General features: G+C 31.4%; 2 protein-coding genes and 2 pseudogenes across 6 annotated transcripts; 3 read left to right on the plus strand and 1 right to left on the minus strand.

Moving 5' to 3' along the window:
• Positions 1 to 15,314: 15,314 nt before the first annotated feature.
• LOC142329728 (uncharacterized) lies at positions 15,315 to 46,654 on the minus strand. Of its 5 annotated transcripts, none has more exons than XM_075374464.1 (5): positions 46,578 to 46,654; positions 43,427 to 43,482; positions 39,677 to 39,834; positions 29,432 to 29,536; positions 15,315 to 16,143 (listed from the first exon to the last, which is right to left on the minus strand). In XM_075374464.1, the coding sequence occupies exons 3-5, from the start codon at positions 39,812 to 39,814 to the stop codon at positions 16,042 to 16,044; spliced, it is 345 nt and encodes a 114-aa protein (XP_075230579.1). In that variant the 5' UTR covers positions 39,815 to 39,834; positions 43,427 to 43,482; positions 46,578 to 46,654; the 3' UTR covers positions 15,315 to 16,041. The 5 variants fall into 5 exon arrangements, with proteins under 5 accessions (XP_075230579.1, XP_075230596.1, XP_075230587.1 ...); XM_075374481.1 differs by having other exon boundaries at positions 39,677 to 39,797; positions 46,578 to 46,652; XM_075374472.1 differs by lacking the exon at positions 46,578 to 46,654 and adding an exon at positions 46,480 to 46,575.
• On the plus strand, positions 42,650 to 49,291 carry LOC142317786 (cytochrome c oxidase subunit 1-like; annotated as a pseudogene).
• A 92-nt stretch (positions 49,292 to 49,383) lies between these two features.
• On the plus strand, positions 49,384 to 50,484 carry LOC142317787 (cytochrome c oxidase subunit 2-like; annotated as a pseudogene).
• Positions 50,485 to 71,423: 20,939 nt separating this feature from the next.
• LOC142317788 (matrix metalloproteinase-26-like) lies at positions 71,424 to 71,840 on the plus strand. Its single transcript, XM_075354336.1, has one exon. The coding sequence runs from the start codon at positions 71,424 to 71,426 to the stop codon at positions 71,838 to 71,840; it is 417 nt and encodes a 138-aa protein (XP_075210451.1).
• The last annotated feature ends 249 nt before the right edge of the window (positions 71,841 to 72,089 follow it).

Genomic DNA, 72,089 nt, shown 5'->3' on the forward strand with positions numbered 1-72,089 from the left:
GATATTGTTGCTGGAAATTTTATTTAACTACACCATGTAGGTTTTCTTCAGACCACCTATGTGAATTTCACGTGTTGTTTTTGCCATTACAGCTTCGTCCGAAAATACCTAGTATGAACGGAATAAAATGGCAATTATTGTTAACCACCATGAAAACTGCAACGGTTACAAAGCTGAGGTGTTCAACTTTCTGAACATCATAAAGACGCAGTCAGTGAACATGTAATATCCTCCATACTGTACTTTGTGGAATGTTGAGTCGTGTAGAAATTCTTTGCGTGCTCGTTGAAGGACTAAACTACAACCACCTGAAGAATGTTTTCCCTTTCATCACCATGTACCGGTTGACGTTCAGACAAAACCTGAGTGCTGAGAAATGTATCACTCACAAAGATTATCAAATATTCTACAAAATACTTTACGGTTTGGAACTACTCGTCTAGAAGGTGCTTCTTCACCGCAGCCGGAGCACTTCCATCGTAAAAGCCGTATACAAAAATCATATCAGCATATTCTGCACGAGTGAAGGGACGCGGCATTTTTCAAAACAAAGAATTCAAAATGGGATTTAACTTTTTTAGATTCAAATTCAATTGGAAAACATAGGAACAGAGTACAAAATCACAAAAATATTAAATAACTTGAGTGTTAAAAATAATTAATAAAAATTTAAGTTTAGTTCAGTTTGTTTTTAGTAATAAAACTTGATTTTTTTTTTGTTTTCAAAGACTTTGTTACATCAATTTTCTCAGAATAAAATTCTCTACAAGTTTTAATATACAATTTAAGCATTTATAAGTCATTTAACAAAATTATTATATTTCAAACCTAAAAAAAGGGTTTTTCGTCACCGAATTTTTCTGTTTTACGTTGATATAAAAAAAAAACTACGGGAGATACAACTCTGAGACCTGTTTTATTCAATTTTTTCAGGTCAAAAACATAATAAATCATAAAGTTTAACCGTTGTATAAGTATTTCTTAAAAATTTCAATATGACCTCATTTCACCGGAGAATTGAAATACAGGCGAAATTTTTCGCTAGCCATAACTCAATGACAAAGCGTTTTCGGACATATGTTTGTATGAACATTTTTTCGTATTTCAAGCTCTGAATCAGTTTCACGTTGAATAGTTCTAGGATAGATCAAAGTTTCCCGTAGGGAATAGTTCTTCTGTATCTAAAGGTAAAGAAACTTATTTAAACACATATTTCAGTCGGAAAACACAAAATGGCTAATCAATAACCTGCTGCTCCATTCCGATCTTCCGAGAAATTGTGGACTGAATGGATATCTGCGGACAATCAAATTTCATACATAAGGTGTTTATCTCGTTTCTCGGTCCCTCTGGTATTAAATCGTTCTTTGCTCTCTTATCCTAAGTGTTGAGTTATGAGTGAAGCGGTTTCCGGTTTATTTCTTCACCGGTTTCGGTCGAATTATTCACTAAGTATATAATAGAGCTCTACTAAAGAGCATGTTAAATCAACAAAAATCAAGCTTATGTTCCGCCATACACACGTTCTCCAACACGAGATATTTTACCATTGTCCTCCACGAGGAATATTCGTCGTCTCCAATACAGGTGACAAATAATAAACTTAGGTGAATCACACGTATTTACCCATTTCATTCAGGGTGTTAATTACACTAAATTGTTTAGTAATAAATGAAAATTAATTCATTTTGATAATCTAAAATATAGCAGTCGGGAAAATGTCACTGTCATACATAGGTAATGAATGGGAATAATATTGAACATTATCGCTAATGAAGTTAAGTGTAATGATTTATCATATTTCTTAGAACCACCATGCAGATTACAAAAGAAAAAAATGATAAACTCAAATATCTTTCTCCAAAGTTAATTTTTAGGTTCGTCAGTGATAAATTGAAGAAACAATTATATGGTCGATTGATGTAATTTACACATCAATGATATTGGTAATTATTGTTTCGGGTGTGTGTGTTTTTATATTATATATACTCGTATATATATGTTTGGAAATAAATGATACTCAATACAATATTTCTTTTCCTAAATGTAGCAACTGTAGCTTTACGTTTTTTTATTCTACAAACTCTGAATAAATAAAACGAATTATAAATGACATAAAAACCAAAATTCAGAGAGTTTAATTTGACTGAGGTGATGTCCTTTTAATGTGACCTTATAATCAGAAAAATGTTCATAATTAAAAATGGCAGTAGTTGTTCATATTTTTAAGGGTGGCAATCATTTTAAGGTTGAGAATTATAAGCTTAATTAAATTACAAATTTTATCAAAAATTATTAAGACTAGAATTTTTAATTCTTGGAACAAAGTAAGCACTTTAGTCAAAATCAATTTGGTTTTATGAAGAAGTAATTCTGAAAAGAATTTATCATGTTTTTGTTCACAATGTTTGGCAAAGATGTTTTATTATAAAACTTGGTTAGCTTTCTCATGGAAATGTTTACATTTTTAAATTGATCAGCTTTTGTTAAACTTTGTGGATATAGTACAAAAAATGGTGTTACCAAAAATTGCAGACAAAATAAAGCTGAAAACCTGTTCTTTGATATGCACAAAGGCTTTTGCTGAGGGTTGACCGTAACAATTTTTTAAATTATGGATTCTGAATTAAAAGATATTTTCAACCGTTTGTTAAAGTCATACCTGGAGAACAGAAACTTACGAGTAAATATTAACAATTACAGATTTAAGGTTTATCAAACACCCTTCTACAGTCAGTTCTAGAGCCGATTTTGTTTCTTGTTTATGTAATGATTTGTGTATGAATGATTTTAGAGCAAAACAACCATGTTTGTATGTGGCTCTTTCCTTTACATCTGTCCAAGATCAAGAAAAACATTGAAGTAGATTTGAAGAGAGCCCTGTTACTTACTATTAAAAAAGTATTTCTCTTAATGTGGCAAAGATTTCTTAATGTCACTTTGAGCTGCCTCAATCACTCTTTGTGAAAGCATTAACTATTCCAACTCAAGACATGATGCTGCACAGCCTTATTTCTATGATTGTGTTCTGGAGAGAATATGAAGTAATTGGGTGTAATGTTAGACTCTAGAATCGTTTAGAAGAATCAGGTACTAAAGCAAAATAAATCGGCTGTCTGAGAATTATTGAATATCTATAATCATTTTATTCTGTAAAAATACTAAAAACTATGCATTAGTTCAATTCTCACTAGAATACATTATAGTATGTTGGGATGGAGCTTATTACAGTATAAATGAAACATTAACTGTAGTACAGAAACATGCAGTTTGATTTATTCTTATTAAGATGAGATGCATGGTCCATTTCCATTATTTAAATATTTTCCATCTACAATATAACTATACATTAAAGATGCTTTTATATTAGGAGTGGGTAAAGTAATAATAATGATGTTATTAAGAATTTCAAAGTAATGGTTTTCCTGACCCACCTAAAACTGAGGTTAAAGGTTTTCATAAACTATACTTATAATTGGCTTCTAAAATATACAATTCTTTGCCTACCTGGTTTAAAAATACAAATTAAAATTCCATATTTTCTACATATTTCAAAAGGAAACCTGAAAATCTGAAAACACCCTGACTAGACTACAGGAGAATGGCAACTAAACACCTCTACAGGTGGACTAACACCTCTACATAGACATTTACAATGTATAAGTCCTCTGAGGAGTAGACACAGGCTCAGATCACTACGAAGTCAAAATTAAAATCAAATTCACTCCCCAAAGGAAGCAACAAAACCAAGCCCCTAAAATGAAAAGAAAAGTAGACCCTACCCAACTCATCAAGAATGAAATTTACCAAAAGGCAAACAAAAAAATAACAATCATGGATAAACTCAAAGACCTAGTCAACAACCTTAAAATTGGCCTGTAATAAGACCCCGTAAAAAGCATCAATAGTGGAACAGTGAATGCTATCATTAGGCAGGGAACAGCGAAGAGACGATCAAGTAATGCTATTACAACAATCCCAGAAATCAGAAACATCTTTCCAAAATCTAGTAAAACAAAGAAAAGAAACCACCCAAACCCTAAGGAAAATAAAAAGTCAACATCATAAAAACATACGGAAATCAACAGAAAAATTCAACAAAACAGGGTTGACAGTTCCACAAAACCTTCTAACAAAGGATGAAAATCATAACAATAAAGACAATGTGGAAATCCTAACTAAATATTTCAAGAAACTCCAAAATTGTTTCAAAAACCCTAAATGGACACCTAAACCCTTGACAGAACTCCTAAACTTCGACATCAGAACCCCAATAACAATACCAATGGAAAACATCAACCCTCCCACAATAAAAGAAATCTACTAAGGTGAGATGAAGAATTACAAAGCAGCAGATCAGACCTTTGTAGAGAAGAATGTGCAGGAAGTTCAGCATAAATCACCCTTCATCAACAGCTTGTCAACATCTGGATAAAAAACCTACCAGAACACTGGATGTCAACCCTCATCCACCTGCTACACAAAACAACAGATAATACAGACCCTTAACAACTCTATGTCTTACACATTCTCTTTGTCTGTCCCCGATATGAGGTCGAATATACACGAGCTATTAGGTAACTTCAGGGAATACATTCCTTTCTGGATCTCCGTATTAACTGGATGATCCACGAGGAGTGGTCTATAGTGGCTGGCTTTCTTCGTGCCCTTGCGGTGTTAGGTCTGCAGAGGGAGTTTAGTTGAAGTATTTGATCGTAGCGGGATCCAGGGTGGCTAGGATTCCAGCCTAGGCATTGGATTGGTCGAAGGTAGGTGCATTGGCATTGCACCACGGTTATATTTGTATTGTTTATGAATAGATTTGGGGCTCCTGCTGGTGGGGGTGGCCACGCTGCCGGGGAATGGTAGCCCGTGCAACCAGAGGCATGGCTTCATTCCACAGGCGGCAGTCCTGATTGTGACTTGGTAATGTCGTGCAAGACTCCGTGATGAGACTGGGTGGGGATGTGGGGTTTGTCCCCGACTCCTGCGCGAACCGGAATGAGGTTACATTCCCCTTGTTAGGTGAATTAATTTAGTCGACTTATTTGGGGGTGTAGGTCTGAATTTCTATGTTGCATAACACATAATTTTCATTGGTATGAGTATAGCACTGATTTAACTTTCAACCCGTTCGTTTTCTGAGGCATTCACAGTCACGAATGGTGCTGTCAAATTTGGACTAGGTGCGGAGTCTGCGGTTTCGATTATTTGGTTTGAGGTAATCATGTTAGGTTATATGTGAAGATGTTCATTTGAGGCCTATGTGAAAGCAAAATTTAATTTGTATTTTAATTTGTATCGATGCAAATGTCTGTCGAGGCATTTACATCGGTGACATCCCGACTGACGCCTGGCTGATGACTGTGAGAGGAAATCAGTTAGAGGGTCTAAAGATGACCTCCGGTAAAGCCCGTCTGGGCTCGGAATGGAGGGGATGGTGTGGCGACCGGTAACGTCACAAGGTAGGTGTCTTCCCCCTACAGGATTGGGAGACCCTACCTAACATCTACGGGGAAATCTCACTCCTACACAAAACATAAAAAATTCTTTAAAGAACCATCCTCAACAGAATCAGTTTACAACTTAAGAAAATTAGGAGACTACTAGGAAGATTTCAGGCCTTTGAGAATTTCAAAACATTGTAAAAATATAGAACTAAAATTCATGTTCAAATCATGAATTAGAAGCTTCTAATAAATCCTCAGCTGATGAAGAAAAATGACAAAAGAAATAATATTGAAAACATTAAAATAGTTAGAGGATGATAAATGAGTTTAAAGCTAAGTTCCAAAGTAAATTCACTTTATCTGTGACTATTTCTAAACAAAATATATATATATCATAGTTGGAGTTTGATTTATTTGTCCTAAACAAATCTGTCATACTCCAACAAGTCTCTTCCACTGCTCTGTATGCCAGAGCCAGTGGAACTAGAACTACAACAATATTTTAAAATCAATCAATATTTCAAAACCAGAAATGTTTACATGATACAAAATTGGGTAAATTGGTAAAGAGAAATGCTAAAATAGTACAATTACAGTCTATATGCAACTTCCTTGTCCAAGCATTTTGAGAGCAAGCATATAATCAGCTCTGATATTGATTTTGACAGTAATGAGGTGGATGCCATTATTTGCTCTCATAATTCTGAGTGGCCAATTTTAAAATTATTACCTAAATAACATAAAACTAATTCACCTCTAATCAAATTACAATTTCAAAAAAAAATATTTATGTACAAGAATTGTTTCCTTGTACAAATAATCAGAAAGTAAGTTACACCCCCTCTATGAAACAAACACATATTTATAAGATAATTTTTTTTTATTGAACAAAAAACTACACTTGTTTATCTATTTTTCAACATAATCACCAAGTTTTTCTCAACACTTGTCATACCTTGTGACAAGTTTTTCAATTCCACTCTCATAAAAATTTCATTCAATTTCCTTCAATCATTTAATGACCGCTTCCTTCAGTTCATCATCATTGGTGAAACACTCCCCTCCCACTGACAAAACACTCACTTAAGAGGACCAAACAGGTGGTAGTCACAGAGTGCTAGGTCAGAGCTATAAAGCAGATGAAAACGCACTTCCCAGTTGAATTTTTGGCTTTACATAATTTTTTTAGTCTCATAGTAAGATTCGGTATTGATTGTTATTCCTCTGGACATAAATTCACTGTAAACAACCCTCTCAGAATCAAAAAAGGCTGTCAGCATAACCTTTCAAACATGTAGGGATGTTTTCACTTTTTTGGCTGCGGCAAATTTTTGTTATCATTCATTGTATGTTCATTTTGCCTCAGGAGTGTAACGAAGCACCCAGCTCTCATCCCCTATGATTATTTGTTTCAAAAACTGTGTTATTCCAGTCCTGGAATAACGTTGAAGAAAAAAAAAGCAAGACACAAAGCATTGATGTTTGTGGTTGTCAAGTCAACAGATGTTGACACCCATCATGCACGCATCTTACAGTAACCAAGCTGATCATGAATACCATACGTATGGTATACCAGTAACACTACCATGCCTGATGTTAAGTTCACTTACAATCTCTCTAATTTTAATGCGTCAGTTACTTAAGATCATTTCATTCACACATTCCGCATTACCTGTCATGTTTGCAGTTGAAGGATGCCCAGTACGCAGTACATCACTCACATTTGTACTTTCGTTTCTGAACATTTGACACCATTTTGTGATCATGGGTGACATTACATTCTTTCTCATTGTATACCTCAATAATTTGGCGATGAATTTCACATAAATTGTAATTTTTTGTTCACAAAAATCAAGACTACTGAACGCCTTCTATGCTGGATGAAATCACAGCAGGACATGCCATATTGACACTACACACATACAGAATGTCATACAAATTGCTGCTGGGGGAGCATGAAGACAACACAACCAGTGCTGCCACAAGACATTAATTATCCCTTTCAGTTCAAGAAGACGACAAGGGTGTAACTTATTTTTTGATCTACCTCTTGTAAATCTGGATCTATATTTTAGGTAAAAAGTATTATAAAATCCAGTGGTACAATCTCATCTGTTTGTGTTTTGGGGGGGGGGGGTCCTATTAGTTAAGCACAAAATCTAAACTTAACATGAATATGATATAGATGTAATCTTAATATAAAATTTTCCATTTACTCTTTAAATACTGGCAGATGATGGTTGTCATTTACATATTAGAAAAAAATTTGTAATAACTATTTATCTTAAGTAAAATATTGTTAGAATTTGCTTTCATCCACAACAGAATTCCAATGATTCTAATATTTATCTGGTAATGTGATACTTTAGTATCAACCTTACTTGTGAGAGCAGATTTATGTTTCATTGTCACTAACAATCTTAAAATAAAATTCCAGCAGTATAAGTAGCACATCATTTTATAGGTTTAGTAGTCCTTTCTTTGGATCTCCTACCTCTAATTTATATTTTTTCTGCAGTATTGGAAATTGAATTAAAATTAACGGTCTCTAAGAATTCTTTAGAGTTAAATCTCTAAAAATTCTTCTCAAAGAATAACAAATCTCTTCTCTATGTCAAAAAACAAAAAAAAAACATTTAAACAGTATTTAATGTATTCCAAATCCTCCTGTGACAGCAATTAAATTAAAAACCTTATAAACAAATCAGACAGCCAGGAATATTGTTCAAAAGATTGCTAATCTTTCAAAATCTAAGCTAAAAATACTGAAGACAAGATTAATTATAGATCCTGTAAAGGATCTATAATTAATCAACTGTTAATATTACTTTCCTCATTATTTGTCAAGATACCAAATTTTTTTACAGACTAGAATTTGAATGTCCAACCTATAATTTATATTTGATCATAGAAATTCTTAATCAATCAATCTCGACTTCATATTCACATTTTAAATCCTCTACTGACACTGGCATTTTTAAAGTTACCTGAAGTTTAAGTAAATCTTGTGCAGTTAATTTTTACATTAACTGAAGTAAAAAATGGATGACTCTCATCTCAAAAGTATTTATAATTAATTGTGAAGATCATTATTTATTTTAAGTAGACTAACCTCTAACTTTTACAGAACATATTTAATCTGTAATAAATAAATTATTACAAATACACTTTATTCTTCTGAATTCAAATAAATAAATTTAAAAAGGTTTTTCATGGTCTGTTATAATGTTAATCCTATTTTAAACTTATAGTGTTACATTCTAGATCACAGCAATTATGATCTACCTTTTTATCTCCACTACACCCAAAAGGTAAAACAAAATATGAATATTTTACAATGCCCCAACCCCAAGTCAATGAAACCTAGTTACAGCTATTTATCTGTCTTGATAGCGAGCGGATGTAAACATGAGCAATTTACATGTTCCAACTTGATGTGTACAAACTCCTTGTAATTTCATCTTCTTTAACAACATTCACTGTAAGAACATCAGTCCAAACATGCACACACAGTATGTATGAAAAGTTACCGGACTAAATTTAATAAAGATACAGATTTAAAGATAAACAAACTTACTCATATGAGCCCTCTACATAGAACTCTTCTCTAGTTATACACTCATTGCAGCACTGGTAGAGCCTGTCAAACGCTCTGGAGAAATCAATTTATGGGATTGCCTTCAACTGCTCAGTGCAAGCCCTTTGGATGGCTGGAATGTCGCCGAAAAAGCGGTCTTTCATCTTCTTGAGTCAGCTTTTCAACTTGGAGTTTCAGGAACAAAAAATAGTCTGTTGGAGCCAAGTCCGGTGGGATAAGTTGGCGATTTGCTGCATAATAACATCTTAAAACTATTGCCATATGTGCCAAGGCATGTCGTGCAAGAAAGTCCAACTGCCAGGATGCCAGTACTTGAGCTGGATTCGATGAATGCAATGCATCAGGCATTTCATTATGTCCAAATAGAACTTAGATTTCACGGTTTGAACAGTTACGTGCATACTTTTGCAATGTTTTCATCGAACAGCTGTTGACAGCCTCCTGCTTTGTTCGTTATTATCCAACAACTCTCTACTGTCTTTAAACCACTTCCACCACGTGTATGTTATGAGATGCAGCTTCATCACCAAATGCTTGCTGAATCATAGAATAAGTTTCAAAGAAAGATTTTTAAAGTCTAAAACAAAATTTTATTGCGCTTCTCTGTTCCACGTAGCGAGCTCGCACAAAGTCACATGAACACTACACGTATGCGGCCAAATCTCGAGACTGGAGTGATGAAACATGATCAAATTTTGTACACACACTCATCAGCTATCATACTACATACTTTCTTGGTTGTCCGAGAGATGGCGCTACTTGCATTGACTACAGAAATTTAGTTCAGTAACTTTTCAGACATACTGTGTATGATATTATGTTTGAACATGTCATGATCTCAGCAGGGTAAAAGAGGCAGAAGGTCAGTTTAATTTTGAATTCGAAGCATGTATCTGGTGTCTTTATGAACTGGTAAAAAGACACGATTGTACAATGACAGTTATTTAAATTATGATTTTACCTCATTGTATAGAAAGCTACAGTGTGTTGTTTGCTTTCATGTCCTCCCTCTGTGATGAAAGCATGAAACCATCAAAATTTGACACTTGGATACTAAAAATAAAGGATCATAAAAAAAGCAACCTCATGGAATTTTTAGAAAGAAAGTTACATACTTTGAGAAATCAACAAGCTTCTATTTGTAAATCAAGCCATCTGATAAAAATACACTTGAAGCATCTTACCTCGTAACATTAGGAGTAGCTAAGATATCCAAACCCCATACAATCGCAGAAAAATTCATATTGCCTGCTGCAATTGACATGGTCAGTGTTTTAATAGTCATGGAAGAAGCAAAAACAACTCTGCTTTCTAACTATGTTGTTTTGCAACAAAACAACATATTTTTTTTGCAAATCAAAAGTATTTAACACAGTATTGCAAATCAATACTTGGTTATGCAACAGGGCAATGTCTTTTTGATGTTTTTTTATGAAGCTACTGAAAACTATGACAGATTGGACAAAATGTACTGTAGTATACAGTGATGATGTAAATGTAATAACAGGAAAGAAAAGTGGATTCTGAAAAATATTAAAAGGTTGTCTTTCTTATACCAAGGGCAGAATGAACACACTTCTTTATTCACAGACATACTCTTGCCCCAAAAAAATGGTGAAAAACAAATTCATTATAAAGCTTTAAACATGATTAATTTTATTGAAAGTCGACTGTTACAGAAAAAATTGTTTGCTAAAATATGTGATGAAATGGACAAAAGTAAAAGGTTTATTCTTTTCCAGCTAGAAGTCAGATAGTTATCAGAGGAAAAGTGTTAGCCCAGTTATTGGAATTGCAAGATCAATTAATATCTTTCCAAAATAAACAAACGCCAGTCTCGATGTTTTTACAGAATAATAAGTATTTGTTGCTATTGGCTTACTTAGCCGATATATTTTCACATTCAAATGACTTAAATTTGAATTTACAAGTACATGATAAAAATATTACGTTAATGACAGACAAAGTTCATGGTTTCATTAAGAAGCTTGATATCTGGATTATTCACCTTCAAAGCAAAAATGTTTAAATGTTTCCACTAACTTGTAATTATATTGAGAAAAATTTGGATGAAAAGATAGTTTTGATCAAAAGACAGTTTGGATATAATGAAGATGCATTTGCGTGAGCTAAAATTCAGTTGACAGACTATTTCCTGAAGGATAAAAATGATTTCTTGAAGAGATTGGTACTGAATCCATTTATTGAAAACATTATTGCAGCTGCTAAGTTACCAGTTGAGATTCACAACCAGATCATCAAAATATCTGCTGATAAAACATTATAACTACAATTCACATCTGAAGATTTAGATATTTTGGCTTGCTAGTGAATATGAAAATTTATTCTCAGAAGCAATGATAATATTAGTCCCTATCCTCCATCTTCCTATCAGGTCTTACCTCTGTGAAAAGGGTTTTTTGTCTATGGTTGCGCCAAAAACTAAATCAAATTTTATCACTTGAAAACAATTTGCTTTTGTATGTTTCTAACGTAGATGCAAATAAGAAGAAACTTAAATGAAAAATAAATGCTACCATCTCATCTCATTAATTTATTTTCTTTGCATGTGTACTTATACATGTACGTAAAATGATTATAATAAATGATTTTTTTTTCTCATAAAAAGATTTCATTATTGTTTGTGTAAACTTGTGGGCTAATTTCACAATCTCCCTTTCATACCACTGTGAAGGTCACAGGTCACAGTGGTAGGTGAGACACCTGATCTTGAGTCAACTTAACCTAACCAGACTTTTTTTCTTTTTCCTGTTTAGCCTCCGGTAAATACCGTTTAGATAATACTTCAGAGGATGAATGAGGATGATATGTATGAGTGTGAATGAAGTGTAGTCTTGTACATTCTCAGTTCGACCATACCTGAGATGTGTGGTTAATTGAAACCCAACCACCAAAGAACACCGGTATCCACGATCTAGTATTCAAGTCTGTGTAAAAATAGCTGGTTTTACTAGAACTTGAACGCTGGAACTCCCGACTTCCAAATCAGCTGATTTGGGAAGACGCTTTCACCACTAGACCAACCCGGTGGGTCAACCTAACCAGACTGAAATTTCATAACCTTAATGTCTAATGAGAACAGCTATACTCTTTTCTATTAAGAATTCAATTGATAACTCTGACCAAGAAGGCTCATGACAGGTTGAATCATGAGTTTTTAGACCACTTTCAAATGTCTGAAAAAAAAACTGGTTACAGTAATTGATTTTGCTTCCTCTGTATGTAGTTAATTATAAAGTGAACAGTACAGAATGCAGTTTACTATAGCTTCCAGTTACAATAAAAGAAGAAAATCTTACAATGAATATTGGTCAATTTTATGTTATGAATATTTTAATGTTTTTTTGAACTTTTTAAAATTTAAGACTGAGATTTCGGCTTCAAAGTAATTATCACCTTATATATTTAATAAAATCAAGAACTAAATAAATCACAAGTGGTTCAGTTTTTCTTATCTTAGAAAATAAGTTTAGACATCCAAAAAAAACCCACCTACGGTAAAGACAAAAAGTCAGCTTGTTATTCTCAGTTCAAAAGTTCACTTGAGTTGGTAGCAACCTACCACTCCTTGAATCTTACCAAATATCAATAGCCCAAAGGATATGTAGTGGCAGTACAGTCCTTGATATTACATCACAATAACATTTGCAGATTACAAAAAATTTCAATGTGTAAAACATTAATTTATTCTATGTATAACTTTTTAATAGATTTATGGATTGGCTTAGTTTCATCTTAACATATTATACGAGGGTGGACTGAAGTTTCCTGAAGTTGGCCTGACATATATAGCACCAGCAGTTCTAATTGCTTACTGGCACTTTACAAGTACTATCCTTCACTAGCTTGTACACCAAATTTCAGATCAGTATCTCTGTTGGTCTAGGTTTGAAGTAAAACAAAAATGACCACACCAAAAATCTTGTTTCACTATGACAATGCACCAGCACACTCATCAATTATTGCAATGGCTAAAATCAATGAACTGAGTTCCAATTGCTTTCCCAATGCCTTAATAACCAGATTTAGCACCCAGTGACTATCATCTATTTCCTAACCTCAAAAAATGGTTTGGCAGACATAGATTTGAAAGCAACAAGGAAGTCATTGATGCTGTAAATGGGTATTTTGAGGAGCTTGATGAATCGCATTATAAAGCGGTATAACTGCATTAGAGCATGTTATGAAAAGTTTATTAGTCTTTAAGATTATACTGAAAAATAATAGTAAAAAAAAACTATTAATTTCTTTGTCAGGGCAGAAAATTTTCAGCCCACTCTTGTAGACATTTACAAATATTGAAGTATGGTAATTAAGAATGTTCCAAATTCATGGAAATATATTGACAGAGAATGGGAAAATGGGTTTTTATATTTCAACGTCCATAACAGTAAAGTTTTCCAATTATGGGAAATTCTGTGTTTTTGTATAACTTATCTAATAGATAATCCCAACTGTATTCCCAGATTACAGTTTTCTTTGCAGATATAAGCCAAAAATAAGTAAATAATTTGTGACAATGTTGTATTCTTGTAAAATTTATTAAATTAAATAATTATTTACCAAGACAAGTAAATGTTAAGTTTGACTGACTATGTCCTGTTGCTAAAGTGAATTTATTTATTATTAGCCGACTGGGGCTCTGCCCCCCTGGACCCTAGGCAAACCCCAGAGCCAACCCAGGGATTCCTTGGGGCAATTAGGCATACCCCAGCAGGGCTCACCACTTTGCTTGCCATTCACTCAGCCATTCCTGTCTAGCCACTGACCTCAGCCCCCTGGATCCTTAGTGTTCATTACCCTCATGGTTGTGAGAATAATACTGATAAATAACAGTGAACAGGCTTATAGAAATCTGAAAAAAAATTAATTACTAGACGGAATAGTAGTAATTATGATAACTAAAGTACACATGCATTTGATGATGAAAAATTAATAGCTTATTTCTGTTACAATGGACAAAAATAAAATAATGAAGTAAAAAATTAATCTTTTTTTATGAATATCTTTAATTTGCAACTTCACCACCAAACGGGCTAGGGCCTCAGTTTATGGTTTAAAACCTTCCCTGGAATAACTTAAACCTATCCTGCAAATTTTATAGCAATTGGTCAGTTGGTTCTCAAATGTTATGAGAACAAACAGATAAACTTTCAGCTTAAAGATTTTCACAATCACAACAATACACACTAGTTTTTTGTTTCTAATTTATGCTTTTGTTATTTTAAAGTAGAAATATATCAATTTAAAAAACAAAAATAAATACACCTTTATAATCTAAATTACGCGAGAAAAAAACCAGACACAACAAATTATATAATAAAAATGCTCATTGTAGACAAAGCTTGAAGAATCTGAAGAAATTGTACCATATGCCTCAGTAAGAGAATAAATATCCTATAACAGTGCCAAATGATTAGAGAAGTTAACAGAATAATGGAGCTCCATACACAATATGAAGTGGCATACAAGGACAACAAAAGAGGAAGCATTGGCTACAAAGATAGTAGTTAACACATTAAAAGAATAATTAAAAAATAGATTATATTCATTCAAGATGAAGTAATACAATATACTTCAACAATTCCTCAAAACATCAATGCCTTAATAATGAAGCCAAACATACCTTAGGTATGTTGGCTAACATAGCCAACCTAAGAATTACAAAAAGTTGTTATACCAACTTTTTGCAATTCTTTAATGAGAACTAATTTAAGAGAACTTATATTCATGAACTAGTTATTTATTTTTATACGATCAATACAGAAGGTGGGAAAGGAACTAATTACTGCAATGGTAAAAAAATTATACTTAAAACTGATAGGAGAAAAACTCCAAACTGTAATTAACCCAAAATTAACAGATTAGACTAAGAGTTAATTTTATATTCTTTAAAGATTTGGACAGGTGTTTCTTAGTTGAACTTTTTATGGAATAAAAGCATTGCACAATGTCCTAAAAGCTATTTAATTTTATTTATCTGGAAAGATTGGTGAATCTAGGTGTGGAAGTTAAATCTATAGTAAATAATACAAATTCCAAAGAATAGGTGGAATTGTTTATCTAATGTAATGTGTTTAGTTCATGCTTTATGCAAAATTCAGTTTCTAGCAACATATTTATAAAAAATGAACATAATTCTCCAATTGAAGAAATTTCAGGGCTCCTAATAAAATTTCATGTATTTGCATGACCCTGAAGATATCATATTTTTTAGCAAAGATGGAGACAAAGTAAAAATAATATTAAATTAAAATAAACTTTAATTGATCATTTTGTAAACAGTAAATAATGAAATTAACAGGATATTTAGGGAACTATGAACTGCAAAATTACACGAACAAAGTTCTTTAATCATTATCACAAACATTAACATTTTTTTTAAATTATACTTTAAGCATTAAAAAATACAGTTTTCAAGTGCTTAGGTTACTATTTCATATTATATTTAAAATAAGAAATACTTACAAAGAATGAATATGGTGTAAAATTAGTCATTGAAAAATTACCTTAAAAAAATTAAACTGAAAAAGTACCTTAATATATAAAACTTACAGCTTTCCAAATAATCTAATATTTTATCTGTCAGGTAGAACACTCTCAGAACTGTTTTTTTTAATAAAGCAAACTTAGTAGTTAGTTAGCAAATAATTCTGCATATGATTTTAAAACAAAAATATACCCAATAAAAATCACAATAATTAATCATAAAAATTAATATCACAAAGTATCTCTTTACAAAAATAATAAATTAAAGATACAATTTACAATAAAACTAATTAAATATATTACACTGAAACACCACACCATTTATTATCATCTACCACTAAAATATACATGAATATACCACAAAATATCAGCTCCAGAAGAAATAATTGTGATTGAATATTTAAATAGAAAAATATAATATGTAATATAAAGCAAGTATTTTTTTGTTTCACCAGTTCTAGATTAAATATTTGAATATAGTAATCACTTTGCCACCAACATTTTTTCCAATTCACCACGTTCATATAATTCCTTAACATCAGTTCCCCCTCCAACACAGACACCATTGATAAAAACTCTAGGAACCTGAAACAAAGTGCCACATAAAACACCAGTACTCTTATTTTTACTTCTACATTTTATAGTCATATCATTCAGTAACCGCTGCCTTAAAACACTGTATTAGCTATAATAGTATCTGTCAATGAATTAATCTACCAAATCTGTAATGCATAAATTAAACATAAAACAAATTACATTGTTAAGTGATCTACGTGAAACTGGTTTAGTTTTTCCAAAATGTTGAACATACTCCTATGATATGAACTCTTTTTAAGAATCATAATTCTTGTAATTAAGAGAAAGCATTTTAGAAGTAAGGATCATTTTAAAGTTGCTAACATAGAACAAAACATAAGGTTACCCGTGAAAAGATTAACGGAATGATTTACGATATAACCTTCATTAAGGGAACAAGTAGTGAACAAATAGTTTGTTCATTCTGAACATATTTTACTGGGTTACCATTTATACAACACCTTTTAATACTGCTAAAATAAAAGAGTGTATTTTCTGAAGAATTCATTTCTCTTATCTTTTTATCTAATATTTTAGTAGTTTTTGGGTAAAATTATTCCACCAAAAGAAAAACAGTCCTCCAATGGCTCTTGCATGGAAGCTTTACAAGTGGAGGTGATCAAAATACAGGAAACTATTGAAAGATAAATTGAAGGAGAAAGGAGTATGCAACTAGAACAAAGAGCAAACAGCCAGTGCAGGGATACGAAGAAAGAATACACAAAAAGACTTAATTAGATTTCCAGAAAAAACAAATTGATTTTGTAGATTGTCAACTTCAGTGTGAGTTCTTGTAAGAGCTAAACAAGAATAAAACAGTAGGAATTGAAACAATTAGAATTGCTAGGCATTTTAAGCAAAGTAGGCTCAATATTTTTTTTTTAAATATTTATGAAACTGGAAAAATACACTTAGATTCAAATTAAAGTAAAATTATTTATTCTGTCAAAGAAAAGAGAATCAGATGAATATGAGATCCATCACACTAAAAATTTTAACATCTCATATCCTTTCAAAACACCAAGAATAATTATTACAAGAGGTAAAATAATAAAATAAAACAAGAGAAGAAGGAAAGTTAGATAACACCATTAAACTTTCTGGAAAGGTGTGTTATAAGAAACTGTGCCCTCACATTAATCTAAAAAAGTACACTGAAGATAAACAAAATTAACCACATCATAATGTTTGATCTTCATAAAAAATATTTGCTGATATAGAAAGCAATTGTAGATAATCTGAAATGAGTCACACCTCCCTCCTGAAAATGACTGCCTTGCCAGGCTTACTAGGGAAAGTAAGAGGTTGAAATTATTTCTTGTTATCCGCAATCCTGAGCTAAATATACAGTCATATGTATGCCGAGTCCCATATCAGCATGCCAAGGCACTGAAATATGGTGATATTTGGCCCTGTAAATTAAATCCTGTTCAGTGAACATAATTACTCTCACAGAAGGTAATTTTTACTAGAACCTCTTTTAGCTCACTGCTTCAAATTTCTCATGACATAAGAAAGTATGATAGAAAGTTTAAATCAACAAATTAATACATCCACTCTCTATTACGGAACAATGTACTAAAGTAAATACATTGCTTACAACTCAGCAGGGGGATATGTATTTGTGTATTTGTATATATACACATGAGGTGTGTTCAAAAAGTAATGAGAATTTTGAAATTCACAGGTTGTATTAGTCCGATTCTCAGGATTTTTTCATTGTTATATTGGTAAACATGTCTGAAAAGTATCTGTACATTTTTAGCCAAATTGGATGTTCAGTCTGTTGTCAGCTATCAAAAGGATAACATGTGTTTTGGTACAATCGACAATTTTTTATTTGTATAAATAATGGATCAGAGAATTTGCATTAAATTTTGCTATAAAATGGAATGAAGGGAAGCAATGTTTTAAAAATGTTAAATATTGTTTTTGATGAGTCTGATGTGAATAAAGCAAGGGTTTACAAGTGGTAAAAGCATTTTCAAGAAGGTTGTGAAGATACTGAAGATGATGAGCACCCTACACATCCCAGCACATCAACAACCAATGAAAATGTGGAAAAAGTGAGAGAATTGATTATGTAAAAAAAATAAATTAAATTAAATATAATCTAATTTTAAAAGTTAAAATTAAAATTTTTATTCTTCAACACAGAAAATTCTTTTTGTTGTAATTTAATGAGTAAATGAAAAACAAATATTGTGACCTATTGTTTCTTTTTTTCCTAGCCACAAAACAAAGTGTCCTCATTATCACCCAAACACAATATTTGTAAAAAAAATTTAAAAGATTAACCTAAAAATTACACAAAAGCAATATATAAACACACAATTGATGGAAAATATCCATGTTGTATGCCAAAAGCGAATTAAAAACAATTAAATACAACCGTTAAAATTTAACTTTGAACAAAAATACCATCTGGCATACGCCAAGTGACATAAACAGACGACATGACATTCAAAGATTGAATAATCAACTTTTTGAAACCAGATCTACAGCCTTATGAAATCCTAAGACATTTGATAAGTCTATCATTACATAAAATATTTCTGACGTTAGCCCCAAATTTAAATTTCTGACACAGTGCCGCATAACAGATACAGTCCACTAGTATGTGGTATACCATCAGTTGGCAGTTACCACAAACAAAATGGGTGCTACATCAGTTTGAGTCATCAGATATCTATGAGTGCGCCTAGTGGAATGGAATGCAATGTTGGCGGGAGTTTATTTCTCCCTACGGATCGCAGAACCTGGACAGAGTCCCTTGCTGCTGGATGATTCTATCGAGCGTGTTTTTTAAGGTTTATTTTTAAATGACGGGTCTAATTTTTCAAGTTTTGTCTTTTTTTAGTATTTTGTGTTTTAAGGACAGATTTAATTGCATTCCAATCCGTTGTTAAACCAGCGTTATCGAACCCATTTTATGGGCCGACCGCGGAAGGCTAGGCTTATGCAACCTGTCCTCCCGACGTAATTCCTCTTTACACCGTCCACTGAAGTCCTTTCGGTGCTAACGCTTCATAGGCTAGCAAGAATACGCCACAACGGGGCACTAACTATCTGGAGGGAGCAATGCGACCCCTTCTCCGGAGGAGTCACAATTGCTGGTTTAATTTAATTTATATGCAAGTGTTAAAGGAGAGGTTAGGTAGAAGTTCTTCATCCACTTCTGTTATGGCTGGCGCCTAGTGTGTCCTATTCACAAATGGCAAATAATAACCTCCTCACAGCAATTATTCCCACATGAAAAGCTCCAGGATGACAGTATCTTTATTAACTGAACAAAGTTTAATATTGATGGTAGCATTCCATTCACTCTGCCACTCATCATGAACCACACTCTTCAGAGAACAAACAAGATTCAAAACAACACGACTGGTGAAAGCAGGCTGCAAACAAGCCTCTTTTGCAGCATGATCAGCACTCTCATTGTCTGAAATAATAATATGGCTGGGGATCCAGCAGAAGCTCACAGCTGTATTATGTTGAGTCATTTCAGAAATGGTAAACTATATATCACAGACAAAAGGGTGTCTGTGCAGCAAGTATAAGAGGTAATTGTATATTTAGAGATAAGATGAGGTGATGAGCTCTGATGGCTAGTGGAGAAGTAGATCTTGGCTTTTCCTCATATCAATTTACATGCTGAATGGAGAACACCGCATCAAAGGTAGGATGAACGGGTTGGGCTTTAATGCAATCTATATAAGCCCAGATCATTTGGTTTCTATTCCAGTGAGATGGGTTACCACTATCCACTAGTAGATTTATCAAAGGGCTTGAATGAACAACACCTGTAGCCAGACAGATAAATGAATTGTGAACTGCATCTTTAGAGTAGTGGCTCATGTCAACAGCATGCCACACAGCCATAGTTTAAACGGGAATAGACCAGAGCTCAATAAAAATGCAACATGCATACACGATCAGCTCCCTAATGCGCATTGGATAGAACTCTCAGCATGTCTAGCATTTCTTAAACATTTTACCTTCAACTCCTTTAAATGTTTTACCCACATCAGTCAATGGTCAAACGACTGGAGGGGCATGATTCATTTTTACCAGGTTTCAGTACAAGAATCACCAATGCTTCTGACCGAGAATCTGGAAAAACGTGATCAGAAAATATTCTATCATAGATATACAAAAGATGTCATAATGCAGCATCCGAGAGGTGAGAAAACATACTGAGCCTAATGTTATCATTTCCAGGGAAAGTGTAACGACAATACTCAAAGCACACCTTAGCTCATCAAAATAAATGAATGTTTAATTCATTTTGTAAAGTTCCAATTACAAATGGAAGACTTTCTACCTGACTTATACCTGATAAACTCATGACAATACGATGATGTAAGCAAAACTGCCATAAACATGTTTCCAAACGTTTTTACCACATCCAATGGCATGATTATGAGGATGCCACTGTTTTCAAGTCTAATTGGATGCAGACATTGTAGTGATCAACACAGAGCCAGAACTTTTCTCCATACAACAGATGATGATGGTGTTGTCCAAGAAATGGAATTGACATAATTCAGCAAAAACTTTTGTTCAGCACACCAAAACACTCAACTGCAATCAGTCCTCGCATTACAGAAGGCACAGAGCTATTCAGTCCTAGGTCTTCAATTGAAATTACATAATGCTCTGCAATGATCCCTTAGTGCATGAGTGCAGCCTTCATCCCACAAAGGAACAACAGACCACATTGGTTTTCCAGATGATAAAGGGAAGAATTTAATCACACTATCAAGAATTTGGTGTTTAAACTTGGCAAGTTGGTGGATCACACTACCACACTCTTTGTCATATTGGCCAAAGTAATCCTTGTACCCGACCCAGTTTGCTTTCTGAACCACCCATTTGTATGGCCAACACCGAGGTATTAATCAACTGAGACAATCAGTTTATGATTGCTTCCATAGAAAGTTTTGGAGATACACCAGGTAAGACGTGGGTGTAGAGTTGCTAAACATAAAGACAGGTCGATGTACTAAAATGTACCTGATGAAATGATACAAACATGTAAGATCCATTGTTCAATTAGCAGAAGTCTAAGTTTTGTCTCAGTCGATCAACTGTAGTGCCTTGGGAAGAACATCATGATGAACTCCAAGAATGGTGACGGGCCATTGAAATCACTAATTATTAGCCAGGGTAAAGGAATCTGAAAACAGACAGAACAGATCATCCTCACTGTTATCAGAATTTGGTGGAAGGTATAAGTTGCAGATATTCATTTTAAATGGTGCCAATATCTTCACTAAGACTGCAGGGATGTTTGTCACAAGCGGAATAAGCATGGCTAACACGATTTCTTCAGGAAAATAGCCACTCCTTCAGGTTCTTTATCCTCAGTTTGATGGCAGCCGCGAAAGGACACATCATCCTATGGACAGAGGAGGAGTAGTAAAGGATTTTCTTCCTTCAGCATGATTTCAATATTCTCACAGAAAGAACGGAGACAGCAAACATTCCATTGAATAATATTTGTAGCCATATGAAACACTTTTTTCTGTTGCATGCAGATTATTTGTCAAATACTATCTGATTTTTCTTTTTGAATTTTATAACATTTTGTATTTTATAACGATTTTTTTGTAGATACCTTCAATAGGATCTTAGTAGTTTGCTGCGTTGCTGCAATGGTCATTTTATTTGGTGGTGTACCAACTGAAGTGATTTTCAGTGCATTATTGTTGGTCTTTACACTAAAGACCGAATGGAAAGACAGACTTCCACCAAAACTATCCTTCTTCTTGCCAGTACTCAACGCTGCAACAGCAGAGGTACTTTACCTAGTCCGTCAAAGCCTGGAGCAACTTCGTTAGTTTTTGCTTCATGCTGATCATTGATAGTTTCTTACAATTGTTGCAAAAATGAAGCTTACTTCATTGTTGTGAATTATTACATTTAGTGTTTCATTTAATCTCATATGAGAATTTATTATGCTCAGTTAGAAAATTAATTTTGTCTACCTTTACCAAATTTTAAGCCACTTTTGTAATTTACAACTATTTTTACTGCTTGGATTTCTCTTGTATTCTGTTTTTGTTGTCGTTTTGTTTTATTAATTGTTTTTTTGTTGATGTTTTTGTCCATTGTTTTGTTTCAATCTTACTGTGTTGTTATTGTTCCATATAATATTTTTATGTTCAGTACTGTGTGTTGAACTCACTTTTACCTTCTACAGGTAGATAGTTCAGTTCCTTTGTTTAGTTTGGTCCTTTCAGTCATACTTAAGACTCTGTAAGATGTGTTTTGTTTTAAGTTCATTAAACTGTAGTACACCGATGGGAATGTCACTCATGTTATTCGCATCAGTGGCATCCTGGCTGAGGTGGACTGGAATGTGTCAAAAGCAGAGGTTTTGAAGATGAGCTCCAGTAAAACCCATAAGGGCTAGAAACAGACGGGATGGTGGGTGTCTTCCCCTATGGGGTCAGGATGAATTAATTTTTTCTGTGCTACCTTCTAACATTCCTATTAACATGTTACTTAGTAAAAAGGACAGGGTTACACTTTTAATGATGAGGGGCTTTAGTACTAGAGTTTCATATAATGAAGTTTGTGAATTTTTCAATGCAACTTTTAATAATTGTAACCCTATTTCAAACCATCAAATGAAGAAGAAACAAGAAGCATTAATAATAGGGGAAAACCAGGGAGGCCTAAATTTGCAACAAATAATAAATTATTAAAAATTATGCAAGAATTTACTGAAAAATCCTTATTCCTCAACTCAAACAGCAGCACAAGAACATAACATTAACCAAAGTTCAGTGATTCAAAGAATAAAAATGAAAATCTCAAATCCTGCAAAATTCATCTGGTGCAAGACCTTAATGAAGATGACTAAGTTCGAAGACTTGAGTTCTGCAAAATATATTGAACAATATTTCTGCAGATCCTAATTTATTAAACAAAAGATTTCAGGCTTCAATTCTATATCATTCCAAACATTCAAAATATTGTTGGCCCCAACTTCCAAAACATTTGGTTCCAACAAGATGGTGAGTTTAACTTATCTACTTACTGTGTTTTGCACAGTTTATATTTCATTTAATATTAAATTATACTAATACAGTGGTCAAAAGGTTAATGTATTGCCTTTTGAATATTAAAAATATATATTTATTTAACTTACACCCCCTCTAACCAATTTTTTATAACTGAGATACCTGAATGCGGTTTGTGGCATTCTTCCTTATACTGAGGGGTTACTTTAATGAACGTATATTTCACTCTTTTTTATTTTTGAGCGCCAGGGGATTGGGGGACAACTCAAACATTTTAAATGGGACCAATGGTCATTTAATACATCATTTAAAGAGCTTGAGATGAGAAAAATGATACAATTAAAAGTAAATTCTGATGCCCAATCCAAATGGCAGCCAACAGTGTAGTTGTTTCATATAGCTATATAGGTAATCTGATTTTCTCTTTAGAAATCTTCTCCAATAAGTAATATTACCTTAGTCGGTCCCAATTTAGACTATTCAGTATTCAGGTGGGGGTAGGGAGCAGGTGCATCTCAAAAATTTTATATGGGACATATGGACATGTGATACATGTTTTAAAGGTCTTAGTGAGACAAGCAAAATGGTACAAAAAATTAAATTCTAACTATTTAAACCAAAATGCGACCACAAATGTCATATGTTAATTAAAAACTGAAAAAATTAATTTTTTAAAACTTTTCAAATAATTCTTTTAATTAAACTTACATTCTTAAATTTAAAAATATATATATATATATATATATTTTATTTATAAGAATCTTATATGTAATATAAGAAACTTTTAGAAAGTAATTTTTATAACAGCTGATCAACAACTATACAAAGTTATAAATTTTCAAAATTGATATTCATTGTTGATTATGTGATAAGCTGCTAACAAATGTTAAGTACTAATTTCACCGGGGTAACTGAAATCCAAATGAAAGCTTTCACTACCCATAATTCGCAAACGAAGCATTTTAAGACATGTTTGTATGAACTTTTCAATTGCTTTCATGAGAAGAATAGGTTATGAAAGTCCCACAAAAACATCAGATACATCCTGTATATTGTAATGAAAATACTCATTTTACGATGATACAATTTTGGGTATGCCTTTCTCAAAGTAAATCGAATGACTCTCTCATCTATTATTCAACTCAAAACTAGACATATTTTGTTAGTTGAATACAATTCAACACTTTCAGACCTAAACCTTAATAATGTGACTGGACTTGAAGCCTGTGCATTTTTCAGGTATCTAAAAAAAATTATAATAAAGCTAATGCGTGTACATAATCTATTTTATATACGTTATATCATCTATATATTATAGTATATATACGTAGTATAGTAGTTATATAAACTATACGTTATATCATCTGAATGAGAAAGAAATGAACTATCATTAAACATAAAATATTTGTTATAGATTACTTACAAAAAAACTGTCACCATCTACATTTTCTTCAAATTTTATAAAAACAAAAAAATACCACAAGAGCGCATAGTACTAATCAACAAGCATACAAGATTGTTGTAATCACTACAAATAATGACATTATATACTGTCTAAAAGATAAAATTTCACACTTTATAATGATAAAAAATCAAAAATTTATAATAATGAAAATAAGTTACAGATTTTTGAAAATGATTTGTTTTTCAGTACGTTTTTAACATCTCTTGTATCCTTCCATTTTACACACAATAAATGTGTTTCATATTTTAGATATTACATTTTCTTCTGACAATCATAAAATAAATCAGTGTAAAAAAAAGTTACCCTAATTATTTATTATTCATATAATTTTATAAGCATAGTTCTCCAACGTAGTTTCTAAATATATTTACATTAGTTTTGTTAAGTTTTTTTTACATACAGTAATTAGCCCTAGTGATGCAACTAGCAAGTAGTAACAAATCTAAAGCAAGTAGGTAAGCACAACGGAACTGAACAGTCGGGGCACCACCAACTTGTTTTTTTTCCCCAGACTTCCTGTAGAAGGTTTTATTTTCTCTAAACATACTTTGCAGACTCTAGTTGGTTGACTTTTCTTCTCAGTTGCAGAGATTTTGTCTAGAAAATGGCATCCTGACAGGTTTGAGGTAATTGCAGCGGGAGTTTCAACCTGACAAAGAGCTGCACCTTTTTTTGCTAAATTAGTGCCTATTTGTAATAAAAATTTTCAAGACTGCACTTATTCCTTTGAAATGGTGGTCTTGTGGCATGATAAAGATATAGGCATTTATCAAAGACATAGTAAACAGATGAAAGAAAGGTTTTTTCCATCATTTCATCTGTTTACATTTGAATGGGTAATATGCAACAAACTGATTAAATCTATCAACACCAGTTTTGTAAAAATTATACTTGCATATAAGCATCAGACTTTGACATTATTATTTCTCACCCTTTCATTTTTACAGTGATTTCAGTTGTTGTCATTTGGTGTTGTGTAGAAAGCACAATAACATCTCTTGTATACTTCCATTTTACACACAATAAATGCTGTTTCATATTTTTTTCTCTTTTTTTTTATTTTTAATTTTTTTTATTCATATTTTAAATATTACATTTTCGTTTGGCAACTCTCTTCTATTAGGCATACAGGTGCCAACAGTGGCAGTTTTGTTATCCCATAAGAAATCAAAGACAGCAGGAGATGAATAAAATGTATCCATAAAAACACAATGACCCTTATTAGGTACTTTTGCAATAATCTCTGAAAAGAGAAATAAGAAATAATTGCATTGTCTTCAGTGCCTTTACCATTATACACCTCAATATTCAGTACATACGCTGTTGCTGCATCACTTATAACAAACAGTTTTATTCCATATTTATCAGGTTTATTTTTTATATAAAAATGAAAATAAATCCTGCCTCTAAATCCACAAATACCTTCATCAAAATTTAGATTTCTATAAGGAGAGAATGAATTGGGGAACGCAACAAATAAATAATCTAAATAAGGTCAAATTTTATGAAGTGGATCATGGCCAGGCTGATCTCGTGGTATGTAAAGGCTGTTGTAATTTATATGTAAATTTGATAAAATAGCTTTGAATCTATCTCTGGACATAACAGAGCCTGGAAACAGTAGAATTATTAAAACTATTACTACCCTAGTAATCTCTAATTTTGGGTGAAGAATAATTGAAAAAAATAAGTAAATTTAATGCATTTTCACAGCAGTCCATTTGCTCCATACACAATTTACTTTTAGTTTATTGGTTCTGTGCAGATTATCTATAAGATTTTGCATATTTATTTGTCTCTTATTTTATAAATTTGGAAATATTTTCTGCAGAAAATATATAAAATGCATATAGGGGTGTAGAAGTTTCATCCAAAGGTACAGTAACTCCACATATCTCTTCAAAATTAGGTAAAGTAAGTAAATAATCATCAAATGACCAGCCTACATCTGTATCTGACAATTTCGTTTTTTTCTTAGCACTAGTATCCCTTTTCTTTCGCTTATTAGTACGCCTTGCAGTTATAGGAGAAGTAATTATTTGTGGTTGGGGGCAGTGGAAAGGCCAGGCTGTGAAATAACATCAGTCCTAACCTCCATTTCATCTTCATCATAAGATGAAGTAATCAGGTTGATATCGAAGTTTGAGTCTCTATCTTCATCATCAAACTCAAAATTTTCAGAACCTGAATCAAAACAAACTCACCTATTTCTTCAGGTTGAGTTTCAAAACTTTTATTTTGTTTATTTCCTTCACCATTACACCTGAAAATATCGGTATCACATACATCCCATACAACATTGTCAGACCAATCTGCTTTTTGTTTATCCGGTAAATCACAAATATTTACAATAAAAAAAAACACTCCACATACAATATAAAATGTTAAAATAAAAAAAAAAGAATAGAATAAAGACCAGAACACAAATCAAAGCATGTAAACATACCCAGTAACCTTACGTTTTATTAACTAAAGCGCTCTTGAACATGAGGTGTTTTTATTGTTATTAGCCAAAACATCTGCTAGATTGCATTCAAATTCATACAGAATCATTATAACGAACTACTGAAGGAGTCTAAGAGACCTAGCAACGAGTGTAAGCCATCACTGTTTACGACAGATTTAAATGTAGCAACCCAACATATGTTCAAGCTCCGGCCTAATGAACAAAATCACCTGTCAGCATATACTAGGCCTGAAAGTGTTAATATAGCTTTATAAATGTACATTAAATTATATATTTTTTCTTCTTTCCTTCTTTTGTAATTACAAAGGTGTTGCATAAACTAAAGCGAATTATGCATTTGATTTAATCAGATGTGTAAATATTTAAGTGTATTTTAAATGAACTGTATTTTTAATGTAAATTACTTCATAATTTACATTAAATGGATATTGAGAATATTCATTTTTTGTAAATGGATTTGTTTACACTATATACATCGAGCTACACATGTACCTGTGCTGCATTTTAGCGCACCTTCTTAGCAAATGTTTAATAGCTTAGAGAAAAAATTATTGCCTTTGTTTTTTTCTGTAGTAATCATTTAAATTTAATTAAATTATAAATATAATTATTATGGATAATTCGAACATCATATGTTATATGAATTAAAACTTTTTATTTAACATTATTCCTGCATGATTAACGTAAGAAAGTAAAAATTGTTTATTACTCCAATTACTTCAAATCCAACCGGTTAGTTCTCTCCATAGTTATTATCACCATCAGCAGAACATTTTTCTCAAAACATGTGGTTAAATACATAAAATACAAGTTTTTAACAACTTTAAGAACTTCAAGAAAAACATCTGGATGATGAACCAACCATCTGTAGCACTGGCTGTAAAGAATCCAGTATATGTAATAAATTGTTTTTTTTTTTTTTAATATATAATTTCATGTTAATGATAAATGTAGAGTTTTCTTTATGCTGTATAAACCTGATGCTGTAACCCACCAGGTTGGTCTAGTGGTGAATGCATATTTGCAAATCAGCTGATTTCGAGAGTTCCAACGTTCAAATCCTAGTAAAAGCAGTTACTTTTATATGGCTTTGAATATTAGATCGTGGATACCGGTGTTCTTTGGTGGTTGGTTTCAATTAATCACACATCTCAGAAATGGTCAACCTGAGACTGTAAAAGACTACACTTCACTTACACTCATACAAATCATCCTTATTCATCCAGCACATATTTTAAACAGTATTTTCATATTCCCTCTTAGTAAATGTTTGAAACTTTTAATTTCTTACAGATTGCTGTTTTTTAATTATAATTGTTTAAATGAAATCTACATTTAAAATTATTTTGACTAACCCACCAGGGTTAGTCTAGTGGGTTGACTCATCATCACAAAATCAGCTGATTTTTGAAGTAGAGTTCTAAAGTTTGATTCCTTGTAAAGGTAGCTGCTTTTATAAGGATTTGAATGCTAGACTGTGGATACTCTTTGGTGTTTTTGGTTCTTTGGGTTTCAATTAACCACACCTCTTAAAGAGTGGTTGACCTGTGTCTGTTCTAGACTAAATGTTTATCAGTACATTTACACTTGCACTGCTCTATGCCTGCAGTTATCTCAGGTCTGGAAAGCTGATAGTAGTAATTACATCTGCTTATACACACACATGCACATGCACGCATGCATGCACACACACACACACCTAGACCTGGCAGTAGCTGGAAAACCGGTTGGAGAAAACAAAACAATGGGGACCTGGATTTTTTATATGCCTGGATTACTTTAACAGTTTATTAATTAAATTTAACACTATAAAAAGTATAGTAAAAATAGTCTTTTAACAAAAGAAAAAATTAATGGGGTGATGAAAATTCACCATAACAAACTCTTACATAAAAATTACTCTGAAACAATTACTTTCAAAGGTCCATTCTTGCAGTAGTTTCACTGATAGCTGAACTAATGAAAACCAAAAATCAAACTGTAAATAAGATAAGATCATCAAATTTGATGGTCTTGATTTCATTATGGGTGCTAAATTGGAAATAAGCTGATCACAACAAAGTTCATGAAAAAATGACAAAAGAATAAAGTAAGCAGTTAAAAGTTGTAAAAAAAAAAGTTAAAAGTTTAACAAAAAAGAGTAAAGCTATAATGAAAAAATCTGATCCTTGACAGAACCAAAAGCTGACAAGCTGGCCAAATTTAATAAATTTATTAAAAAGAAGCCCAAAAACATAAAATAGTACTATAGAAAAACCTTTCCCATTACTTAAAAAAAAAAAATTGTTATCACAACACACAATTCAAACTGCACAATATAGAGAAAAAAATTACCGTTTTAGCACCAGTCATCTCACGAAGTACACTTTGAATTTTATCTCCATCCTCTCGATGATCTAACTCAATAATTGTACAATTCTTTTTCATATTATGGAAAACCTAGGAACAAAAATAAGAATTGTTCAATGAAATGTCTGCAGTAAAGCCTTTCATCATAACAGAGTCCTAATTATCTAACCTAATGATATTTGGCAAAATCATCCAAACATTCCGTTTCAACTGATGCTATCATAAATAATTAGTGAATCTATTTCATCACTTATGTCTGAAGGGTCTCTCACCAAGTAAAACAACGTGCAAATTAATTCGAGCACAAGGAATTCTACATTCCACCTACATTGCTTGACCACACCCATTCTTTAAGTCGCCTGTGTAATGTGAGGTTATTCTCTTTTACTTAGCAATTTTCATTACGTAAATAGTGTTTTACGACAATTTTATTTCATTTTTTTATTACAAAATCATATTTTCATATTTTTTGTTCTGGGAGGAAATCTAATAATGGACATAATTCCAAGAAACTGTACAAAAATTGTTTCTATTTTTGAGCATACCAGATTAACACAACAAATAACTCCTGAGCGTGGTGTTGAACTAGGATAGTGAATGCTTTTTTAAAATATTTTAAAGAAACTGGTTCCCTTTCACATCTCAGGAAAGGCAAACATGGCCATAAAAGAAAAACTACTCCAACTCAAGATTGATTATATGTGAAAAAAAGTAAACTTCATTCAAAATTATCTGCTGTAAAAATAAATCAAGAATTAGCAGCCAGTGGAACAGATTTGACAACCATGAGAGGCTAACTTCTTGCAGCTGGGCAGAAAGTGTCAGCCAGCTAAAAGCAGTTTTAGCGCCAGCAACATGAAAAAAGGGTTATTGTAGGCCAAAACACATGCTAACTGGACTACAGAAGTTGAAAAAATGTTATGTTTTCTGACAAGTCATATTTTTATGTTTAAACATATGCCCGTGGGTTCCACATATGGAGCCCTTTGTTCCATATCTTAGAAAAGCATCAGATGAAAATACATCACCAGCTCATGTCCAACAATCGGTTAAACATGTCCAGATAAATATTTTTTTTGTTTTTTTTACATCTGAAGGCCCTTGTTCATTACCTCCAGTGGATGGTATTTTGAAAAGTGATGGATATATCACAATTCTGAAGAAATAGGTTGCGATACAATTTCAAAACAAATTCTCATAAGGCAATGGAGTGTTCCAACAAGATTTGGCACCATGCCACAGTGCCTAAGAGTGAAAAACGTTTTTGAACAACGAAACAAAGTGCTGGCATGGCCAGGCAACGCCCCTGACTTAAACCGAATTGAAAATCTTTGGACAATAGTCAAAAAACTCAAAAATGAATTGTACAACAAAAACTGACCTATTAAAGGAATACTGGTAAAACCAAAAAAGTGTGAAATACACTTGTAGAATCAGTGTTAAATCATGTACATGAAGTGACTAAGAATAACGGAGGACATATTAATTACTAGATATTCAGAAATTGTACAGTATGATTTTTTTCTAAGAAAAGTTATTTTTTATTAAATAACAAATGTTCGGATTAATCTGCATACTATTGATAATAGTGAAAAGGGTACTTGTTTGTTATTGCACCGCCTCTTTTTGTGATACAACTTCTTTGTCAAAAAACTATTAACATATTATAACAATGTATTAAACAAAAAATATGTCTGTTAGCAAGTGAAGTAAGTGTAGGTTGGTTGTTTAGATTACATTGAATATGTGTACTGACATATCATTATCATACGTATATCAACATAACATAACCAACCAAACATAACCTCGCTCACTAATCTCCTACAATTAACATTAAATATGCATATTATACACTATTTAATATTAATTAAATGAGATTAGCTAGAGAAGCAAGTATAGGTTATGTTGATATACATACAATTCGTCAGTACACAAAGTCAACATAATCTAAAGTTTGTAATTTTTATTTTTCATTAAAAAATGTACTTTTTCCACCTTAAACATTATTATTCTTTCTCATAAAATCTGAAGAATCTGCATCAAAAAGTGCCAGTGCAATCAAACTATCATAAAAAGAACTGAGCAAGAGTTAAGATTACAACATAATTCAGAGAAAATAACAGAAAGGTACTGTAATAAAAACATATACATATCTAGTAATATGTATGCTTGACATACATATTACTATTTAACAGTACCCATATAGAATGACTTTAATACACAATTTCAGAAGTACATGTTTATAATACTACTTCATAAACATTTGCAATACTTTAATGTATTTATGTATTGTATAGTACACATAACCAAAACTTTTATTTATTTTTTAATTTGATTGTGTATATTACATACCCGATGCTTTTATTAACAATATTTAAAAAGTATTTCTATTTACCTATATGAACTGCAAGCAAAAAAAAATTAAAAAATACTAATTAAATTGTTTGGAGTTATTTACTATTTATTTGGACATCAATCATCACTACACTCTGCTATCCAACTTTTATGGTTAGTCAATATGCATTGTTTAGTCCAGGTTTGGCATAACAATCAGGACACTACACTTACAATGAATATTTCATACTTAAAAGAACTTAAGAAACTATATTTATTGTAATATCAGATGTGCAAGGATAAACATATCAGAATTATACGTATCATAACACTGCTAAACATACTATTTTATTACAATAAAATGTCTTAACATATTCATAAATATAAGAAGTAACTTTCAGTAAGATAGGTTTTAAGTAAAAACAAAACTAATGAAACTAAACAAAATTTCTATTATCTATATAAAATTAATATTCATCACTTTCCTCATGTTATTGACTTCTAACCAATTCTTCACATTAACTGTTTATGTCTTTTTCATTTGTTAATTCTTTATAATTTTCAAACTTCTGTGAGGCAAACATTTAGGATTATGGCATAAAAAAAGATAATTGTTCAATGTCAAGAACAGTAGAAATGAATATTTTTAATGAAATCTTTAAAATTTTTTGAACTACTCAGGTTGCCATTAAAGAAAACATATTTCATGAACTTATTCTTTCATTTACATTTTTACACTGATAATGCTGTCGTTTAAGATTGTTGTTTATTTGTAAAAATGTAGGTATTATCGGATCTGTAGTGAATAAAGCTGTAGATTTATTACCATTTGAGGCACACTTCCTGGGTTACAATTATTGCGGTCCAGGTACAAAATTAGATAAAAGATTGAAGCATGGTGATATAGTCATTAAAGATTGATGTTTATTGTAAAAATGTTAAGAAAATATTAAGTTAATTTATTGGCTAGAATTCCAGCTGATGAAATGAGCGATACATTAAAAAATCATTACCCTGAAATTGCTGTTTATTGTAAAAAATGTAATGAAAAGATTGCTTTATATGAAATATTTTTGTCCCAAGAATTCCAGCTACCTAAATTCAGAAACAATGCTGACAATACAGATTGCTGTTTATTGTAAAAAAAAATATTTTATACAAAATATTTTGTATGCATCAGCTTTTATTATAAAAAATTCAATTAATTCCTTTGTTTCTTTATTACATTGTTACAGAAGATGTCTTGCTACCAGAAGATGTAAAGCTACCATCACGACACACATAGAAAACGGAGATTAAATCTATTGTTACAGAAATGATTCGCAAAAACAAAATGAAAAAATTAAAAGTAATTCATAAAACATAGTGTATTAGTTTTACATTGTTAACTTTTAATATAGATATTTATAAAATAAGTCTAATGTACTTAAAATTGAATAATTTTGTTGATTTTCCAAAATATGCTTACGAACAAAGCACAGGATGTATTAATACATCCTGTGCTTTGCATACATTAAAATGATCTCAAAATAAAACTTTAAATAAAAAATATATTGAACATATGGCAAAATTGTCCAAATTAACTATACATAATTCGCAATATAAAAATGCAGCGTCAAATATATTGCTTATGAATTGGTATATCAAAAAGAAAATTTAAAACAAAAGAAATCCTCTTTTAAAATGAAATTCGTTTATGTTTAACATAAATCAAAATGATTATACGTATGAAATAGTAGTTGAATTGTATAAAAATTTAAAACCAATAATAAATTTTTTTTATAATAAATATTCTTTATGTATTAGATTGCAAACAATCTCCGCATTTGAAGAAAGAAATTTACAGTTCTAACCAGATAATACCTCTCACAGAAGATTTATATAAAGCATGTCTATATAACAAAACCACAAGTGTATGTAAAAAACAGTTACGAATTATGACATCTTTATAATTAAACGTTTTATTATGTTTAGATCTTGAAAGCGTAATGTTGTATATTAATCACTAAATGGAAAACTGTGTGCCTGTTGAAACAAAGCATTTATTTACTGGAATTTGTAAGCAAATTTCTAAAATTGCTTTTTCTGAAATATATCAACAAAATATATTTTTATCTCTAATTAATCTGTTAAAAGATAAAGATTATGAACCGCTACTAGATGAAATTTTACATACATATTGTAATATAAAATATAAAAAGCATACAAGCAATATATTGAATGACAGTACAAACTCCAATGATATTTCATTATTTGCAAATACAGCAATCAATATAGATACAATTGATGTTTATTCATCAAAATATCAATTCCCTTTTCATATAAAACAAAATAGTAATTTTTAATTGGTCGGAAATAAAAATCAAAATGATAATAATATTATTGTTTTCAATTTATTAACATGAAGTCAAATTCCTTTACATGAATATTCTTAAAATGTAATCTTCTTCAAGTATATCATAGATATCACAAAAATTTACGTCTTCCGTATGACAGTATTACAGTAAAACATATATCATTTTTAGATGTGCAATTTAATAGTTTTTATTCAAGTAATACCGTATCATATAATTACATAAAAACAAAAGATCTAATATAACGGTACATTTTTAAAAAATTTAATAAATACAAACAGAGAGAGATAAACATAAATATAGAAATATAATCTCTAAAAAACACAGAAAAGTGCAAATAATAAACACTAAAAAACAAATTATGTTAGTTAAAAGACAATTACAAATAACTTGTACTGAAAAAACAAATAAATTTTGTGAAGATGTTAAAAATGTTATAACATTATCAATACCGGATAGTTTACTGTTTACAGATTCTAATTGATATTAATTAGACTGTACTTAAACATTTTAACATCGATCCACTGTAGCCAATAATCTATTTGAATAAAAATAATTTTTTATATATATATTTAATGATCTTACACAATCAGATTTGAATGAAATTAATCAATCTAAAGATCCTTTATATTCATATATATGGGAGTATTGATGTTCCAAATTAAATTGTACATATTTAGGTAATGAATGAAATGTAGATTTATAACATTATCACAAAATTGCATTCATTAACATTTATCAAAAACTCTTTTGATAACCATGAAGCAATATCAAGTAATAATTTCTTATATACATACATTCCGGTAATTATTTTAGTTATTAAAAAAACTAAAAAAATTTAGTTTTTTGATAACCAGCCACCTTTTACAGCCACCTTTAACATTATAAAAAGCCAAGGCTAGGATTCCAGTTTTGGCTTGATTCATCTAACCTTAAAAATTTAGATTTTTGTATCAATAATATACTTGAATGAGAGTAAATGTTGAAAAGATTGCTGTTTATTGTAAAAGATGTGTTGAAAAATTTACTTTATATGAAATATTTTGCTCTCGCAAATCTGCGGGGCCTAAACTGACATACATTAAAGCATCATTAACACTGAAACATTGATCCACTGTAACCAATAATGTATTAGAATAAAAATAAAATTTTTTTATATAAATATTTAAGTGATCTTACACAAAAGTGATCTTAAGTGATCTTCAGATTTGAATGAAATTAATCAATCTAAAGATCTTTATATTCATATATAAGGGTATTGATGTTCCTTATTAAATTTTACATGTTTAGATAATGTATTAAATGTAGATTTATAACATCAACACATAATTGCATTGTGATTGAAAAAATAAAATAAAATCTAGCTGAAATAAAAAGTTTTATTTTTTCCGCAATGACTTTTTTAAAACATTTTGTTAAACAGGCACTCTTTTTTTGCTTACTTGGTCCAAGTACTTAAAACCGACATGAAAACACATCTAATTGGTGAACAATTGTAATGATCATATGGTATTGCGGTTAACATTCACTATACGTAAAAGTAACATGCAACTTAAGTAAAACAATTGATATGTCATGAATCTGGTGTAATTAAACAGATTAAGGCGACAGGCAGCCGCATCCCGTAGTCAACTGGTTCGAAACCCAGCCAGTTGTTTTTTTTAATCTTTAATATATGCAAAATGTAGATTGAAGTCCGAGGCTTTTTTATTATAAAATTAAATTCATTTTTTGATTCTTTATTACAATACCATGCTTTAAATTGTTTCCCACCATTTTCACTTAAATTTTGTAATGATAAAAAAACCCATATTTGTACTGATAATTAGCTTAAAATCGGCAAAAATACCATACAAACAGTTATCTTTTATTTGTTTGTAATATACATCAATTAATATGATTCTGGACATGCATAGAAAAACTGTAATTTACATTAAGTAGAGATCAAAGATCAATGCTATTGTAATATCTATCTAAACCAATATATATAAAAAACTAATTATTATTTCATTTAATGAATGATTTACAGCTGTCATATAAGAGATAGGATTCCCCATGATGTCGTCAGCAAGAGTCTGTTATATTTAATGTACATCCCAAAACATTCGAACACCAAAATCATTATTGTTATTTAATGTACCTTTCTAGTATTTATTTTTCAATAAATATGCTCTTTCACCTTGGAAATTTTACTGAAAACATACCTCAGGTTCAGATGTCAAAGAAGGCATAAACAAAATAATCGAAATGACATCTGAACCCAAGGTTTACAAACTATTACATATCATCAGTGTGCATGAAATTCAAAATCAAATCAAAACATTACACAGGATTTTTTCATTCTTCCAAAACAAACAACACTTATTGTAATAAAAATGGTATATAATTTGTAATTGTGTTGTATTTAAAAAAAGGCTGGCAAATATTGCATGACCTTTGACTGGCTTGACAGCCATGCCAGTCAAAGGTCATATTTTATTTTACAAATCTGTAAAAAGTAGTACTGAAAGATCATACATTTAAAAAAAGTTGTAAAATAAAAAATTCTACAAATTTAAAAAAATATATATATTAAAATAAAATAGTTGTAAAAGAAATTCTACAAAATTGTAAAATAAATAGTCAAAGTTATTATGAAATCTTGCACAATTTTTGCCTATTAAAAATAAAAACTCTTTTAATAATCCTAACATTCAGAAAAATTAATTTATATTATAATTACTGATATCAAAAAAACTGAAAAGAATTTTTCCATAATTTTAAAATTTGGTAGCCCAAGTATCGGAGGGATTTTTTTTATTAATTATGACAATTACCAAAATCAGATTTAAGCGCCAAATTTCCAATAAAAAAAAATGTTGATTTTAGAGGCTTCCTTACTCTATGGGGAAAATTTAGCGAAAATCTATTTATAAAGAAGTGATCCCTAACAAAAAAAAAAAAAACACTTTTCTAATAATATTCATGTTTTTAAGCTCAAGCTAAAAAGTTTGTTTTAAATTTGCTTAAACTTAAGCAAACTTAAGAAATTTGCAAAAGTAAAGTTAATAACACCCCTTTCAATAAAGACTATTAAAGAAAAGAAAATTTTCAAAAGCTATTCTGCATTTAGGTCGAGTCCATAATTGAAAAAAATTGTAGACATTGCTTGAGTCTAGTTTTATATATGAAATTTAAACTTTCAGAAGATTAAAAAAAAAAAAATTAAACTGAAGGGTGAAGAGCAAAAGAACAAAAACATATATTTCAGTTTTAAGAGGTGGGGAGGTTGTTTTTTTATTTTTATACATTACATTACAGATAACGGATTTCCTTTAATAAATTTTCTCTAAAATGCCTCTTAAAAAAATCAAAATTGGTTTTTTCCAATATCCCTCCACCCCCAAATGAATTTTGATGAAAAATTAATATGCTCAAATAAATAGAAATATTTGAGCCAAGTTTGAAGAAAATTGATTAGTTCAATCCTGAGATTTAAGGCCAAAAGCAGTGTGGCACAAATACATACATATATGTAATAAAGCATGCACACACATAATATGATTGTAGTCTAAATTAAATAGTTGGATCCTAAAATGTAAAGATTTGCAAAAAAATACTCCATTTTTGACATGATCACCATACTTTCCCCCTTAGTATACCTATTCTAGCTATATTCGACGGGAAAGTAATACAAGATTAATGTACCCACTTAGCAACTACATCTAATAAATTGCTCATGAATTTCTATAAAAGAATTGTATTTCTGCCACCATGGGCCAAATTACGGCTCAAACTTCACAGTTCACAGAATAAATAATTTTAGGACTAATAAATTGTTTGTCACGGCATCTAATAATAATAGTAAAACTGAACTAGCATACCCAACAGCTGACTACAGATATGAATATACTACGTACCAATTTATATTGATCTCAATAATAAACTGGCAATAGATTTCAAAGTGGATCTCACTTATTCTCCTGGTACATAAATGCATACTGTTCAGTAAAACTGACTGGGTATAAACTAAATCATGAAAAACTGTCAGAGTGGGATAAATTAGAGTTACTGTAAAAATTCAAGAGATATAACCAAACATGTATGTAAGTTTTTTCATTTCCTGAAATACAGTTAACAAAATGAAAGAAAACTGTTATTAATGAAATTCATCCATAATATCTATGAAAATTACTTATTACATACCACAACAAAAACACGACTTTATTAAAAAAAAAACTTATTTTTACTAGCTACAGGTCAACTTCACGCATTTGATTAGCCTCATCTTTCACAACTACCATATCTGTTTCTATTACTATGTTAGCAGTTGTAACATTTTATCTAGATTTACTAACTATTTAGATAAAATTACCAAAAATATAACTAAAATTTTAAGTCTTATCATACTGTTCAATCCACAAAGGATTTTGGTTTAGACTTTATTTATAATTCAGTAATTTTTATTAATTGACAAATTGTTTTTAAATAATTCCACAGTCTCTTAGAAAACTTAATTCTTCAGATGCCAAAAATATTTCAGTAAGATGCAGATCCAGAAAGTTTGGTGTTAAATGAAGTTTGAAAAAAAATAATCAGAATTTTATAAAAACTGTCACCTTTCACACCATTTAATACACTATTTTATTTCACTCTTACAGATTAATTTTTACCCAAGTGTAAGGTGGTTTTATTAAGCATCAGAATTCCACACTTTGCAATCTATTTGGATCATTTATCTTATACGTATGTGCATTTTTTAAATAAATATTTTTATGAACTCAATATAAAAATTATTTTAATCATGCTAAGAGAATAATCAAACAAAAATTACTTTAAGTACATTAATCTGAAAATTACATAGTTTTTATTCCATAAAAGAATTGAATAAATCTTAGTAAAGCAAAAAACAGGCATTTGAATCTAGTATTACTGTTCACCTACAAAAGGGAATAGAAAAATTCCTGATTCTGCTTTGCTGTTTGCCAATTCTGACAACTGACAACTATACTGGCAGTAGGTATAGTTACTAATAGGCCCTGCCAAACAGAAGATTAAAGATTAGAAGCCAGACCAGAATTACCCTATAAATGAACATATTACCCAGCTGCAAGAACATCTGCTCTCCAAATGGCTGATAATGTATATCCAAGGTTACAAAGTATTCTATTACGCATTTTAGAGAAAAAATACAATCCCATTCTGATCCCCAGTAACAGTAAGATTTTACCACATAAGAGTCAAGCACCATATCTGTGATTGTTACATTGTGCCAAGATGAGTACAATAAAAAATTGTAAAATGTTACAAACAGGATTTAGAACTGATTTTAGAAAATAATCTCTTGCTTAGAAAACCATATATTTCCTCACTTGATTTAAGTTTATTAATATTCTTAACTACACAAAAGAAAATTCCTTAATACTTAATTTGAGTTCTAAAATGAAGCAAAATTACAACAAAATTATATGCATTTTAAGCGTATAAAATTCCATCTCCTCATAATACATTTTTGTTTTAATAACAAATTAACATGATAAAGTAACATGGTAATATCACTTACCTCTTTTGCCAATTGACAGTAAGGGCAGTATGATTTTGAGAAGATCACAACCATATCTTTAGAAATAACTTCTTTGACATAGTTAGCTGTAGGCCCACTCATTTCACTCAATACCTGTGAACTGGCACCCAAACCCATTTAGATTTTCTTTGAAACAACTGAAAGAGAAATTATGGGACAAAACAACTTATATAAACATTTCACCTCTAGCTTTAGTGCAACATACAACCAAACAAAAAAAGCAAACACCAAACACAAAAACAATAATCTTGAAACAAATGTTTAAAAAAGTAAAAATATGTTTGGTTAAACAGTGCAAGATTTCTAATGATTAACAGAATTAAAATCGTTCATAATTGTTTACTGCACAGTTAAATATAACTATTGTGAGAAACAATGCAAGAAAACTATTAGAAAACTTGTTATGAAATTATGGTTTTTCAATGTAAATAACATTAAAGTGAAATGCAATTTTTTAGATGTAATGCAGACCTCTGAAATGAAAAGAAAATCTATAATATATATAAGATCAATAAAACACAAACAAACTTAACAATTCTTAGTCAAACCAACATGCAGCAAAACCAATAAGTCTCGCATATTAAATAAATAGTAAAATATTTTTTTCTGTAATTTTAATCTCTTGCTCAGAAAATATCAAGGAAGAAGAGCAGGAAGAAAAATCTTATCAAGAGAATGATTTAGATTTAGATCAAGTCACCTGTTCAGAACAGCTACTTCAAAAACTAGAGCTGCCTCGATTGCCAATCCTTATTATGAAGATGAAATCAGAATGTTAAGAAGTTAAGCTTTCTTAATGTGATGCTAATAAGACTGACAGAAATTTGAATTAAAAATAACTTTTGAATTACTGAAGTTCAAGAACTAACAATATGCAAATTATTTAGTGTGATCAATTTATACACTAGAAAAGATATATCAGATTGCAACTAAAAAATAAATATTTTAAAAATGAAATGTATTCTAGGAATTAAGAAGAATTAAAAATTAATTTACCATCAATAATTTTTTTTAAATATATAATCACCTCAATATAATTGCATATTAGCAATCTCTTTAATCTCAGGTTCATCTTAAAATCTTTTCCACTGCACTAACGATTAGCACCCTTTTCTGCTAAAAGTTACCATTTTGTATTGCTTATGTATAGACCAGAAAAAAGATATAATTAATGGAAAACAATATTCAAAATCAAAAAAATATATAAATTGTATGCATAAATCAAATATTAAACAGAATACTCTCAATGGATTTAAAAAACAATTGTATGCATAAATCAAATACTAAACAGAATACTCTCAATGGAATTAAAAAACAAACTTAAAAAAAATTGACAGAAACAAAGACTTATCAAAGACTCAACTTAAAGCTTACTTCATTCTACAGACACAAATGAATGGAAATCAATTAAAATAAATACATGACGTAAGAAAACCATTAAAACCAAACACTAAAAAGGAGACTCTTCGTTTTTCATAAAGTGTTTTAGAAATTATAATTATTTTTTTTTTATCAATTATTCAAATTTATTTACTTTATGTAAACCACAAAATACATATGTCAATCACGTTTAATAATTATGAAATTTACTTTGTTTTTGTTTAATTGAAAATTTAATGTGTATTTCAAGCGTAGAACATACATTCAGTCGCATGGCCTAGTTAAAACAAGCCACATACTTCATTAAAATTCATGGCCAAATATAACAAAAAAAATTATAAATAAATTCACTACATATAATTTTAATAACAGTTATCCCTACACATGTGGAAGACTGTAATGCAAAAACGTCATAGTCAAAAACAGTACTTACCTATTAACGCCACCACAGCTACAGCTTTATTTAAAAACAAAGTAGTCAATCGGATTTCGGTGGAAAATGGGCTAATATAGAGTTTAACATAGATTCAAAACAGTCTCTTTATTAATTTTAATAAATGGTTATATATTTATTTATTTTATAAATATATAACCAAACTTAACCTACGCTCGCCTCGCTCGCTAACCTTGACTAATTAACAGGAGTGTTATGATTAATAATAATGATTTAAATAATAAATAATTGCAATAATTACTGAATTTATTAAATAAATACTCAAAAAATTACGGTGTTAATTTGTCAAGGTTAGCGAGCGAAGTGAGCGTAGGTTAAGTTTGGTTAAATTATATTTATAAAATAAATAAATATAAATAACCATTTATTAAAATTATTAAAGAAACTGTTCATTTTCCACTGAAATCCAATTGACTACTTTGTTTTTAAATAAAGCTGTAGCTGCGGTGGCATTAATACGTAAGTACCCCAAAAACAAATGTTTTCAAAAATATGACTAGAAGCAAAAAATTTTAAAATATGATGCACAGGATAATTTTGAAAAATAGGTAAGCTTATAATGTCAAAAATGAAGTTTTAAACAGAAATAAAGAAAAAAGTCTTTGGCAAATTTTAAAAAAAGAACTTCATCACAAAGGCATCCATTAAGACAAGGCACAAGTAAACAACGAAGTAATTTACAAAGATTAGTCACATAAAATGATGGTAAAACAATTTTAAAATGTTTTACTTTATAAAAAAAAACTGATTCTGTAAAATTTAAAAAATATTAGTAGCGGTTTTAAGACATTTACTAATACTACTGATACTACACAGAGCACGTGCTTTTATATTTTATAAACAAATCTTCCACTCTTATAAAAATATTACTGCAACTCTATTGCTACAAAATAAAAAGAATAAAGTATCTTAAAAACTTTACCAAAACAATTGTTAAATGGAAAAAATGCAACTTCTGAAAACTTGGTAATCCAAATAACTTAACCAAACATTTTTAATCTTAAAAAAGGGTAAATAGTAAACTAAAAAAACTGAAACATAAAACTTCTTGATTTTAGAATGAAATGTACATTTACAAATAATAAACATCAATAAATCACATAAAAAACAACCTGCTAATGGGTAAATACAACTTAAACTAATAGTGACACTGGAAAATATGAAAACAGTCACTAAAAAAAGTAAATAAAAAAATTATACTACATTACTTTTCTAAATCTTCTTCATTTTTGGGTAATATAATTCTGAAAATTTTGTACTACTTTCTTCTACACTGCACCATAATGATTCTGGTATAATATTGTGTTTTATAATTTTTTTAATTTTACATAATGTTTCTTCAGAAGAAGAAGTATTCTCAATAACAAGAAAATGAACAGTAAATTGTTGTCAGCTGTTTTCTTAAGAAAATTGTCTTCTTCCTGCAGATCAAATTTAATTATGGAGATGCAGTAAGAAATTTAATTGTTACATGAATAATACAAAAATACTCTTAAATGAATTATGTAAGTAATTTAAGTTTAATATTATTTTTTTATTTTAGTGCCATCAAAGCAGTAATTTTTTTTTGTTTATGTTTTTTGATGGCAAAGATTTAATAAATATAAATGAAAAAGGGAAAATCTTTACAAAATAAAAAATCAAATAATATTTTTATAATAACGTAGTAGTGGATTCTATTTTATCTTACGTAAAAGCAAAATTTTACAATACACCAGTATATTACAAACTTAAAGCATTTCCAGTTATCACAATTTTTGGAAAAACTACTGTACACGAACATTAACCAATCCTTGTTACTCATTCACCAATTATTAACAAACCCCCTTTAAAATAATAACAAAAAAACAATAAGTAATATGACTGTATAGTCTGTACATTAATAGACAACTTACAATTTAAACCCTGTAAATAAATCTTCTAACCAGTTCTAACTGCAATGAGAATAGCACTGCAAAAAAAAACAAAATTATATGTTAAAATAAAAAAACAACACATCTTGAAATTTACATTCTATAACAAATATAAATCTTGATAACATGTGACTAACCCTGTAGTCCAATAACACAGCTAATTTTCTAATAGCCTAATAAATACCAAAAAAAAATTATTAATCTCTAGCAACTGAGTATCATATTAATTCTAGTTTTCTTTTCTTATAGGAAATTGTTCATAGGTCATACACCCTCTAGTAATTGAAGAAAAACTTTACCAATGCCACACAAGAGTAGCCAGAAACATGGTCAAACAAGTTGACAAATGAGTAAAAGTGGATGAACATCAACTTTTGCAAATGATTACATAAGTGTTTGCAAATAAACTATTATTTAAAGACTAAACTAAATGATTGGACCTCTTAATTTGAATGCTCCTGTATATATGTAGTAGAACATTAACTTCTACGTAGTTGTTTGTTTGTTTCAACTGTGTAGTTTCACTTATTCCATGGTCAGATTTTATAGTACATTACTTTTTTCATGGGCTGTACATTTCACTTATGCAGTATTGAAATCTGCATTGGTATGCAGTGTTATGTATTTTACTATGTGCAGTTAGAAAAACCGCAGTCATCCCAGTACCGTTACTTAAATTATCATGAAAATTAACATATCAGCTGAATAAAGTAAGGTAATATTTATTATAAAATCTACTGACCAATCAATGTGATTGATAATGATGTGCATCATTAGCAGAGATTAAAATTAGGCCAAGTGGAATACAAGACAAAAATGTACATGCCAATCGTAACCATACAAATTACAGATCACTGAGGTACAAACATCATCATTACAAATGTAATAGGAAGTAAGCAGAATGACTACTTACTTTACTGCAAAACAGAATACAGAAAGAGAAGAGGTAGTACTAAAGTATAATGCTAGACAGGGAGATTGGTAGAGCATGTAAAATAGGAATCTATTCTTGGCATTCACACAAGACAGAAAGAATGTATAAAAAATTATACATAAAGACAATAAGAAACTTAGGAAAAACATTATTATTTATTTCTGGAGAAGAAAGCAACAAAAACAAAATAAAAAATTACGCAATTACTGCCAAGAGAAATAAATGGCATTATTAATGACAATGTCTACATGAAGTTTTTTAATAAAAGCAGCCATCACAAAGAGAAAGTAAGAAGATTAAAATTTAAATGAAAGAAAAGATAAAAATAAACTTTTTATCTCCAATCTCCAAGATATTAGAAGAGACTAAATTATAATTTTAATAATCACTGCCACTTTATCACATCAAACCTCTAAGTTATACTGTTAACTGATTTCCTCCTGATTTCACTTTTTAATATAAAATTATGTTTGCTTGTCTTTTAAAGAATAATTTAATATATATATATATATATATATATATATATATATATATATCTTCTACGTAAGTTACACGTAAGCAAATATAAGAATGAAATCAGGAGGCAGGCATTTGACCTTATAACACCTGAAAAATTATTTAATTTTATTACAAATATTCTAACTATTAGCATTTGCATAACATGAGAACAGTTTAATTTAACTTCTGTTAAATTACTGCATCTTTTGCAATTGCAGAATTGATGAGGGTGTCTTCCTTTGAACATTTCTGTGGGAAGATTTTCCTGTCCAGAGGCCAAAAACCCAAACCTAAGGTTTGAGCACTTATTACATAGTCAGATTTATCAATTTCTCCTAATACAATAAATACTCTAATTACTGCTCATATTCTGTTACTTTTTTCTAATTGTGAAAACAATCAATTTTTGACGTTACATTTTGTCTGTGTTTACAGGTTATACAGTACTTTTCAAGAAGTTGTTAGATGGCATCAATGAAAGGAGAAATAAATAAATAGAACATTCTTTTTTCTTTTTAAATACATACATTGTACTGTAATATCATTAAAATAGTTTAATGATATACAGTACAATGTATGTATTTACTGTAATAAATAGTAAAATAAAATATAGTATTTATTGAGTACAACAATTTACATATATCATTTACTTTATAACTTAATAAGAACCTAATCTGTATTTCTGCATTAAATGTGAGTCTCTATTTACACAATTTCATTATACGTGGAAATTTCCCAGGAAGTAACACATGTGTAAATTGAAGGTGCACTGTATAATAAATTTAATAATTTATATATATATTTATTACATAAAGTTAGATAATAATTTTAATTTATTTTCTCCTTTCAGTGGTGCCACCTAAAAACAACTGAGTAACTCCAGATTGGCTGCAGGCATCTTCTTGAAAAGAAGTATATTTTTTTACACTTTCACTGTTTTCCTTTTGTTTGAGTATACTTTTAACCCAAGATCACTCACACTATTAGGTTAAAGGTAACATTTTCATAATTTTTGTTAGTTTCTTTACTATTTGCTTTTGCTTTAAAGTTTTTTATATTAAAATTCTTATTATCAAGATGAATTTGGTAATAATTCATCTTGAATAAACAACACTACTCAAAATATTGGAGTGCAGTTCTTGCAATGACAACTTAAAATTGGAGGCTACCATAAGCAACAGAAAATAAGTAACAGCTAATACAGGTAACAATTCTGAGGTTAATATTTTTATCTAAGCCAGACAAGTTCTTAGAGAATTTTACAAATGCTGTACTTGCTTACACAATAACCTATCGATCTGGTTAAACCATTAAAAAACGAGTAATTTTCAAATCAAGTTTCTTAAATAAAATATAATTAATCTCTCATTCCGTTTGGATAAAAATAATTTTAAAAAGGGCTTGCGGGTTTTAAGTTAATCCCTTGAATATTATCACGAAAATACAAAGGAAATGAAAGTATGGGTGGAATCAGGCAAGCTAAGAGGAAAATTAATTAACATACGGTTAACATTTTTATACGGTAAAATTACCCCTACGAACATAGTAGTAAGATAAGACACGGAAAACATATTCTTAACCAATCTATTAAACAAGCATATACAGTCACATGAAATAGCAGAACATCCGTAAATAAGCACGTCAACGACATAAAAATATAAGACTAATAAAAAGTACACGCTACCTAAAACAACTACTAACCTGCACGAACACGTACTGACACACTGAATCAATGCGTATTATTTAAGTTGTGACTCGGTTAACATTTGACCAGTGTTGCCAAATGTCGTTGTATCAATTATCTTTAAAAGTGTATTTGACAAAAAATAATTTTTCGTAATCCAAATACTTTCGTAAAATTACAATATTTAAACATTTAATTAAATAATTTATTTTAGATGATTATCTTTACAAAAACTATTTTACATTAAATTAAAAATCTATATTAGATTAAAATCTTTATTTAAATATAAGAGGTTATCTATTATATAATAAATTTTTTAATTTATATAACACTTATAAATTAAAATATTATATTTAATAAGATTAAATATTAAAGGGAGAAATAGTTATATTTAAATAAATATATTACTATATATAATATATATATTATAATATAATTCTTTTTTCTTTTTTGTAACATAATAATTAATCAATTGAATGATATAATATAAATATCTTATTATAACGAAAAAATTTTTGTTGAAAAATTAAACTCAAAAATTTTAAATTGCAAAAAATTGAAAAAAAATTGAAAAAAACCAAATAAACAAAACAATGTACCGTAAAAAAAATGATACATAAAAAAAAGGGGAAAAACAATCGATTTTTATAATCAAGCAAGATGCCTGATTAAAGGATTACTTTGATGAAGTAAATTAAGTGAAATTTCACTCATGCTAAATTGTAAAATCCAGAATTAAACTAGAACTAAAGAAATCAAAATTCTTAATGCTTCACACATCCTTTTACAAAAAGATAAGCTAAATTAAGCTTATGGGTTCATACCCCATCGATGAATAAATTCTCTTTTTAATTAAAATAAATTTATCAAAAACAATATTCATCACAACAATAACTGTAAAAATTATAACAATATCCTCCAACAGAATAATATTCTCATGAATATCTATAGAAATCAATTTAATTTCTTTTCTACCCCTTTTAAAAAAAAGAAATAAAATAAATGAACAATCTATAAAATATTTAATTATTCAAAGAATATCATCATCAATTATAATAACCTCAATAATTATTAATGCTATTATTAACTGCCCCATTAATGAAAGAATTTTAATAATAATGAGAATTTTAATAAAAATAGGTATAATCCCATTCCACCTATGAGTACCAAGAATTATACAAATAATAAGATGAGATATATGTATAATAATGATAACTATACAAAAAATCATTCCTACAATTATTGCAACCCAAATAACCAGAATTAAATTGATGATAATATCAATAATCATAGCACCAATCTCAGGAATAAAACAAACATCACTAAAAAAATTAATAGCATATTCATCAATTTCAAATTCACCAGTAATAATCTTTTCATTAATAATTTCAAAACACCAATTTACTCCCCTATTAATAATGTACACAATAATCAACTTAACCATAATAAACACACTTAAAAAAAATAATATTAATTTTTTAAACCAAATTAATACTCAAACAAATTTAACAAAAACATCTCTCATAATCAAATAATTATCAATAAGAGGAATACCCCCAACTACAGGATTTTTAATAAAATTAATAGTTATAAAATCAACAATCTGAATAGCACCAACAATTCCATTAATCATACTAATTTCATCAATTATGTCAACATATATATATATATATATATATATACTTAAACATAATTTCTACAATAACCAAATCAAACAAATTAAAAATAAAAAAAAATAATAAAAAAAGAATCAATTATCCCAATCATCTTAAATTTAATAGGAATTCCAATAATAATAATTTTTAAATTAAACTAAAAGAAGGATTTAGTTAAAAAAACTATTAACCTTCAAAGTTAAAATTATTATTATAAATAAGCCTTAGCAAGTACATGCACCTCTATATTTGCAATATAGAATCATAATTGAATACAAGACAAATAATGAGAGGTTTAAAACCTTAAATAAATTTACAATCTATCACCTAAATCAGCCATCCCATTCTTAATGAATAAATGAATATTTTCAACAAATCACAAAGATATCGGAACTCTCTACTTTATTTTTGGGCTCTGAGCTAGATTACTAGGAACAATAAGAAGAATAATCATCCGATCAGAATTGATACAACCAGGATCAATAATTAAAAATGACCAAATTTATAACACCATTGTAACATCACACGCATTCATTATAATTTTCTTTATGGTAATACCAATCATAATTGGTGGATTTGGAAACTGACTAGTACCTATAATAATCAGTGCCCCAGACATGGCATTTCCACGAATAAATAACATAAGATTTTGATTATTACCACCATCTATCACACTTCCAATTGCAAGATCAATTGTAGGATCAGGATCAGGAACTGGATGAACTGTATATCCTCCCCTCTCAGCTCAAATCGCACATTCAGGACCTTCAGTAGATTTAACCATCTTTTCTCTTCACATCGCAGGACTAAGATCAATCATAGGAGCAATTAATTTCATTTCAACAACAATAAATATACGACCAAAAGGAATAACTATAGAAAAAATACCCCTTTTCTGTTGATCAGTCCTAATTACAGCAGTTCTACTACTAGTATCATTACCAGTATTAGCTGGAGCAATCACGATACTGTTAACAGACCGAAACTTTAACACCTCATTCTTCGATCCCACAGGAGGAGGAGACCCAATCTTATATCAACACTTATTCTGATTCTTTGGACATCCAGAAGTATATATTTTAATCCTACCAGGATTTGGATTAATCTCCCACATTATTACTAACGAAAGAGGAAAAATAATAACATTTGGTATTTTAGGATTCATTGTATGAGCACATCACATATTTACTGTAGGTATAGATATTGATACACGAGCATACCTCACCTCTGCAACTATAATTATTGCAGTACCAACAGGAATTAAAATCTTCAGATGAATGGCCACAATACAAGGAATAACAACAAAAAAATCACCCCATATGAGACGCCATAGCATTCAAACGAATTACAATCTTTGAAACAACAAATCATCCTCAATTAAATGATTTTCAATCACACCACCCCCTGAACACTCATTTAATCAATTACCATTAGTATCTAAGCCATTCTAAGAGTGGCAGAAAATTGCCATGAACTTAAAATTCATTTATAAATTAAAAAGTAATTTCCTTAGAAATATCATCATGAATAAAATTTAACATAATAAATAGAGCCAGACCAATTATAGAACAACTATTAGATTTCCACGATCACACTATAATAATCTTATTATCCATTACAGTAACAGTAACAATTATAATAACAACAACAACAAAAATAAATTATCAAATAATATATTAACAGAAAATCAAATAATAGAAACAATTTGAACAATAATACCAGCAATCATTTTGATTTTTATCGCTATCCCATCAATTAAAACTTTATACCTAATAGAAGAAGTAATTAAACCATCAATTACTATTAAAACAATTGGGCATCAATGATACTGATCTTATGAATATTCAGACTCAAAAAAAAATAGAATTTGAGTCATATATAAAACCACAAAATGATTTATCGTCATTCCGACTAATTGAAGTAGATAACCGAATAACCATTCCATTCTCAACACAAATCCGAATAATCGTTTCATCTTCTGACGTAATCCACTCTTGAACAATTCCATCAATAGGAGTAAAAATAGACGCAATCCCAGGGCGACTTAATTAAATCAGCCTAATAACTAAAAAACCAGGAGTATTTTTCGGACAATGTTCAGAAATTTGTGGAATAAATCACAGATTCATACCAATTACTATAGAAAGAATTAACATAAAATCATTCATTAAATGAATAAAAACATAAAATTAATAAACATTAAGTGACTGAAAGAAAGTAATGGTCTCTTAAACCAAAATATAGTAAACATCGAATACTCTTAATGAAAGAAGCCAGTTTAAAAAAACCATTTAACTGTCAAATAAACATTTAATGTGCATCTTGATTCCACAAATATCTCCTATTATATGAAACATTATATTAATAATAACAACGGCCACAATCATAATAAACATAACAAAATTATTCTTTATAACTAATCTAAACCCAAATAAAAAAAAACAAAAATAAAAAAAAATAAAAATATATATTAACTGAAAATGATAACCAGACTATTCTCAACATTTGACCCAACAACTAAACTTTTACAAAGAAACTGAATAATCATAATAATAACAACAATAATTTTACCAAAATGATACTGAACTAAAAAATTTTGAATAAATATAATAATAAAAATAATAGAAAAAAACTAATAAATGAATTTAACTTAATAATTCACCAAAAAGAAATTTTAATCATAGTAATATCAATCTTTACATTTATCATAATCAGAAACATAATATGATTAATTCCTTATGTATTTACATCAACAAGCCACTTAGTAGTATCAATGTCAATTGCATTACCAAGCTGAATCATAATTACAACATATAGATGAAAAAACTTCACAAATGAAATATTTAAACACATACTACCAAAAGGAACACCCTCAGCCATTTCACCAATAATAATCCTAATTGAAACCACAGGAAATCTTATTCGACCAATCTCACTAGCAGTTCGACTAACAGCAAATATAATTGCAGGACACCTATTAATAACCCTATTAGGAAACACATCATCTATTAAAATTTTAATATTTATTATACCAATCCAAATAACCTTAACAGCATTTGAAACAGCAATTTCAATAATTCAAGCAAACATATTTGCTACACTTGTAACTCTTTATTCTAGAGAAGTACCTTATGAAAAAAAATCATCCATTTCACATAGTAACAAAAAGACTGTGACCAATTATCCTATCAATAAATGTAATAACAATATTTAACAGGAACTGTAAAATGAACTCAAACAAAAGAATATAACCTAATAATATTAGGATTAACCTTATCAACAATGTCAATAATATTATGATAAGACATCACACGAGAAGTAACATTCCAAGGAAATCATACAAATAAAGTAAAATCACTAATAAAAATAGGAATAATCATATTCATTATCTCAGAAATAATATTCTTCGTATCATTTTTCTGAATATTCTTTCACTCAAGACTAGCACCATCAATTGAAATTGGAATAAACTGACCGTCAAAATCTATCAAACCATTTAACCCATTAGAAGTTCCTCTATTAAACACAATTATCCTAATTTCATCAGGAATTACAGTAACATGAGCACATCACAGAATCTTATCAAATAAACTATCAATATCAAATAAATCATTAATATTAACCATCTTCCTAGGATTATACTTTAAATTTCTACAAAAATGAGAATATCAACAATCAACCTTTACAATAGCAGACTCAATTTACGGGGATCATCATTCTTTCTAACTACAGGATTCCACGGTATTCCTGTAATTGTAGGAACAACCTTCATTATAATCTCAATGGTACGATACATAAAAATACATTTCTCAGCCAGACATCACCTAGGTTTAGAGGCAGCAATCTGATACTGACACTTTGTAGACGTAATTTGATTATTCCTATATCTTTCAATTTATTGATGAGGAAAATAATAATAATCTTTTTAGTACAAAAGTATAATTAGCCTCCAACTAATAGATTAAAAAAAATTAAAAAGATAATCAAAATTACAATAACAATAATTTCACTAAGATCAATCATTATTTTAATAATAATACTCACAATAATAATCTCCAAAAAAAATGAAATAAGACGAGAAAAAAATTCACCATTCGAATGTGGATTTTCAAAAATATCAACACGAAAATCATTTTCTACACACTTCTTTTTAATTGCAACAATCTTCTTAATCTTCGATATTGAAATCTCAATAATCATACAAATATTCTCAACAAAAATAATAACATAGAAGAATGACTAATTTCATCAACAATTACAATTTTAGTCTTAATTTTAGGACTTATACATGAATGAAAAATAGGAATACTAGAATGAAGAAATTAAGAATAGTTAAATATAACATTTACTTTGCAAATAAAAATTATTGAATCAATTTCTCTTAAATAGAGTAAAGAAGTAAAATTACAATTAATTTCGACTTAATTTTAAGGATAATCCTCATACTCAATTTAACTGAAGCTAAATAGAAGCTATTCACTGTTAATGAAAAAATTGATTATATCCAGTTAAAAGAATAAAAAGTAAAGGAGCCGCTAACTACCTTTCAAGTGAAGTCACTTTATTCTTATATATATAGTTTAAAAAAAACAATACACTTTCAATGTATAAATAAATAAATTTTATCAATGTCCAGAGAAACAATTTCAATGTTAGGCTTTTAATTAAGCTATCCGAACAAAAAAATAAAAAATAAAAAAAATAAAAATTAAGAATATTTAAAGTAAACCTATCAAAAAAAAAACCTAACCATTTCAAAAATCCAACTAAACCACCCGAGACAAAATATTCTAATCAACCTACATCAACTAATCCATAACTAAAATAACAAAAACTAAAAAACCGATTTAAAAAAAACCTGAAGAATAAAATCTTAAAACCACATAGAACTGAAAAAATAAAAATAAATCAAACCAAAATAAAAATATAAAAAACTTAAAACATCAAAAAACAAAAAAAAAACAAAACAAAAATAAAGGAATCAACTTAAAATCAAAAAAAAAATTATCCTCAAATAACCAAAACATAAAAGAACCAACAAATAAACAAGAAAAATATAAAAAGAGAAATATTCATAAAAAAACTGTAACAAAAATAAATAATAAATTAAACGTAAACTATAAATAAAGGTAACACCAACAAAAAAAAAAACAAACAAAAAAAAATTCTGTAATCAAATTAAAAAAAACTCTTAAAATAAAATCCTTTGAATAAAACCCAGAAAAAAAAGGAACTATACTTAAAATAAATAAAAAAAAACAAATAATAAAAGCGAACTAAATTCAAATCACCCCTTATATAACCAAGACTATAGAATAAAACACAACCTCTAATCAAAAATACAAAAGACATAAAAAAACAAGAAATTCAATCAAAAAAAAAAATTAAACTTATAGAAAAGGAATTAAAAAAAAAAAACAATCATACTCAAACAAATAAATACCAAAAAAAGATTGTAGCAGAAAAAAATTGCCTATCCTCAAAAAAATCTTTGACATCACAAATCAAAATTTTAAATTAAAATAAATAAGCAAAATAAAAAAAAAAAAGAATGTAAAATTCACGAACACAAGAATTAATTAAAATTAAATCACCAGAATACAAGCCATGCTGAGTTAAAGAAAAAATTATCACTCTATAACAAGCAGAAAAAAATTAAATAAACATCAAAAAAATAACTGAAAAAAAATCTTCATCATAAAATAGAAATAATTAAACAAATCTCAGAAAATAAATTCAATCTAGGAGGACAAGATATATTTATAACACAAAACAAAAATCAAAAAAAACTAAATGAAGGTAAATAGTTAAGTAACCCCCTAACAATAAAAAATCTTCGGCTTCCTAACCGATCATAAATAATTCCAATTAAAAAAAAAAAGACCCGATGAAACAAAGGCATGAGCAACTATAAAAGATAATGAACCAATAAGTCCAAGACCAGATATAGTAAATAATCCACAAATAACCAAACTTATATGACAAACAGAAGAATAAGCAACACGTACCTTCAAATCTCTTTGAATTATACAAAATATTCTAACAAAAAACAGCCAAATAAACAAATACTAACAAAAAAATAACCATAATTAAATAAAAAATAATAAATATAACCTAAACAACGAATAAATCCATAACCCCCCAACTTTAATATTACACCAGCTAAAATTATAGAACCTGAGGTAGGTGCCTCAACATGAGCCCTAGGCAACCATAAATGAAACCCAAATAAAGGAAACTTAATCAAAAAATAAAATAAAATAATAAACATCAAATAATTATTCAATAAAAAATCAAAAAATAAATAATTAAAATAACCATAAAAACTATTTAAATAAAAAATTCTAAATAAAAAAGGAAAAGAACCAAAAAGAGTATAAAAAATTTTAAAAAATCCTGCACTTAAACGCTCAGGCTGATACCCTCATCCAAAAATTAATAAAAATAGAGGAATCAATCTCCACTCAAAAAAAATATAATAAAAAAAATCAATAACAATAAAATCCAAAAATAAAAAAAACAACAAAAAATATAAATCTTAGACAAAAAATCAAAATAATAATGTAAATAAACAGATAATAAAACAATAAAAATTCAAATACTTAAGCAACAGAAAATATATGAAACCCTATCAATTATTAAAAAAATAAGAAATAGAAATAAAAAAAAAAAAAACAAACCCACTAAATATACAAATCAATTATTTAAAACACAAAAAAGGATTAAAGAAAACAAAAAAAAAAAATTTTAACATAAGGTCAATTTATCTAAATGATTTTCGCTGGTACTCGTGGGACCAAAATTTCTGTTCCTATATTAAATTCCAAGATGGTTGGTGGTCCATCTGAAAAACCACCAAATTAAGTCTTGTGAAGAGACCTCGACCACCTTTGTCTGACGAGGATAAAAGTCCTACCGAAGAGAACTGCAAATCTTTAGATTTGAACTCTAAAAATATTAGATTCGTTGTTCTCCGAAATAGTCAGGAAGGTGGCTCTCTCCAAAAGGTTTCACCTTTCTTAATAAACAAAACTGTAACAGGTGCAAGTGGCTCCCCGAAGAACATCAGGAAATTACGTGACTGATCGATTCTGATCGAAACATTCAACGACGAACAGAGTCGATCTATCTTACGTCTCCGTAATATGGGTGGTATAAATATAAGTGCAGAAAGCCACAAAACTTTAAATACGAGCCGGGGTGTAATTTTTTGTCGAGACCTTTTAGATATAGATATCACTGAAATAGTTGACGAGCTTTGCCACCAAGATGTTGTTGAAGTGAAACGTATTATGAAACGGCAGAACGGAACAGAAGAACCGACTCTTATATTAACATTTAATCTCCCTGTTCCACCAGAAAAGATTAAAGTGGATTACCTCTCGGTTCGGGTACGACCATTTATACCCAACCCACGGCGATGTTTCAGATGACAAGGTTTTGGTCACACTACAACATCTTGTACAAAAACTGAGATCTGTGCTCGATGTGCTAAAGAAGGTCACAATGACACTAACTGCGAAGAAAGTGAAAAATGCGCAAACTGCAGTGGTCCACATACAGCCCGCTCCCGAGATTGCCCAATCTTTAAAGAAGAAAAGGCAATTCTCATTCTCAAAATCTGTACGGAGCAAAAGCTATCTTTCCCGGCCGCACGAAGAGAATGCAAAAAGTTAAATAATTCAAGGAACCTGGTTAAACCAGATGTATCTTTTGCTACCGCTACATCGAAACAAACTCTTACAAACGTTAATAATCAGCAGTGCGGATCCTGCAATGAACTTAAAAAATTTATTCAGATGCTTTCTGATCAAGTAGCTTCACTTACAGCTACTATCTCAGAGCTGACAAAGATGAATAAAACATCTTTCGTCGCAGTTAGTAAATCCAACAGTGTGATACACACGAAAGTTCCTGCTCCCAAAGTCGTACCGGCACGAGTAGCGACTATCACAGCTGGCAGTAAGCCACCTAATAAGCTCCCCCTAAAGGGAACCCACATAACCACCCCTTCTGGGATGTTAACTGCAGCATCCTATTCAAATAAATCTCCTCCACCATCACCTCATATACTGGAGGATATGGTTGAAGAACCACCCGACCCTAGGGCATCGGAGTTTTTTAAAATAAAAAATACAAAAAAGAAACTGAATCACGTACAACTAATTTTTTTATAATTTCCGAAATTTAATTATTTAATTTTTTTATTTATTTTTTTTACGATATTATTATTTTTTACACTGAACATTATTCAGTGAAATGTTAGAGGTATTCGGTCCCGCATTGAAGATATTAGAGTACTAGCGCGCACATATGATCCACTAATCATGTGTTTCCAAGAGACTCGCCTTCTACAACATGACCCAATTACACTCAGAGGATACTTCTGTGAGAGATACGACTGCCTAGTAGACAGTAGGGAGAGTGGTGGAGTAGCGATTTTCATGAAGAATGGGGTGTCAGCTACAAGAATTCAACTAACCACTGTCATTCCTGCTATTGCAGTAAAGGTCTCTATTCCCTTCAAATTGCATATCTGCAATCTGTATCTCTCACCGAATACTGAGTTCAGTGCTTTAGATGTCTCAAATCTCCTCGCACAAATACCATCTCCATCGTTAATAGTAGGAGACTTCAATGCCCATCATATTTCCTGGGGCTCAACCTTCTGCTCCACTCGAGGAAATAAACAGATTGAGACAAGATTTTGACCTTTGCCTATTGAATAATGGATCACACACATTCATGTCCTTATCAACTGGTACTTTATCTAACCTTGATCTTTCAATATGCTCACCGAATGTGCTCCCTCATTTTAATTGGTCTGTTTGTGATGACTTTCACGGCAGTGATCATAGACCAATTATTATTGGTTTCGGTGTAGACTGCGAGATTAAAAGAAGGCCACGGAGACTTTTACGTCCATGATACTTGAGAATGCCAACAGATATATCCCATAGACATCGGGTAATCCTAGACGTCCTTTCGTTCCATGGTGGAACGATGATTGCAAATATGCTATTAGGAATCGACGGCAGGCACTACGCAAATTTAATCGTAGGCCTCCAACAGAGCATCTAAATTTATACCGCAGGGCTAGAGCGGTGTGCCGTCGAGTATTCTTGGACGCTAAGAGGAATTCATGGACGAAGTACGTGAGCACTATCTCACGCACTACTCCCACGTCTACTGTATGGAAGAAAATTCGTGCAATTTTCGGATCACCGAAACAATCTATTCTCGGTCTTATTGATGAAGGAGAACTCCTTTCATCACCCTCAGAAGTGGCAAATAGTCTAGCAAAATCTTCCCGCTCGGTGTCTCTCACCTCATCATATAATAACGATTTTCAACGGTACAAGATACAAACCGCAGACTTACATGGTACTTGGAGAAACATGGCTTTCTATCTCCAGAACAGTGTGGTTTTCGACAAGGACGATCTTCTATTGACCATTTAGTGTCACTAGAAACAGCCATACAAAACGCTTTTCTAAATCGCCAGCACCTCGTCGCTATCTTCTTTGATATAAAAAAGGCGTATGACACAGCCTGGCGACGTGGTATTCTTAACACTCTCAAAGAATGGGGAATCAAGGGCAATATGCTTGCTTTTATCCGGGGATTATTAAATCACCGAACGGCTCGTGTTCGTGTGGATGATTCGCTCTCAGATAGTGTCATCTTGGAGAATGGAGTGCCCCAAGGTAGTGTATTAAGTGCCACCTTATTTTCTGTAGCCATAAACGATATTACCAAATGTGTTCAGGCTCCTGTCTCATGTTCTCTATTTGCTGACGACTTTGCTATCTATATTGCAAGCCGTTCAACACATACAGCAGAGAGACTACTGCAGAACACTATATCTCACCTTGAAGCTTGGTCCAGGATTACTGGTTTCACATTTTCATCCGAAAAAACAAAATGTGTAGTTTTTTCTCGGTTACGAAACCCTTCTATTCCGCAAATTTTTCTGAACGGAGAGACTATTACTATCTCTACTTACGTCAAGTTTTAAGGTTTATTTATTTATAGCCGTCTTACTTGGGTCAAACATTTAAAAGAATTGAAAAAAAATATTCCAAACTTCTAGATATGATGCGAGTCCTTACTAACACCAACTGGGGAGCCGATAGGTCATGTATGATACGTTTTTACTATTCCTTTGTTCGCTCCCGTTTAGATTATGGTTGTGTCGCCTACTGTTCAGCTCGTCAAACCGTGCTTAAAATGCTGGATAGTGTACATCATACTTTCCTTCGGCTGGCCACAGGCGCGTTTAGATCAAGTCCTGTCGCAAGCTTACTTATAGACTGTGGTGAACCATCACTTTGGGATAGACGAGACCAGCTTTTATTATCTTATTTTGCTCGTCTCAGAGGACAGCCGAATCACCCGGCACCTGTAGGTGTCCGTACCTGGCGTCTGCTGCAGCATATAAATGTTGACACACCGTCATTCTTTCCTATGTATCCTTGCTCAAATCCTCCATGGAGAATAAACCTTATAAATTTTAATTTTGACCTTACGACATACAATAAACAATCAACACCATCTATTGTCTTTCAGCAAATGTTTCAGTGTGTTCTCTCCAAGATGAAACCAGACGCGGTTGTATACACTGATGGATCGAAACAAAACGATACAGTTGGGTGTGCATTTGTTGTTAATGAGAGAACTTATATGTTTGGTCTACCCGGTAGACCAAACGTCATTGAAATCGTCATTGAAATTTACAACCCAATCGCTGAGTTGAATAATCGCAACACAGAATTAAGTTTTTGCTGGGTCCCTAGCCACGTAGGGATTCCAGGTAATGAACATGCAGATTCCGCTGCCAAAGAAGCATGTAAACCAGCCTCCTTTCACCACCCGAGTTGCTAATTCTGATTTCATTAACTATGTAAAACAATTACTAAGAGCAAGGTGGCAAGGTGACTGGACGGCTACTGTTGATAATAAACTCCGTCAGATTAAAGATTCTGTGTTACCATGGGACTCCTCATACAGAAAACCCCGGCGTGAGGAAGTAGTTCTCTGTCGATTGCGGATAGGACACACGAGGGTCACACGAGTACCTGTTTACAAGAGGACAAGCACCTCTATGCGCACGATGCAACTGCCGCGTGACTGTGCGCCACATACTCGTGGACTGCATATGTTATGCGGCATTGCGTCGTAAATTTAAACTACCCAGAAACATCCGTGGTATCTTGGGTAATGATAAAGAGGTTTTAAACCGATTGTTTCTGTTTTTGCGTAGTATAGGGTTAATACAAAAAATTTAATATTGTTGCTTATATTTTTTAATGCTATTAGTTTTGAAATAAGTTTTTTTTTCTGTCTGAGTTTTTGATTTTTTTTATCCGATTAGGAGCCTTTTACACTTCTTATCGGAATTTTTTAAATTTTATAATTTTTTCTTTAATATTTTAAAGACCGAATGTGATATTATTTGTAAAATTTTAGTAATATTAGTTTAAGTTTTATTTCAACAATTTAATCTTTATTTTAAACCTAGTTTTAATTATATAATTTGTGTTAGTTCTACGTTTTATTTAATTTTGTTATTTTAGTTTTAAGTTTTATATTAGATCTTTTATGGTTTTTAGTTTTTTTTTTAATCTTTTGTTATCCAAGAATGGGCTCGTTACACCCATCTTGGAATTTGTAAAATCCTATTTATTTGATCTTATATTAGTTTTTACCGTTGATATTAGTTGTAAGTTTTAATCATCTTTCAGAATATAATTAAAACATTTATTTTTCTATTTAAAAAAAGGATCCGGGCGATGAAAACGCACAAGCGTTTTTCGCCCTCACGTTGTTTTTTTTTTCAACCACATCTCCTTTGTAAGATTATGAATAAGGGCTTCAGTTACGCAATTTCTATAAAATAGTAGCAATTGTCTGTTATTTTTTTAATTAGTGATTTACACGATAGTTTGATTAAGGTTAATGTTCATTGATACCACTGCCGTACGGCAAGTCTCCCCCACTGAGTCTTTTCTGGCCAACTAGCCCAATCTCCGTGTTCCGTGACTTGTGCGGCTTTTTCGCAGGATGTCTTTAGAACCGATAACTGATTGATTACATTTCTATTTATAATCTAATCAGTGCTAGACTCATACTAATCTACGATATGTGTAATTCAAAATGAAAATTCAGACCTACCCCAAATAAGACGATAACAGTAGGTCACCTAAAGAGGCATAGCCACCCCTCAAGCTGACGTCACGATACGAATCAAAAACTATACCAATATAGTATACTGCTATACCGGACCCTATACATATAAATATATTCATGCTGAGGGTATAATTATAAAAAATATGTATTTTACCAAAACAGGACCGGGATAAATTTTTTCAATAAAAAAGTTTTTAAGTTAAAAAAACTGCAACATATATATATAATTTATTGCGCTGTTGCCAAGCGGCGATGGTGGTGTAGTGGTTAAAGTACTACTTGCAAATTAATTAAAGGGAGTAACACCATCGGGGGCTGAAGTTCGCCAACCAGCCAACGCCGCGTATTTTTTTTTTTTTTTTTGATTTTGCCGAGTTGTTTTTTTTTTAACTTTATCCTAAAATGACAATTTTACTATGAGAAATAGAAATAATTATCTCCCAATTTAAAGAGAAAGCTACTTTTTGTGTCTAATATAAAATTTTTAATCATTACTTCACTGTTCATACGTATTTATTTGGGACTTTACATGTTTTGTTTTTTTTCAACTACATATCCATTGTAATGAGATTCTAAAGGCTTAAGTTACGAGATTTCTATAAAATGGCAGCAATTGTCCGTTATTCTTTTAATTCCAGATTCAGACGATGGTTTAAGTGTACTGTTCATTGATACCACTGTCGGACGGGAAGTATCCCCACTGTGACTTTTCTGGCCAACTAGCCCAACCACCATGTTCCGTGCCTTGTGCGGCTTTATCAGAGGATGTAATAAGACACCATAACTGATTGATTACATCTCACTTTCATCAGGCAGGGCTCGCTCACACTGCCGCCTATGTTAAGTCATCGACCGATACTTGCACAATTAAAAAACAATTAAAATTTTGCTTCTGGTAGCACGCAAACGGTCATCTTCACGTTTAAACTAAACCATTTCGTCAAAATTAGTAACCGAGACCGTGGAAGCGGTAACGCAACCCAAGTGCAAATATGACAACAAAGTTCGTGAATGCGAGTCGCTCAGAAAACGAAAAATTATTAATTTAAATCAGTGTTAGACTCACACCAATCTACGATATGTTTAATTCAAAATGAAAATTCAGACCTACCCCAAATATGATGATAACAGTACGTCACCTAAAGAGACGTGCTCCCTCCCCAATCAAGCTGACCTCACGATTCGAATCAAAAAATTACCAATATAGTATTCCACTATACCGGACCCTATGCTGAGCGTATAATTATATAAAATAAGTGTTTTACTAAAACAGTACCGGGTTATTTTTTTCAATAAAAACGTTTGTCAATTTTACTATGAGAAATAAAAATAATTATCTCCCAATTTAAAGAGAAAGCTATTCTTTGTGTCTAATATAAAATTTTTAATCATTACTTCACTTTTCATACGTATTTATTTGGGACTTACAATGTTTCGTTTTTTTTTTCAACTACATTTCCTTTGTAATGAGATTATAAAGGCTTAAGTTACGCGATTTCTATAAAATGGCAGCAATTGTCAGTTATTCTTTTAATTCCAGATTCAGACGATAGTTTGATTAAGGGTAATGTTCATTGATACCACTGTCGGACGGGAAGTCTCCCCCACTGTGACTTTTCTGGCCAACTAGCCCAACTACCATGTTCCGTGCCTTGTGCGGCTTTATCGGAGGATGTCATATAACACCATAACTGATTGATTATATCTCACTTTCATCAGGCAGTGATGCCTGCCGCCGATGTTAAGTCATCCGCCGATATTTGCACAATTAAAACACATTAAAATTTTGCTTCAGGTAGCACGCAAACGGTCATCTTCACGTTTAAACTAAACCATTGCATCAAAATTACTAACCGAGACCGTTGAAGCGATAACGCCACCCAAGTGCAAATATCACAACAACGTTCTCGAATGTGAGTCGCTCAGAAAACGAAAAATTATTAATTTAAATCAGTGTTAGACTCATACCAATCTACGGTATGTTTAATTCAAAATGATAATTCAGTCCTACCCCAAATATGTAGATAACAGTAGGTCACCTAAAGAGGCGTGGCCACCCCCTCTAGCTGACGTCACGATTTGAATCAAAAACTATACGAATATAGTATTCCACTATACTGGACCCTATACATACATACATACATACATACATACATACATATATATATTAGTAGAGTTAAAATGCCGGTTCTTGGACAAGGTCAAAGGTCATTGACGTCATCATGACGTCATCACGTGATCACCGCATGATAGTCACGTGATTTTTTTTTGGATCACGTGATCACCGCATGATAGTCACGTGTTGCATATAAATACCGCCAAAATTTAAACGGATTCATACCAAGGTTTTCTATATTGTGACTGTGTGAGCTTTCGGCACTTTAAATATTTTTGTATGTTAGATTAACAAATACACACACATATATATAATATATATATATATATATTTACATCAAATATTGTGATCACGTGATCACCACGTGATAGTCACGTGGTTTATTATTTGTAAAATAAATATTTTAAACAAAAACAATGAATAAATAAATTTATAAATTGAAAAGGATTTTATTATTCTATCCTTATTTTCTACCTTTAACATATAAGATAAAAATATTCAATTAAATTTCAGTTTACAATAAAATGATGAGTGTTAAACAAGGGATAGCAAGAGAGCTTCATAAGCAAGCTCGTAGAAACTATTCGACAAGATCGGTCGAATTGAAAGGGTTAGATGACTTGTACCAGGCAGACTTAGTAGAGATGATACAATACTCGAGGTTTAACAGAGGATATAAATATATCCTTACAATTATAAATTGTTTTTCAAAATTTGCTTTTGCTTTTCCATTGAAGAGCAAAAACGCGGATGAAGTTGTAATGGTTCTTAAGCCCATATTTCATAAACATAAAATGAAACATTTCAAACCGATGATGGAAAAGAATGGTTTAATTCGAAATTGAGATCGTTATTACTAAAATTTAATATAAATCATTATTCTACTTATTCCGATAAAAAAGCATCAATAGTGGAGCGGTTCAATAGAACTCTCAAGACAAATATGTGGCGTAAATTTACCGAACAAGGTAATTACCGATGGGTAAGTATATTAGATGAAATAATTGAAAAATATAACAATAGGGTGCATAGAACTACGAGTTTTAAACCTAAAGATGTTTCTTATAAAAACGAACGCGAAGTGTTGTTAAATATATCAAAGGCTGCAAAACAACGTCATCAACATACGACCACGAATAAATTTAATGTTTGTGATCAGGTTAGGATAAGTAAGTATAAAAAGATATTTACAAAAGCATATCTTCCGAATTGGACTAATGAAGTTTTTACAATTTTCAAGGTAAAACAAACACAACCTATTACGTACATTCTTAAAGATGGGAAAGGGGAAATGTTAAAAGGAAGTTTTTATACAGAAGAACTTAGTAAAACCAAGTATAGTGATGTTTATTTGGTTGAAAAAGTATTAAAAAAACGTGGTGATAAAATATTAGTCCGCTGGTTGGGATTTGATAAGAAAGAGGACTCGTGGATAGATAAGAAGGAATTAATAAAATAAATTAGGTTTATGTAATTTGTTCAGTAGCAGAGATGGACGCCGAAGAAGAAGATCGGAAGCTGACTGTAATATATTTTGACCGTTTAATAGGTGAGGTATCCGATATAAATTCTAAAAAAAGACAGTCCTCTTCTTCCAGACAACATCAGATGTTTGGTTGTAGGACCTTCAAACTCTGGTAAGACGAATGCGGTTTTCAATCTTTTATTTGACCCTAGCGGGGTTGAGGATATGTTTTTTCTAAATCATTGTACCAGCCTAAATATTTATTTTTAAAAAGTTTGCTGACTGATGTTGAAGGGATAGGTTACTATCCTTTTAGTGATAACGATGTTATTGTGGCACCGTAAGAAACGGAGCCGAATTCCATAATGATATTCGATGATGTAATATGCGAAAAACAGAATAACATAATAAAATATTTTACTATGGGTCGGCACAATAACATGACGTGTTTTATATGAGTCAAACGTATAGTAAAATTCCTAAACTACTGGTCCGAGACAATGCGAAGTTTCTCATGGTCTTTCGACAGGATGAAAGAAATCTGAGACATATATATCACGATCATGTTACAACAGATATGTCATTTGAAAAATTTAAAGAAATATGTAACAAGGCTTGGAACCGGATAAAAAATGGATTTTTAGTAATCGATATGGAGAGAGATTTCGATAAAGGACGGTACAGATTTAATTTTGACATCTTTATCGGAAAGCCTGAAAAAAACATAAAAAAGCGCGAAAGAGAGCCTGAAAAGAGCCTGAAAAAGCTTAAAAAGCTTGCAGGCTAGCATGCGAGCTTTCGGAAAGCCTAAAAAAACATAAAAAAGCGCGAAAGAGAGCCTGAAAAAACATAAAAAAGCGCGAAAGAGAGCCTGAAAAGAGCCTGAAAAAAGCCTGAAAAAAGCCTGAAAAAAGCCTAAAAAGCCTGCAGGCTAGCATGCGAGCTTTCAGAAAGCCTGAAAAAAACATAAAAAAGCGCGAAACAGAGCCTGAAAAAGCCTAAAAAGCCTGCAGGCTAGCATGCGAGCTTTCAGAAAGCCTGAAAAAAACATAAAAAAGCACGAAACAGAGCGTGTAGGATTTTTTCAGAAGCGTGCACGCTAGCGTGTAGGCTTTTCAGGCTTTTCAGGCTTTTTTCAGAAGCGTGCACGCTAGCGTGTAGGCTTTTCAGGCTTTTTTTCAGAAGCGTGCACGCTAGCGTGTAGGCTTTTCAGGCTTTTTTTCAGAAGCGTGCACGCTAGCGTGTAGGCTTTTCAGGCTTTTTTTCAGAAGCGTGCACGCTAGCGTGTAGGCTTTTCAGGCTTTTTTTCAGAAGCGTGCACGCTAGCGTGTAGGCTTTTCAGGCTTTTTTTCAGAAGCGTGCACGCTAACGTGTAGGCTTTTCAGGCTTTTTTCAGAAGCGTGCACGCTAACGTGTAGCCTTTTCAGGCTTTTTCAGAAGCACGCTAACGTGTAGGCTTTTCACGCTAGAAAAAAACATAAAAAAGCGCGAAACAGAGCCTGAAAAGAGCCTAAAAAGCCTGCAGGCTAGCATGCGAGCTTATGAATCAGCCTAAAATGCATCAACATATTTAAAAAAAGATTGTGAGTGCATGTGGTCAGATTAAACGTAAATGTCTACTATAGAGGATCGGGAGCGTATCACCGCGGAGATCGCAGAGATCCGCAGGAGTATTAAAAGAAAACATGGCGAATTGGTAAGAGAAAGATTGGATTCCGATTTAAGACTTCAACAAGATTTTAAACCGCTTACTGAACCTTTGATTAAGATAGCCGAACAGTTCAGTTCCGAAGAGAGAGAAAGGGGAAAACGGGCGAAAAAAGAAATGAAATCGAAAGAAAGTCCATTACCGAAGATCTCAGCTGAAGAATTGCGTAAAAAGAGGAGCGGGATTATCAAGAATTTGAAAAGAGGTTCGATATGAATTCTATATTCGATCAACTAACTGAAGAGGATAGGGTGAGACCATAATAAACGTTCTTTAGCAAACGACGAACCAGAACGTGAAATAAAGTGGCCGACCGCAAAGTTACACCGGAAGATGGACACGTCTAGTCCGTTTCCTTTTCAGCTGGCCCAACCGTCCGATCCGGTAGAAGATGAAATGGCTGGTGTGAGACGTCGACAAAAGGCTAAAAGGTTTCTTTCTTATTCGACTCGCCACCGAGCTGAAAAAGCTAAAGAAACCGAACAGCCACCTAGGATCGAACACGAGGAGGCTTACGAATCTCAACCCAGCATAGAATAAATGTTGAATACGCCCGAAGGGAAAATGCAAATGAGCATGTCTCTCAAGACAAGCATGCGAGAAGGGCTGGCGCAGGAATTTATGCTCGACGCCATCAGAGATGGCGTCAACAACATGGATAACGTTTACGGTGTTCATTTTGAAGGAAACGAACTGAAGATTGGTGATGCGTTAATCGATTTCGACAAGGAAAGTAACATCCTAATAAGAGAAGTGAAGTATCCTGGGAGCCGAGGTTTGTTCAAATTACTTTTCTGGAAAAAACCGAAGTTATTCACGGAAGAAGATTTGGAAGAATATAAGAAAATTTTAATTGCAACAAATGCGCACAGAAGAAATAATTCCGCTCTGGAACGGGTAAAGACTAATTCAGGATTTAAGTATGTGGAAATAATAAGCAATCTTTTTCCACCGTTCACCTCAAAAAAACGAGGCGAAGGTTTAGTACAGTCTGCAATGACTCTGAACGAAAACCATAAAGTCGATTATGTTTATTTTGATGATCCTAACGAAATCTGCGATAGGTAAGAACAAACACATTCTAAAGTGGTAGATTTCAAAGGAGCTCGCGCTAAAAACGCCGCTCATCCAGATGATGAAAACGATTTGGTGACCATGAGATACGTACGGTTCCTCATTCAACAGAAATTCGATGAGGTTATCACTAAAGTCGAAAATATGATAGGAAAAGAAATAGAAAATACTTTAAGAAGTAAAAATACGAATGATCCTGTTGTTCGTCAGCGATTAGAGGAAAGTATTTCTCGATTGAAAAGCGATGACTCAAACTGAAAAAGAATCTGATATAAATACGGATGCATCAACTGAAGACCTTTAGTCGGGATAAAATAAAGAGCACGAACAAGAGTAACGTTAGTTGTAAAACAGGAAACGGATTGACAAGTTCGATCGTAAGTCTTCCGGGTAAAACGTTCGGTGTTGCACGTAACGTCGTAGGAACAGTTCTCAATCGGACTGTAGATCTTTCCTTTCGAGGCTCACATACCCGGTTACCAATATTGCGGACCCGGAACGAAACTACAGGAAAGATTGAAAAGAGGTGATCTCGGTATAAATCCACTCGATAAAGCCTGTAAAGCGCACGATATAGCATACAGCATCTACGGCGATTCTCGGCGAAGAGCACAGGCTGATAAAGAGTTAGCGGAAAGTGCTTGGCAAAGGGTGTCAGCGCCCGATTCTAGCATTGCAGAGAAAGCTGCTGCATGGGCCGTAACAAACGCTATGAAAATAAAGAGTAAATTCGGCGGGAGATTGAAGAAAGCTTCAGTCAGAGGTGCGCGAAAAAAAACTATAAGAAAAAAGGGAAAAGGTGCTTATCTCGAACCGTACCAACCTAAAACCGGATTCGGCATATGAAAACGCCGGTCCGCAGGTCACCGTCGTCAGAGCAAAAAAAAGCATTAAATTTACTACGTAAACTCCCCATTCATCCTTTATCAGATGTGGAGTTGTTACGGTTTGCGCGAAAAATTAATCTACCCCATTTCAGAGGTGTTTTCATGCGTGATACTTTACCAACTAGAATAAACAAATTCGAATCGGGAATAGTGAACTAGGATAGTATTTTCAATCCGGGCACGCATTGGGTTTGTTATAAAAAACGTGTCGCGAACGTGTTTTATTTTGACAGTTACGGAAATTTACGCCCACCTAAAGAGCTAGTCCGATATCTTAGATCGGACAAAGAGAAAGTCAACATTCGGTATAATTTAGACCGCAGACAGGATTTTAATTCAGTTGTTTGCGGACATTTGTGTTTAAAGTTTCTAATATGTTCTGCCTAAATGGTAAATCCTCTATATTGTCTGCAGATTTTTTCCCCCCGATAGAACTTGGCGATGCCGCGTGGGAAATCGGGCTGATCGATTTTATGTCGTATAATAACATTCGAAATGTAGAAAAAGGAAAAAATATGTTTTATTATGGTTACCAAGGCGGTAAATCGATAATGCTTCCGCCGGGATGTATGAAATTGATGATCTTAGGGTTAAATTGAAACATGGGATGGGTGACTGCGGTGAATTGAACCCGACCGATGATGAAAAAGGAAAGCAACGAAATCGAAGTAAAAATGATGCAAAATGTTCGATTAAAATCTTAATCGACCCTACAACGATGCACTCCCGTTTATTTTGTTCTGAAATAGTAGATTTTACAAAGCCGTATTCTATCCGTACTCTTTTGGGATTTGATGAAATGGTCCTACCGGCAAACATTTGGCATACATCTCAGAAACCTGTTAGTATTTCATCTGTAAATTCGATACGTATAAGCTGTAACATCGCACGCGGTTCATTTGTGGGCGCAGAAGAAAGTCATATCATTCACGAATTTTATCCCAGAGTTGGACGGGGATATAAGATAATTGAAGTACCGCACAGTGTCATTTATCTTCCGGTCAACACCAAGTCGATACGGAATATAACTGTGCACGTTTATAATCAAAGTTCAGAACTAATAAATTTCGGCGGTGAAGAAGTGACGGTGAGACTGCATTTAAGACGAAGAAACGATGGTTTTGATTTTCGTTGATAAAGAAGAATATAAATTCCCTCCCATAGTTCCGCCAACGGTTAGTCAACCTGCGAGACTTAAACGGTTAACACGAGAGAACATACGTTTTCTGGAATCTTAGGTTTTAAAGTTTTACAACAATGAACGGGCAGATAATAAATGTCGATACTGCGAACGCGGTATTTGATGAAACCATAACGGGTAAAGAATTTCATTCTCACTATCCTTATGCGACGACTACGTTCAATAACAGCGATGAAATAAGAATCCCCGTTCAGCAACAAGATGTGTACACGCTTCCGTGTGAAAGTTATTTACTGATAAACGGAACGTATGGCGACGCTAAGGGAGCCGCAGATCCTACACTAAAACTGTGCAATAATTTTGGTGCATTTCTTTTCGATGAAATCCGTTAACGAAATTGCAGGACAGGAGGTAGATAGGGTGAGAAACGTGTGGGGATAACTTCTACGATGAAAAAAACGCCCTGTCGCTGAGGAACTCCGAAAAAGATTCTATTTTCATGAACGGTTGGTCATCGGACGGAGTCGATGATATAAATCCGGTCAACGGTGCATATATCGATGGTGAATCGGCAAATTTTAATATATTACTTCCGCTGAAGATGCTCTTAGGCTTTTTTGAAGATTATAACAAAATACTGCTAAACGTTAAACAGGAACTCATCCTGCTTCGGGCTTCCACTAACAATAACGCTGTTATCGTTCCGGCTGGAAAAATATTTACCTTCAAAATAACGAAAATTAGATGGAAAATACCGTATGTTAACGTATCGGATGAAAAACGGTTATCACTTCTCAGACTTGTAGACAGAGATGAACCGATTTCGATGATGTTCCGAAAGTGGAACTTATACGAATATCCAACTCTACCTGTCAGTAAAGATGTAATTTGGACGGTTAAAACAACAACGCAGATGGAAAAACCTCATTATGTCATTATCGGATTTCAAACATCGAGAAAAGGAGATGCAACAAAAAGAGCTTCGAATTTTGATATCATTTCGCTTAATAATATACGCTTGTATCTGAATTCAGTATATTATCCTTATGAACACATTCAAGGAGATAACATCATATTATACAAAATGTTTAAGAGTTTCTATAAATCTTAATATAATAGGGATTCTGAGGCTGCGTTAATCACACCATCCAAGTACTATGCTATACCGTTGATCTTTATAGATTTCTCAAAACAAAACGACACTTTGAAAACTGGTGCGGTCGATATTAAAATGGAGATACAAACTTCCGTCAACATTCCCGGCGACACAACAGCCTATTGTTTGCTGATAAGTGATTGCATAATGCAATATTCTCCTTTAACAGGCACAGTCAAAAGCGTTTTCTAACCAGTACTGTCGGTCAGTCGTTGAAGTCAACATGTCCGTCTTCATATCAGACTTTACTTTTTTTCGTCTACCAAATGCTGATGTTTACATTAAAGAATTAGTTTTCGTTTCTTTGGATGGACTCAGATTCGAACAATATCTATTCAAGCCGCCTTTCGACTACTATGATATTTCATCTCAAACTACTAGAGTTGCAATACAAAACTTGCAGAAAAAAAATCGGATTCAATTGGAATTCGGGTTTTATCGAACAATTTAAGTTACCAACCATTTTTGAAAATTTATCACCAACGTGTACTATATACGTAATGTGTAAAGAAAAGAAAAAAGTGTTAGAACAAATAATAAACAATAAACGGTGTGTAGTAAAAGACCTTGACGGTTACGATTGCCCTCCTATAGATTTATTTGGTTCTTCAATAAATAAAGTGTCCTTTCGGTGAAAAACATGATTGCGCTATGAAAAAAGCTATATGGTTACACATGTGGTGGAGTGAGCAAAGTCAATTTTATTATATGCTGGAAACTGTGGGAAATGCTATGGAAAAACCGAAAGAGTGTTATTTAAACAGTCCCGGACGTGACGTTCTTCGTTACCTTCCTAAACAGTTTATTATCGACCATTATGGAAGATACGTTCCGCCTAAAATTTATGAAGATCTACCCAACTACATGCAACAAGATCCGGACATCAAGATTCTTCAGATGTTTCCTGAAGATGAAAAAGACTAGAGTGAAGAATAATACATTTTAATTTGAAATAAAATTGTATTTAGAATTCAACGTCAAATAAAATATGTATTTGTATTTTGTTTATTAAAGATCAATAAATAACTTTTAAAAGAAATACTTGTTTTTATTTTAGGTTTAAATTATCCCTTCTCCTCTAAGCAATAAGATTTAGGAACGTATTTAAATGAAACGTGTTCCATTTGCAACGTTTATTCTTTAAACCAGTTCAGTAAGATGAACATCATTCACTTCATAACGTTCTTCGTCACAATTGCGGATGAATTTGATTCTAATAAATTTCTATTAGACTATGGATACCTCAAAGGAGATAATGTTAGCTAACTGATGAAAAAGCAGTAAAAGATGCCGTAAGACTGTTTCAAGAATCTTTCCGTCTTCCGGTTAATGGAGAGTTAAACAGTAAGACCATCGCTTTCGTGCGTGAGCCTCGATGCGGTGTACCAGACATATTACCGTATGCAGTTTCAAGAATTATATGGAGAAAACAAGAACTGAAATGGCACTATCAACGAGCAACGGCTGAAAAAATGAAATTGGCTAGCATAGCTTTTGATGAATGGGCAAAGCACACATCGTTAAGTTTCAAACATGATTATTACGGATATGATATCCTTATTTCTGACAAATATGGTATCCACACATGCGCCAAAAATGATAACGTTCGATGCTCAAGCAGATTTGATGGACCTGGAGGTGTTTTGGGGCATGCGTTTTCTCCTAACACTGCTAACGCACCCATAGAGATTCACATTGATGAAGAGAATTGGAATTTTGATCCTGAAGGTAAAGAGGAAAAAGGCAAAACCAACCTTCTGAGCACGTTGATGCATGAGATTGGTCACACTTTGGGTGTTCGCCAATCTTTCAATAAGGATTCTCTCATGTACCCTTTACTAAACAAACGTTCAAATTTAAGCGAAGACGATATATTAGCCATTCAATAGCTTTACGGCAGTAAAGCGATGACAACTACTGCTAAACCTGATCAAACTACTAAATCTACTACTGTTCCTGGTACTTCAGAGGTTATTACCGACGTGTGCGCAATAAAAGAAGACAACAAGAATAAAATTCATTACTTGCTAGTAAATGGAAAAGTTTATGTAATATTCAAAAAACAGTTATGGATAATAAACATTGCGAACAGCAGTAAATATGATAGCAAAAATTATTATAGACCACTTGAAATTACT

This window comes from Lycorma delicatula, chromosome 1, assembly GCF_047948215.1.
Source record: "Lycorma delicatula isolate Av1 chromosome 1, ASM4794821v1, whole genome shotgun sequence".
NCBI classification, from domain to species: Eukaryota; Metazoa; Arthropoda; class Insecta; order Hemiptera; family Fulgoridae; genus Lycorma; species Lycorma delicatula.

Bases quoted from the DNA above. Each gene is read 5' to 3' on its own strand.
- LOC142329728 (XM_075374464.1), bottom strand. From the start codon at position 39,814: ATGGGTTTGGGTGCCAGTTCACAGGTATTGAGTGAAATGAGTGGGCCT. The intron at 29,537-39,676 runs GTAAGTGATATT...TTTTGTTCCTAG, and splicing joins ACTGTCAATTGGCAAAAGAG to GTTTTCCATAATATGAAAAA. The intron at 16,144-29,431 runs GTAATTTTTTTC...ACTTTGTTTCAG, and splicing joins AGATGACTGGTGCTAAAACG to GTTCCTAGAGTTTTTATCAA.
- LOC142317788 (XM_075354336.1), top strand. From the start codon at position 71,424: ATGAAATTGGCTAGCATAGCTTTTGATGAATGGGCAAAGCACACATCG.